The sequence below is a fragment of the Patagioenas fasciata genome, chromosome Z (assembly GCF_037038585.1).
Source record: "Patagioenas fasciata isolate bPatFas1 chromosome Z, bPatFas1.hap1, whole genome shotgun sequence".
Classification (NCBI taxonomy): Eukaryota; Metazoa; Chordata; class Aves; order Columbiformes; family Columbidae; genus Patagioenas; species Patagioenas fasciata.
In genome coordinates this window covers 46,272,896-46,344,984 of record NC_092560.1, presented here as the reverse complement: position 1 = coordinate 46,344,984, position 72,089 = coordinate 46,272,896, and the positions used below count along the sequence as shown (strand labels likewise).

The following is a 72,089-nucleotide window of genomic DNA, read 5'->3' as shown; positions in this document are numbered from 1 at the left end:
TCAAACAAGCAAAATGGTTAAAACCTGTATGGTATGGGGGGCGATGGTTAAAGTATAAGTATGGAGAAGCTTGGCAGATTGATTATATTACACTTCCACAAACACGTCAAGGTAAGCGTTATGTACTTACGATGGTGGAAGCAACCACTGGATGGTTGGAAACATATGCCGTACCTCATGCTACAGCCAGAAATACTATCTTGGGCCTTGAGAAGCAAGTCCTCTGGCGGCACGGTACGCCAGAAAGAATTGAATCAGACAATGGTACTCATTTCAAAAACAGTATTATAGACAATTGGGCCAAAGAACATGGTATTGAGTGGGTATATCATATTCCATATCATGCACCAGCCTCTGGGAAAATTGAAAGGTACGATGGTTTGTTAAAAACTACACTAAAGACACTTGGTGGTGGAACCTTTAAAAACTGGGATTCACATTTAGCAAAAGCCACTTGGTGGGTCAACACTAGGGGATCAACCAATCGAGCCGGGCCTGCCCAATCAGAAATTCTATGGACTGTAGAAGGAGATAAAGTCCCTGTAGTACACATGAAAGATATCTTAGGAAAGGCAGTCTGGGTTACTCCTGCCTCAGGCAAAGGCAAACCTATTCGTGGGATTGTTTTTGCCCAGGGACCTGGCAGCACCTGGTGGGTGATGCTTAAGGATGGAGAAGTTTGGTGTGTACCTCAAGGGGATTTGATTTTAGGTAAAAATATGCAATGCTGAACTATATGATGTGAATTGCTGCACTAACAATGTTTAATAAGTGTTTTTCAGATCAAGACAATGGTGATGAAACTAGAGCTAGCTTCTTTGAGTGGCACCCGACACCTTCTTCGAAGTTGGTGTCCTTAACCCACAAACAGTGGTCATGAGATGCACTTGTACCATTTTTCCTGCCCTGGGAGACTGTTGTGACAAAATGAACTTAATGAACTTTTCAAAGGATGGTCCACTGATTAATTACTCCTGTGTATATATGTACATATGTGTATATATATATATATATAGTGGTAGTGATTAATTAGATTGTATTGATAAGGTGTAAGTATTCAGTGAATGTCATATTATAAGGGGTGGAATGTCCTGGTTTTGTTAAAAACAAGTTTCTCTTTTAGTGAATTTGCCTGTCAGCTAACGCCTTCATATTAGCTGCATTTTCCTGGAGAACTCGACACATGTTTTGGTTAAACCTAGCAATGGAATGCAAACTTATTGATAAGCACGGATGGACATCTCGCGAGAGGGGCAACGAGAAACTGGTGATCAAGAGACTGACCAACGGTGTATAACATTCCATTCACGTGAATATTTCGTATAAAAGTGGGAGATCACGAGGATCTCGTCCCTTTTCCCTTTTCCCTTTTCCCTTTTTCCTTTTTTCCTCATGGCTGACATTAGGAGAGGACCTTGCTGGTTGTCCTTGCGAACTGAGGCCTAGTGACAGACTGAATCCATTTCCGGTTGGCTACAGAGTCTAATCCAGGACTTTGGGTGCTGGCTCTGCAGTTGCTGAGACTTACAAGATTGGTTTTGTATATTTTGTATTATTTTCTCTATTCTTATTAGCAGCATTAGTAAAACATCTTTAACTTTTCCAACTCTATTCTCTCTGTCCTTCTTTCCCTCCTGATCGCCTGTCCTGAGTGGGAAGGGGAGAGAGGGAGGGGCAAAGGGGAGAAGTGGAGGGGAGAGGAGGTTAACAATACATCTGCCAGGGTTCGATTGTCACCCCGCAATCTTAACCCTTGGCAAGTGCACACGATGTGTAGCAGGTAAAACAAACAAACAAACCAAAACAAACAAAAAAACACCCCTCAAAACAAAACAAAACCCCACAAACAAACAAATAAACAAAAACACCCCGCCCCCCTCCCCCACCCCCCAAAAAAAAAAACAAACAACAAACTGAAAACCAAACCAACCAAACATCTCCTCCCCAAACAAAAAAACCCCAAACATCTGAGAGTGGTAGCTGGCTGTGAAATACCTTTTAGAAGTTTCTCTTCTCCTTGATGGGGAGGACAGTCAGCTGATGGACTTTTCTTAGTTTATACTTCCCCTAGTGCTAAGTTTTGAAAGTGTTGAAGCATTACATCGATTTTCCAGGTGGAACAGTGACTAATTAAAAAATATTTTTGAGGGGAGAAGTGAGCCTTTTCTCTCATGTGCAAAAGATAAAGAGCATCTAAGAAAGCACAGGGAAAACTCATCAAACTTAGTTTTCTCTGATGTCTTGCCAAACCAGTACCAGTGGAGTCTGGAGCAGTAAATGGGCTGGGCAGAAAAAACAGGGACTTTCTGCTCCAGACTGGCATGGCACAAATGGAAAAATGGGGCTTCTAGGGATGAAATGAGTAAGAGAAGCAGTTTGCTAACACAGGTTTCAATCGCTAGTTCAGGAACCAGCTTTGATTTCTGCTGGACTGAACAGGTGCCAGTACAAATTTGATCTAGTTTGACTGCAAACCTTATTTTTAACTGTCATACATGTTGGAAGAGTCCCAAGAGCCATCTGGCCCTTCTCCACTTTTGGCATGTGCTAGGAGAATATGTATTTTGAGTAGCTGGGACAAATATTGGAAATATGTGCTTCTCCAATCTTGGACATGTTGTCTTCTGCTGTTCTTTTCTTAGAAGACAATTTTATCATTAAATATTATAGATATACACACTTTAGTTAGTCTCACACTTATAGTAAGGAAAAAATATTTTCTTTTTTTCCTTTTTTTTTGTAGTGATGATACATTTTAAATAAAATTACTGGGATTTCCTGCTCAATAATCAAGATTTTTCTCAAGCGTAACAATCTCAATAATTCAGAAAGAGAAAAAAAAAACTTAGAATTTTGCTAACCTTTTACTAACTCTTTTTTTCAAAAATTGATTTCTTCTATTAGAGTGAAAGCTATATAATTAGAAGAAAGCCAAGCAATTTTTATTTTGTTCAAAGATTTCTCATTTTATTGTTGTGCTGAAATTCCAAAGGATACAGCTGGAGAGAAACAATGCTGTTTAATTTTTCTGCTTACCTTGTTTCAAGATTTTATCTTCTGTCACGGTAGCTTAAAATATAGAGATAGCTTGGAATAAATAAATATATTACCGGATAGGATTTAATTTTCCATGCTTCGCTTTTCTTACTGCTTCAAAAGATAATTTATTGTGCCCTAAATGCCAAGCATTTTGTATTTCTTTGTGTTATAAGCTACTTTATATACATATTTTATCTTCACACATGGAAAAATTGTACATTTTTAATACAGGGGTGTAAATATACTGCACAAAAACCTAAGCTCAATCAAGTGGACTATTGTTTTTAATTAATCCTTTATATTTAAAATGTTTCAGTTGTAAAATAAGGAGTCATATCCCATTAGTGTAAAACACTACTAGGAACATGGAGTTGTCACCATACACAAGGTATTTTACATATAGTCTCTGAAAACTAGTTGAAACTTATTGAACTAAGGAAGTGTATCTTGGACTGGAAAATGAAATTTTGTGGGACAGACAGGTGAGGGTTATTCATTGTTCCTTTTAACAGCCAAGTACAAACCACCTGCACTACAGCTACTCTATAAGCTACAAAACCTGCATCAACAAGTCTTATCACTTAGAGAAACTAAGAAGTGCAGCATTGGTACCTCATCTCCTACCTATTTAGTACACCATGTTATTACCCCACATGCACCCTAGACACCGCTTTAAATGCTCGCTAAGGGGAGTGGATTCTCTTCATAGGTGTTTTGGGGACATCCACAATAAACCATGTACTCAAACCAATACAAGAATTTGCACCATCTTACTAACCAATAGATTTTTAATGAGAAAAGTGGAGTTTGCACATGCAGAACTTTAATCATATCACTTTTTAGAAAGTTAGGTTCTTAAGGTACTACTTTACACACTTTAAACTGCTTAGTATAAAGCTTATAAGAAGTTATACTGTCATGCACTTGGTACTGGAATGAACAGAGAAATAACTTAAATTCATAAACCAAAATGTTTTCATAATAATAACTCCTAAAACAAGTGTTTCACTGACATCTGTTGCACAGATGGTAGTATTATTGGTAGACTTGTGCTTTCCATTACTAGGAGTCCTATGTTCAACAGATTGAGTTGCAAAACAGCTTTTCATAACTTCTAAAAAGTAAGAAGGAAGGGAAATATACAGGTTGAAAGAAAACTGTGTTCATTAATGTTTGGATTTTGAGGTTTCTGTAGTTTAAACAAGATGGAAAGCTCCTGTGCTTGCTAACATGCAGCTTACAATTTTCCTTCTTCCAACATCAGTATCACTTGCCTTTCAGACAGGTTGAAAATGACCTGTCTTGCTTAAAAGAAAAGGCAAAGCTGGACTTTGTTGCTGTGAAGGAGTAACCATGTTCTGGAGAAAAGATGCCTAGACAAATAAGAAAAACTTACACTGATTTTATTCTTCACCTGACTATGAACAAGTGATTATGATATGATTATAATGCTAATTTCAAAATTGAATACTTCTATCTCTGTAGCTATGGCAATATAAGTAATTCCTTTATTGTGTGATAATGATGAGCAATGACAAAGTCATACAAACACGTAATTCGTACAAATCAAAGACAATAGCTAAATAATTTGTGCTACATAGATGTATGGAACACTAATTTAAAAACTCATAGCAACCAAAGGGAATATCGATGAGAAATAACCTAGAGCAAGAAATAATCAGCTTGATGAATTGGGCTCTATTCTTTTTTTCCCCTGCAGCAATAAAAAGAGATAGAACTTCTTGTTAAGAGAATAGTATTTTTATCCTCAGAAAAAAATGAATAACTAGAGCCTGTTCCTTGTGGAGGAATTTTTACATTAAAAACTACTTGCTCTTTTGGTGACATTTTCAACACAAAGTTTTTCAAATTTAGTGAAAGGAGGAAATAGGAAAAATACAGCACTGGATAAAAGAAAAAATGAGATATACCTTGGTATTTCCATCATTTCACTATTAGTGACAGAAAGGTTTTGATTTGGTTTGACCAGTTTTGTCAAGTGGCATGTTGACTAATTGAATGTATTGTAAGTCACTTAGAATTGTAACCTGTTTGCTTATTTTCAGCTTAGTGTGGAGACCAGTCAAATTTAGCACGCACAGTTGCTCCTCAACTGTGTTACAAATTGTACTCCAACAAGTTCGGGACTTGCCCTATTGATATTAATGACCTACCAATGGTGTGAAACAGAGAAAAAGTTCATAGTTGTGATGATTGCTGTTGATTGACTCATATAACCATGCATTGAAGAAAAACCTAGAATACAACTTGACCAGAAATAAGTATGATTCTTCTCACATTAGTGAGCTTTCTGATTTGGAATGTCTTTGAAACAGTTCCTTACAAGGATAATTTTAACACTGTTGCTTGCATGGCAAAATATTTTGTTTATTAGAGCCTACTTCTGTATAAACATAAATATGTATAGATGCATATATTTACACACATCCACATTTGTTATTCACAAACTACACATACGCAAAGCGTATGTGTATATATGCATACCTGCAAACATGATAAGAAAGATGAAATTTTATTGTACATTAATGTGTTAATCCAATTACCATGCATGTATATGAATGAAAGGTAGTCTTCTGTTAAGAGATTAACAACATTTTTTAAATAAACAGAAGGGAACACAAAAGGATACCATTTTTGTAAAATCAAGGGCTACAGTGAACTTCTAAAGTTCTGTGCAAACCTACAGTTGTGTGTATTTCTTCAGCTTTGCATGGCAATACATGACTGTGTGCATACCTATGATCAAAATGAATGGCATATTTAAGAGACCATTTGTGTATCATCTGAACTGGAGCTGGAGAAAAAACACTTTACAATCAATGCCAATATTTTCATTGATTTCAATGTTTCTGCTGCAGCCTCAAGGCTCTGTTTGAAGCAGGTGTGCAAGTAAGGATTTGAAGATAAGAGAATTGAAAACTGAAATCATTAAAGAGCTAATTCGTGGGAAGGTGTAGTTCTCTGTCAGTTCTTATTTTATATAATATCATTTTCCTGTTTTGTAACTGTGCTGCCTCATGTAGTTACGGTGTTTGTTCCAATTATTCTCAAATTACAATCAAATATTATTGCTGGCACTTAGCACATTGCATGATGTATTTAATTGCCATTGTGCCAAACATAAATGATGTTAAATCATATCATGGGATAAGTAATAAATATTTGTAGACTATGTATGGTTTTTAGAATTCTATTTGCGTCTGTTCCCCCCCCCCCCCCCCCCCCTTCAGATTGGAGAAGCAAGTAGTGCAGATTATAAACTAGCAGCATATAAAACCTGTTTCTTACAAATTTAAAAATTTTTACTTACAGAAGTAACAATTGTGTAAAATTAATCTTGTTTTTCTTATAGTCAAATAGTTCAAAATTATCAGACAAGAATTCATTACTCTTACAACTCTCAGTTCCAAATATCTGATTTTCATGAGATTTTTGCAGTATATATAGCCATGACGTAGAATCATAGAATATTTGAGGTAGGAAGGGACCTTCAAAGGTCATCCAGTCCGACCCTCTGGCAATGAACATCTTCAGCTAGATCAGGTTGCTCACAGCCCCATCCAGCCTGGCCTTGAATCTTCCAAGGATGGGGTGTCCACCAACTCCCTGGGCAACATGGTCCAGTAGTTTACCACCCTCAATGTAAAAAAATTATTCCTCATGTCTAGCCTGAATCTCCCCTCTTTAGGTCTGAAACCTTTGCCCCTTGTCCTGTTGTAACATGCTCTTCTAAAATATCTGTCCCCATCCTTTTAAAGTCTCCCTGGAGTCTTCTCTTCTCCGATCTGAACAACCCCAACTATCTCAGCTTTTCCTCATAGGAAGAGCATTTCATCCCCATGATCATCTTGGTGGCACTGCTCTGAACCCTTTTCAACAGGCCCATGTCTTCTCTGTACAGAGCTGGATGCAGTACTCCAGGTGGGATCTCACCAGAACAGAATAGAGGGGTAGAATCACCTCCCTCAACCTGCTGTCCATGCTTCTTTTGATGCAGCCCAAGATACTACTGGTCCTCTGGGCTACAAGGGCACATTGTCAGCTCCTGTTCAATCTTTTGTCCATCAGTACCCCCTAGGTCCTTCTCCACAGGACTGCAATCAATCCCTTCATCCCTTAGTCTGTATTGCTACTGGAAATTGCCCTGACCCAGAACTTGGTTTTGTTGAACCTCATAAGGTTCACATGGGGCCACTTCTTCAGTTTGTTCAGGTCTGTTTGGATGGCATCCTATCCTTCAGGTGTGTCAACTGTACCACTCAGCTTGGTGTCATCTGCAAATTTCCTGAGGGTGCACTTGATCCCACTGTCTATGTCATTCATTACTGGTCCAAATAGATATAGGCATTCCACTTTAGAAAGAATTGGGGAGAATTTTGGAAAAGAATCTATAATTTCAGTCTTGATTAGTTTTCATTGCAGTTCTGTTCTAAGTACAATACATTCACAAAAGTCTTCTGCTGAAAAAAGATGTAAGTAGCTTTCTAAAATAATTATTTTTATATAGTTATTTACTTATGAAACTCTATTAGTCTGAAAAATAAGCCAAACTGTCCTCTTTTTTCCCCCAGTTAACATAATCTCTAGGTATGCAGGCAGAGTTAGATGTTGTGATTCTACGGAAGTCAACATTTCGTGGATTTATATCAATTGAGGATTACTGACATTGTTTTAGCTGCCAGTAACAAACACTTCCCTAATTTAACTCTGGTTTAACATGCATCTTTATCCTCTTTTGGTTTTGTTTGCATTTCTTCTTTCTCTTACCTTTTTATCCAGAATATTTTTGTTATGCTATCTTTTCAGTTTATTTCAAATAGTCAGAAAACTAGACTATAGTGTATTTTTCTCTTTAAAATTATGTTGTATTATCCAGCTTCCTGGTAATAAACCCTGTATTCTGTAAGTGGATTTCAACTGAATGCAAATCTCCAGCTGTGTTTATTTGTTGGTAGTAGCTGGTTATGTTGTCAGTTTGCCAGCTAGCATAGTGTCTGCTTGCTTTACATATAAAGTATTGTTTGTAAAGTGTGCATATGTATTTGCTATGGTTTTTCACAGTTAGTTGGGTTTTTGCTACAATTTTAACAAAATACAATCTTTCCACACACATACATACTCCACAAAACACATCCAAGCAAACCAAGATATGAAAAGATTCATAAAGAATGGAAGACTTTTCATATTTTGTAACAACATAAATCAGAAGAGTAAAGTAAAAGTGAAAATGAATGTTATAACCATGACTTACTATCAGATTAGACACTTCATCAGGAATAAAAAAGGGTTCAGTTCTCTTCCCAGACTTATTTTGTTTATTTATTACATAGCTAATACTGTAGTCTTCTAGGCACAGTTCAGTTTCAGTGCCTACAGTAAAAACCTTGTGAAGACTCTTTACTAGTTTGACTTCCTGATCTTTTTGTGCTATTTTTGTAATATTTTGCTTTCCAGTCCTCTATGTCACTCCTCTGTCATTTTTACATTCACAGGTAGTGTCAGTCCGAACTAGCCGCAACCACTCTCAACAGTAGCTTGCAAAGTGATTTCTCAGATTCAGTGATAAGGACAACATCAGCAGTATACCTGACATTACAGCATTTGCTTCCTCTAATTTGTATTCCTCTATTGTAACCATCAAGATAAATGTGCTTTACCATTTTGGTATAAATCCTGAACAGATACAGTGGCATAATGCAGCCATGCTCAACTCCTTCCTAGATATTAAACCTCTCTGCTGTTCCTTTTGTTGTGGTAACTGCTGTTTCCTACTCACACTGAGGCTGTAGCAGTGAATGACTGCATTTTAAAAATGTTAGTTGACTACACATTTGTCCAGAAATTGAGTGGCAAAGTATGAAGGATACTTCATATAATATGTTGTTTCTTTGTTGCGTCCACTTCCCTCTTCTTATTACAAATTAAATCTAGCATCTGACTTTTATTATTTTTATGAGAATTTATCAGTTTTAAATATTTAATGGAATTAAGCAATTAAGCATGTAGATTACAGTTTTACCTGTTATTTATCACCACCTCTTTTTATTTACCAAGTTTGCTGAAGATTTCAGTGACACAATGTATTTTTGCTGTCAGAAATGTATTTTTGGAGGTAAAACACTAATAGGGAAAAGGCAAAGTCTATGTTATGTGAACTTATGGTTACAACAGCTGAGACAGACTTTGTGTGTACTGACCACATGATAAAGGAGAGAGATTACTTCCCAGCTGCTAACTCACCACCAGTACACCTCAGGCTTCAGAAACGAGGTACCTTAGCGAGGCATAAGAGAAGACATCAGTATAACCATTTTCAGTATCCTCACTACAGATTTTTCTTTCTTTAAATCCACTGTTAACAAGCTAACATCAGAAAATATGTTTGTTAGAATTAATATATTTCGGTGTAGTTGGTCCAGTCAGGCCACCTTAGAGGAAAGTGGTGAAATATGGAAATCCATGACCAGAAGCTTCTGTTGTGACTGAGTTTTGGTCCCAATCTCTCTTTCCATACACAACCAACATTTTTTTCTTTTAAAGTTCATTCAGAATACCTCTAGAAGATACATCCCAATCTCATTTTAGTAATCTTAAGTTAAATTTTATATATATGAAATATCATATATTTGGGAAACTTTTTTGAGTATGTAATGAACTTCATTAGCGACATATTGCACTTGATTTTGAAACTTCTCTAGACAAAATTTCTCTAGCTTTTTTTCCAGCAATGTAATCATCTTATTTTGTGCTAACACCAGGAAGGTCTTGAAAACCATTCAATTATTAAATGTCTTTTTTCCACACCCCCCCTTGCGTAGGTACTTTTAAGGTGAATGTTGATAAGATTTCTCTTTAATAATTCACATGGATCAAAGTTTTTAATACATTTTTTTTTTTTTTTTGGATTTTCCCTAAGACATGGATTTGTTCTGTGGTCTTCTTTTCATTATACTTTCTGAGATTACTATAAATCTGAGGATAGAACTCTGGATGGGACAAAATTTATTATTGGGAGCCTCACCATATCAATATTAATATCAATATTAAGAGCCAAGAGCACTTCTCTGTTATTCAAAATAATTGTTTTTATATAACCAGATATGTTGCTCTTTTTTTTTCTCTTTTGCCAGACAATCATAGAAAGCATTATACAACATTCGTTTGTGCTTCAATAACTCTAGTTCAGACAAACTACACTGTTGCACAATCTGCATTCATACTTCACAATCCCACAAATTTAAGTTGCAAAAATTCTCTGTTTTTAACTGATTTATACAACTTTTCAATAGATGTAGACCAAAACTTCATCTCTGGTAAGTGCTGCTAGAAAATGTTGAGCTCACTAACACCTAATCATTGACAGACTTCTAAATACAGTGGGTTGGCCTGAATTAATTTTGTATGTTCTCTACTACTTTCTTATAATACAAGTTTTTAAGAATCATACTTCCATGACAAGTAACATGAAGAAGTGTGGATATACTATAATAATAAAAGAGCTTACCTTTGCATAATTTATAACCCAATCAACAGAAAGACAAACCACCTGCTTGAGAAGACCTTTTTATTTTTTTTTTTCCCCAGAAACTATGGTTTTTGTAATTATCATTATCATACTTCTTTTTTTTTTTTTTTTTTTTTTTTTTAACTGATAAAGTCACTCTTGTTTATTTTGTTTAGAGTTCCCTAAGTGGAAAGCTTTTAAATATTGAAAAAAATAGAAATATCATATTTTTTAATATGTTATTGAAATCAATTTTTTTTGAAAAAACAAATATCTAGAAATTGAGTATGACTGGTAATTCTTATAGTCTGTCTGCCTGACTTGCTCTCTATGTGTATATCATCAATCTAGCTTGTGCTTCACCAGAAAGAACTGTCACCAGGATTTCTTCGCCTTTGTACTCCACCCCTACATCATGAAAATCTGATATATTTGCATAGTTGAGGAATTTTGTCATTTTGATGAGATATTTTATTCAAATGATCAGGACTAGTACTAGCAAGAAAGTTTTCTATTTTGCAGTTTGTTTTTCACTCTCTCCTTCAGGTGGCAAATCTGCTAAAAAATGCTTCAGCAAACATGTCTCTTAGAATTAGTGGTATCTCCTATTGAATGACTACACAGAGATGTTTTTCTGCTAGAGGAGGCATTTTCTTTCTCCGGAATACTTTATCTAAGCCACAGAAATCTCTTTTCAATCGTGCAGGCATGTTTTCAAATATATATTAAAAAAACTACTACATTGTCTGGAAGTGCCTCAAATGTCTGTAGCAGCAGTAAGAAGTGCAGTTTTAGCACAAATCTTTGGGATATGTTAAGCATTAGAATTTAGTTGTGACTTTATTTATACTAAAACAAATAATGTCAATTTATACCTAACTGACCCATTATTTCTGAAGGTTATCCTGCAGTTTCTGGAGATGATGTTTACTTGATTATCACTAGGGCTTTTTTATAATTTTTTTCTGCATTTGTTCCAAACAATATTATGGTATCTATGAGTACCTATTGTGAAGAAACCAACTGTTGACATAAGGAACTGTTGATTTTCCAAGAGAAAAAACATTAACTCAGGGATCTAGCCACCATAATGGAGATTTTTCATTAGATTTAAAAAAAAAAAAAAAAATAAGAGAGAAATCTGATCTTTTTACATCAGATACATCCTAAGAAAAATATTTTTTATAGCTGTGGGTTAACAGATTAGGAGGGGTAATGTTATTACTTACTGCTATAAATGTGTGTTAGTAAAGCTAAGGGTGAACTGAAAATAGAAGGAAAACCTCAGTGCCTGGTAGAGAGACATGGAAAAAACTGACACAATCCAATTTTCTATTTTAGTATGCTAGAAGATTAATTAGAGAATTTAGGAATTTATGTTTGACAAGTATGAAGTACAGAAGATAACTTACAACTGATTCCATCCAACTTACATTATTGGCAATTTAAAAAAATATACATGTATTTGTATAACAATAGTTTTATTTTTTATAACATCCAGTTTTATACACTACCTAGACTGAAATTTTGTGAGTGGTTGAGTCTATATTTACTATTACTTTTGTATATTTTTATCTCATGCATATAACCTCAAGTGTGTATGTTCACACGTACATATGCATGTCATTATATTGAAAAAAGTTGGTATTTTTCTCTCTGTGTTCTTCTCGTGCTTGCTTAGTCTAATAAAAGAGGTCACATGTAGATATCTGGCAATCGGTAGTCAACTTTGAAAAATAAGCTTCAAGGATTGTCTACAGATGACAGCAGTGATGGGACTGATATAGCAGATTTGTTTTGTTGTGTTTTCTGGTTTTGTTTGTTTATTTCTTTTCATAGCAGTGTGCTACTTCCTTCTGAAATCCACAATATTTAAGCTGAAAATGCAAGTTTGTGATCCAAATACCATAGACCCTAGGAAAAATAAGTACATAGAGCAGGGCATTGATTGACCTTTCTAGTTAGTATCTTTCTTTACTCATACGTTCTGTGAAAAAAACAGCCATAACTGTCATCAATACAAGTTCAGATCTTCGTGAAACTCCCAGTCTCTATAGCAAGATCAGAACAATGGGAAGATCAAGGGCCATCTCTAAGTTGCTGTTAGACCACTGCATGGGGACTGCATTTCATGATGCACTGTGGGACTTCTGGAGACTACAACTCCACTGTCCGTGAAACACATGTTTCGAGTTTTATGCAATGTTCTTGTCAAACTAAATAAGCAAAATATGGAATTCAAATCAAATCTATTAATAGCAAGTAGTGTATTACTAGCTTGACTGAAATGTATGAATCAGTTCTTAAAAGCTTTGTCACCTAATGGTTTCAAAAGGAAATATTCAGTTAGCTTTGTGGTCTCAAAGTAATAGAATAGTAATAATCTCTAAACAAACTGCTGCACAGAAATTGCAGTTGGATGGTTAATACAAGATTATAAAATCATTCCCAGTCTGTAGTTAATGTTGAGACTACATCTGCAATGCTAATGAAGGTTGTCTTTCTAAGTGATTGGTGTGGAGGGTAGACAACATTGTTTCCCTCTGCATAATTTTGCAGGAAACATTCCAGCATGATTCATGCCAGTGACTTCAAGATAATAAACCTGATAATTGTGACCAGAAGCCAGCTTGATTCACACAGCTGCCTAAATATGAACTAATTAACAAACAATGCAAATCCTGAGACTTACATGGCTTCGAACTATCTGTTCCCTTGAGTGATAATAAGCTGTGTATTGACTGCACACTCTGGGACAGACATCCAAGAATATTGGAAGTCTGGAAGCACAGCATTTCTCCTTTCAATGACAGGGGAATTTTTATCCTGGATCAGATTAGCTGCCTGTCATGGTCAGTAATCTCTGTAACAAACTATGTAATCCTGGAAGAGGTAAGTATCCACTCTGTAAGAAAAAGTCATTAGTAAGTGATTGTAAAAGTATCAACACCATAGGAAAATATTTCCGCTTGCTAGAGAACACCTTATGCCTGGATATTGTATGTTCATATTTCTTAACGATTTGTCTCCCAATTCCAGTTTATTTTCAATTTTTGGTGTTGTAATTCAGGATATCGATGCCCTAGATCTGGATCTAGGATAACGACAGTCATAATTCCATAGTTTCACCAGTGCTCACAACTCACTTCACAAATAAGTAGATGTTTTACAACAGAACAAATTAATATATTTTTTAAAGTTTTAAACTGGAAAATGTCAGTGAATTCTGTAGGTATTTGTTGTGATGGATTGTTTTAAATGATGTAAATTAATCTAGATTTAACCAAAAGTAAAGTGTTATTCCAATTAAAAAAAAAAAGAAGTTGGATAGAAATCAGTTTACATTAGGATAGGCAAAATAATTTTTTACACGAAACACTTTTTTTTTTTTCTTTTTTCCCCTCCAAATTCTCAATCAAAGTATTAGGAAAACAACTTGAAAACCACTTATGACTGATGTCAAATTATATGACTTTTGAAAGTTATTTTGAAATGCGTGTGAATATGGAAGTTCAAATCACACAATTACCTCTCTTTTTACATATTATACAGAGAGATTTATTAAGCATTTGGCCATCTATGTGCTATCTACTTATATTATATTATATTATATTATATTACATTATATTATATTATATTATATTATATTATATTATATTATATTATATTATATTATATTATATTATATTATATTATATTATATTATACCCATAGAACTTGGCCGAAACTTTCAATTTTCTGTAGCGGTCTTAAATCAGATCCTACCTCTTTAGAATAAAATCTGCAAATTGAAAAAAAAAAAAGAAAAAAAAGGTACATAGTATAATTTTATGAATTTTATGAACTTTACAAATCTTTAACTTTAAACAGACAACAACACCAACAAAGTGAATAAAAAAGCCCCAATCTAATTTATTCAACAAAGAATCAGCTATTTACGGTTGGACCAAAAAAAGTTTTCCAAAATCTGTTAAGACTGTAAAAATGAAGCTTGAAGTCCTGTGAAATACTACATATTTCATATCACACCTGTAACTGCTACTTTCTATTACAGACTTTGCTATCAGATTAGTCCTTTTTTGAGTTCCTAATGCCACGAGAAAGGTACTAATGTGGTAAAAGTCATGACTCTCTATTATGTTGGTGAATTTTTATTGTATTAATGAAAACAGAATTCCAATCGCCATAACAACTAGCCGCAATCACAAAAATCACTATAAAAGTCTAATGGGGACTCTATATGGATAGTCAGTTCAGCATGACTCCACTCTCTGTATCTCTACCTACTTTTAAAAAAATTGTTGTTGGTGTGCTTGTTTGTTTGTTTGCGTTCCCAAAGCACTTATTCCTCTCTTGTGTTGCAGAAGTCAGTGCCCTCTGCAATAATATCTGTAAATGATTTTTTTTTAGTCAATAAACTGTATGTCTTAAGGGAGTGTTAATCAAGGGCTAGTATGTTAATAAAGAAATCACTGCTAGTTTAAAAAACTCTAACAAAATAAAAATTAAGTTAATGAACCAGCTGTAAAATATTATCCGCTGCTCTGTTTCAGCTCTTGCATGGATGGAAAGCTCTTGTTTGTGGCAAGCACAACTGCCTGACATCGGGTTTTATTTAGGTGGTAATCACCATACCGGTTATTTATGTGAGAAATAAGGAAAAATTCACTCTGTAACAAAGTGTAACAAATACTGATGGAAATACATACGGCACAAAACATCATATGTTCTTTGTAGCATAAATAATCAATATTCATCTGTTGCTGATATGTAACATTGCCAGTCATATAGACATCACATAATCCAAAAAATGCAACTTGCCAATATATGAAAGTTTTGCTCAGGACTCTTAATGTTCTAGCATGTCACCACAGTGCATAGTAAAAGCTCTGAATTGCCCACTTATTCTTGTCTTATGTATACTGAACTTCATTTTGAAATGGAAAATAATTTGTGAGGTGGATATGTTCAGTGATGGTTGTTCTATCACACAGCATTCCATTTTTCTATTTTTATTAGAAAATTTTGTTTTCCTTTACTTAGATTAAGTTAATACCGACTGAGTACATGTGTGTACAAAGATCTTTCTATGTGCAAATATATGGTAACAGATACTGTACTAACATACATTCCTCCAGACTTTGTCTTCTCGGTGTTTTTCCTGTTTTGGTTGAGAATCTATTTCCATCAGCCACCAGCTGGAACCCTTCTGTTGTTCAGAAAGTTCCAAATTCCTGCTTATACTCACTCAAAACAGCTTGCAAGTGCAGAGAAAGGACACTTTGTGGGTTGTCAGAAATTAGTTTCCAGTTAGAATAATAAGAACGTTGCAAAATTTGAGAATAAGGATTAAAGTTGTTCATCATACATTCTGATATGACAGCATTGTTCTAAAAAGTCTAAGGTTTTCTATGTTGAAAAATACATATGCTCCAGATCATTGGACAGAACTCATGAATTGGATTTTATGAATGGAAAGGAAAAACCTACCATAGTAATAAGCTCAGGTATTTTAATAAACTCATTTCTATGCTTTTGTTGGTCAGCTTCAATATTGCTTGCTGGAATGCTTTGCTCTGTTGCAAGAGTCAGTAAGAGTCAAATTTTTGGAAGTCTTTTGATTGCCATTTCCTCACTCTTTCTCACACTGAAGTTTTTCACCAAGTGATCTTACTACTCTGTCTCTCTCATGCATTTTCACACATAAATATTCCTCACCCTTCTTGTCACCAGGACTCCATCAAATTCTTGCTCTCTATGCCCTTTCTTGAGCTTTCTGTCCTTTAAACTTTTTGTCAGGCTCTTGCAAGTCCTGCTAGCCTGACAGTGTTTTATAGATTACTTTGCATTCTCCAGCAATACTGTTACGCCTTATTTCTTTAACTTGTTGCACGCTGGGTGTTGGGTTTCCAAGAGAAGGAGCTGTGACTAGTTTATTTTCAATATGTTCTTTTACACCTATACACAACATGGTTCCATGAGAAGTTGCAAATTAATTGCTGTAATGCATGTATGTTAAATTCCACATTCTAGTATTTCAGTGTCTTCAGATGATATGAATAGATCTCATTTCATACACAACAGACATTATTTGTCACATTTACTATAACAAAATGCAAGTATGCCAGTACTATTGTCTGATGTCATTAATATTTATCCTGAATGTGAAATTGTTGATCTCCACAAAAATAACGAGGTAGCAAGTTTTTTGTCTATACCAAGAAGAGTGTATTCCTTCTATCATCATTATTTGTATTTGTGGCAGGATGCAAACCCCCCTCTCTCCCCTCCATTCTTCAGTATGGAAGGAGGAAGCACATCTCCCTCTCTCTCTGCTGTTTGAGGCTAACAGCTTCTTTTGTTTGGCCCCAGAGCACCCTGGCCAGGGCCATTAGGAGAAGGGAGTGCCGAGGCACCAGTGAGCCACTGGGCGCCTGGTGTGGGGGATGTTTGGAGGCTTCAGGGGCACCCCACAGCCAGTGTGGGGGTGCACAGAGGCTTCTAGAATGCCTACAGTCAGGTCCGATCGGCCAGCATAAAAACGGGATTCTCGTCGAGACACCGCCCATTGTGGTGGGTCTCTCGGAGCACGAGCAAGATGCTGCCACCGAGAGCCCCTCTCCCCGGCATGGAGACTCCACCTGCCTTGCTGCCACGGGTGTGAGTAAAACTTCTCGCAGGATTGCGAGTGTATTTATCCTTTCTGTGCATGTATGCACATGTAACTTTCTGTGCTTAATACAAGCACGAGTAACTTTCTGTGCACATTTGCATGCATACTTTCTGTGCTTAATACAAACACGTGTACTTTCCGTGCACATTTGCACGTGTAGTTTAAATTATTTCCTCGCACATTGCTAGTGTATTTTCCTCCCATGCTTCTGTTAGCAATCAGGACACATAACCACGGGCGTAGTTATATGCAGTGCTTTATTTCAGCGCTGGGAAACCAGAGGTTCGCACCCAAAGCTGGCTTCAACAACTGATTCGAACTCCATTACATTTATACAATTTGGTCACATACATATTCATTAGGTTTACAACGTATGTGTTACATATTCATTAGATTACACAACTATTTTACAGTATCAGTTACGATATCTTTGGAACTACTCTAAGCATGTGCAGTGCCCTCTGGTGGTCATTCAGGTGGTCTTCAGGATGAAGTAAGTAGCCTTCTTCACTCGTGTCCTTTTCACCTTTTGTCACAGCACATGCGCACTATCCATATGCTCATTTTAGAATACTATTAGACTCTTGGATGCACATCCTACACTTTCCAGATAAGATAAAGACTAGCTTTCAGCTCTCTATTCTCAAACTAAGATAAGAACCTGAATACAACCTGCGAAGCTTCAAGAGGTGTTAAGAATCTTGGACACAGTTTACAAAACCAAATACAGCTTACAAAAAAACAGTTCAACTGTAACACTTCTACATAAGCACGTGTAGCATTCCGTGCACATTTGTACGTGTAAGTAAATTAACCCTCGCAGGATTGCGAGTGTATTATAAATTTACCCTCGCAGAATCGTGAGTGTGCACTTTCCGTACTCACTACGAGAACGTGTATCTCTTTAAAAATAATCCCGCATCGTGTTCAGGCAAGTGTGTACTCCTTCGGGACTCAGAGACGGCTCTGGCATTGTTTGGTGAAGCCATGTGCATGCACTCTGTGGACCGCCTGTTGTATTAGTTATTGCCCCTTAATAATTTTCCTCAACTGATATCTGAACCTGTATTTAAGTCACTTTCAGAGTGCTAAAACCCTGTTTCTCACTGGTTTAATAAAAGTTGTTTTGGACCCTGTTGTCCCTTAAACTAACCTCGGGGTGCCTCCGTGACAGTATTTGTACTTATATATTTATATTATTTATAAATTATTTATGTCTTTCTCAGAAGTCTCATTCAGAAGTAATGCCATGCAAAATAATAGTTCTGTTATCAGAAACGTTCAATGATGCAGAGTAGAAACAGAAGATACACTCAAGATACATTTACAACCATCACTTCTTAAACCTTCAGCTTATGAATAAATATTTTGAAAACTACTGTTAAACCAATGTAAGATTTTCTTTCCACATTTTATTTTAGCAATGTTCAGAGAGTAAAAAATGTTTGCAAAAATGAATAAGGAAATTTTAATTAACATATAGTGATGTAATGGCTGACAGCCATAGTTCTACAGAATAGAAAACAAAAGATTATGTGTTGAAAAGCAAGCAAGCATAAGCCATGGTCACTTTAGTAAATGACAACAGTATTGTTATTTTTCAGAAAGAAACATGAGCTTTAATGGGTCAGAAAACTTCATAATCTCTGAGCCTAGAAACTTGAAGGTGGGTATTACTTAAATCTGTAGGGTTTTTTTGCTCATAGCAAAATGTTGCTTTATTATTTTAATGCCAGACTCTACTGCAAAGGAAACAAGTGCAAGGGTAATATGAGATGTAGGAGCAAATTAACGCACTCCTTAATGTGAAAAAGCTGTAGTGAATTTTCTTGGTATACCTCAGTAATGATGGTGCCGTGAATTTTTAGGCAGGTCCATGATATAATCCCTATAAAGAAACTATTCAAGATAAGGACACTCATACAACAATTTGCTTCTTGAACTGCAAAATTGTGTTTCTACTTCCAACAGAAAGGAAAATGCAGGAGAAAGATATTTTATCAAACAGAAGGTAGTAAACAAATAACATAGTTCTATTCTGAATTTGTGAGATCAGTTGCTCAACAACAAAGTATAATTTGATCAGTTTGTGAGTTCTTTTTTAATGCCTACAAGTACTATATATTATTATTTACAGTTTTTGTAAAAAAAAAGTAATAAATCCCGCCATAAGTTCATAGTGAATATAGAATTCTGAAAGAAAAGAGAGCATGGCAATAGATACACCAACCTGGAGAAAAATGTATAGCTGTCTCATAGGAATAGATCCAGGTATAGACAGAACAGAATTTTTTTTTTTTTGTTTGTTTGTTTTTATCAGGTGAAGCACTTTTCCAACATGACATTTTCAGGGACAAATAAAGTCATTAGTCCTTTCTCAATGTCAAAATCTGGTATTCATAGCATATAAATGTACTGATAATGCCAGAGAGTTCCTGCGTCATTTGTTTGATTTTACAGTGGCTCCTTTGAACTGAGTCATGTCTCAAGTCTTTGTGACTTTGTCTACAAATCTGAATATTTCCTTTTGCCCAGGTTTGAGAGTAGGGTACACCATGTATGTATGAGAACTACTGTTTCAAAAATTATAACGTACATATACTTTCTGGATCAAGTAGCTTGTCACTAGTTGCCAAACAAACAAATAAACAAACAAAAAAACCCCTACACCCAGATACTGATTTGTATTGATAAAATATATCATAACCATTCAGGAAAAGGTAAAATAATGCATTTATGGTCAGTGGCTTGAAAAAATGACCTCCTGGTTTAGTGTTACAGGATACTCCCTCCACCACATATATGTGCTTTTTTATGGGAGGTGGATTTCTAAACAATTTACCCTGACAGATATTTAGCAAATACCAAACTTTGCAAAAAATCTGTATCTTTCTAGACACTAAAGGGGCAAACAACATTCTCTTTCAAGGTCCAGTTCTGTAGGCAAAAAAAAAAAAAGAAAAAAGGCAAAAAAAAAAAAACAACAATGTTTGAAAGAAAAATCCAGGTAAAAAATAGAATTATAAGGGCATTTTTTATCTTTAATATAGCTTTCGTGGTCTACTGTAGTTTTAGATGTGTAAAATAAGTTTGTAATTTATGCAATAACCCCTGGCGTATATTTCTTTCACCTTAAAACATTCAACTTTATTATATAAATCAATACTTTGGGATACAAATGCAAAGATGTTTACAAGAAATGTGGTACTTGAAAGCCACTGACAAGTCTACAGCCTGTGTTGACTGTGTACAAGCTAGGATTATGAAGTTCCTACAAATCATGCTTATATACTGTGCAAGTAAAACTGTCACGTGTACTGTTATGATTGAAAGGCATGAAGAACACCATAAATTGTTCTAACAATTGAGGGATCTTTATCCACCTTCTGTTGCCTTCATAAACCTGAAATAGAAACAGTGACTAAGAGTAGTAGGCACCATTACTTTAAAATAATAATTTATGCTGTAATTCATTGTTACCAGTAAGATACAATTTGCCATTTAATTTAGGAAGAGTGTTAGATATCATTGTATTACTCAGCTTTCAACCCTCTGTCCTTCAAGTTATTTTGAACATCAGGAGTTTAGACCTATACTGTATACAACCATTTAAATAAAGGCAGATGTCTTTCTTTCCTAGTGAGCCGGACTGTTTCTGCATTTGCTTCTGTCATTTTCTCCACTAATTTTGTACCACCAGGTCTTCTGATGAAAAAAAAAAAAGAAAAAAAGCACGACATTAATGGATTTAGCATCTTTTCAAATGGTCTTAAACTTCATACATGATAACTAATCTGACAGGCATTATGATGTTTCTGGGTAAGTGGATAATTTTAAAAAGTCGTGGATAATTTCCAATCTCATTTTGAGAATCTAATTGTAGACCAAAAAATATATATATATATATCTAGTCAGCTTTCAGAGAAGGGCAGGGAGGGAGCAGTGAAAAGATGCCCAGCAGACCCTTGTTACAGCACTAACTGTAGTTTCTCAGACAACCTGACACAGACTACCTGATACAACATTCAGTAACCTGAAGATGATACGAAGTTGTAACTAATACCAGTGTTTGTAATCTTTCATTATCATGGCTGTACATGAGGTTCAGGCATGTCTAAATAGAATCTTGTATTTTCTGGCCACATTCCCATTGTCTTCAGGTAAATCTGTTGATTTGGTTACACAGATTAGCTAGTGCACAGAAGTAATTTTCTTTGACTTGTGTCTGTCAGGGTACAATCTTCCCTTATGTAATTAACAACATCTTAAAACAATATGTTGTTTATGTCAGTTAGCATGGCATAAAGTAGCAGTGGCTGTTTCTGTGTTTCAAACTACCATCTGACCTTCTTTAAAATAATATGATACATTAGGTTTTTATTACAGAAGCTATAAGACTCTATAATAATTAACACTAGTGAATAACTTTAATTAATAATTTGTTATGGCAGGGTTAGTTTTTTGCATTAATAGGAAACTCATTTTAGGAAAAAAATCATAGGAGATGGAAAATACAAGGATTTGTGACTAAGGTAAGATGCAACTTGTTTGAGAATTTCATCCACAAACAACACCATATACTAAATGATCCCTGACAAGTGCCACAGCTCTCTTCCTAAGCCAACACTGTCAGGTTCTAATTAATATAACTTGATTTTGCTAAAAGGTGAATCGTTTTATGAGAAAAAAGAATATATATGTATATATTTCCAAACTCTAATACTATGTGTCCTTCTTATGGCAGCTAAACACAGAATGGTTACTTCCAGGAGTATACTACTCATATTGAAGAGTACTTATCAAAATGGTAAATTCACAATTCAAAAGGGAGAAAATTATCGTTCTCAGAACTGAATTAAACAGGAAAAGCACATCAGTGTAGTAGGCAGAGAATGTCTGAACATATACAGGAAGCTAAGCTGCACATTGAGTCAGAAAGTGACATTTTTGTGGGCCGTATTCATGGCACAAGTGTGTGTCCTTTTCATAAAACAGTAATAATGTAAAGCTAATTTGACACTTAGAGGCAAAGTTTATTACAAAGTTAGTATTAAATTATTATTGTTATTTTATTAATAAAAATTATCCTGCTTGTGGGAACTGTTTTTTTTCAAGAGAGATGAAGATGAGCTTTTAGTTTGTGATCTTGATTTTCCTAAAGAAATTAAAGAATTCAACCATGCTGTTATGCTTGAATAACTTTTTCAGGATGGATACCAGAAAAAGAGGATTTTATTCAGGATGGATGCCCAGCAACTACTGTCTTCAAACAGCAAAGAGAAAGTAGAAGATAGTTTATTTAGATCGCATTATATTTAAGCAATCTGATTTCATGACACTAATGTATGACCTATCCAAGTTTCAGTAGTCTTCACCCAGCATGCTCTCAGTGATAAATAGTTCAGCCAGGAAGTCAAGTTTAATTGGATTTTTATTTTCATTTATGCAAAACCAATTTAATCACCTTGCTGTCAAATCAATAACTGTTAATTGTTGATGTCATTTTCATTGAAAAACTCTCAAACTAAAATTCTGTGTTTAACAGACATGTTAAGTAAACACTGTTAACTACTTCACAAGTCCATTATTTTAATATATTGCTCTTTCTGCCTTACCAGACTGAATGAAGTGAGCTGAGAATTTTTTCATATATTAACTGTAAACTACACTTAGCTTTTTATTGTCACAGAACTGTTTTCCACTTCACATGCATTTGGAAGATTGAAATGTAAATTAATGTAAGCTACCTCTGTCTTGTTATAGATGTCTGAGCAAATGACAATTTACATGATTGAAAGAAATGAAAGTATTCTCTGGAGATACCAAGAGCTATCACTTTTCCCACCATAATAATGGAATTTCAGAAGTAGAAAAAGACAGAGAAAAGCATCCTTTCATCTTCTTTGTGGGCTGCGCAATTGCACTTCTGTTTATGAAATTTTATCAGAAATTAGTATTCCTCTGATTTGTTTCCCTCTTGAGTGGGGAAACTAACCAATAAGCTGCACTTCTTTAAAGTCATAATAACAATGTCAAAAAGTTAGTTAAAAAGAAGATGACATTGTTGCTCTATATAATATTTAATGGGTTAAAATAATTTTGCATCTGTTCTTCCTCCATTTCAGTCTAGGCGGGGTGCCCCTGAAGTCAGTATAAGACTGTATCAGTGTGAGCCTTGCTTTTGGAAAGGAGTGGAGATTTACTCTGCAGTAAATACAACAGTGAACTTAAGTAAGGTGTCTTGTCAAATGGAAGTCTTTAAGGCTATCACAAAGAATGGAGAATATATTTTGCAAACAATAAAGAAATACACCCACATAATAAAATAAATAGAAAGATCTTATGCTATTCATAGCTACCAGTTATTAACATTGTGCTCCTATCTCTGCTGACACTGTTTCTTCATGCCATGTATTCCCTACTGCTGTTTTCAAATACAAAACGATAAGTGAAATTTTTTCCAGGGATACAGCTACAATGATGATACTGCACAACCTCAGTCTATTTCTTACTTGTAAACTAGCTGGTTTTTCTAATAATGCAAACATTCAGACAACTGGCAACAATTCCTGTAAACTTCCTTTTAGAGTAAAGCAAAATATCTAGGATCTGCAACGCTGTGTGTCACACCTTATATTAGTTAGGTTCTGAGACCTCAGGATGTAATCCCAAACCCTGGGAGAGGCACAGAGGAAATTCAGAAAACTTGGACTAGGAAGCTTTGAGTAACACCAAGAACAAATAATTCACTGAATGGAGACTTAGCAGAAACTAGCTTGTTAGCTTCTGATGAGCTAGCTAGCTACAGTAAACCAAAGAGGAAATGCTGAGGGTGTAAGAGTGCCTTAAATAATTTTCTAATGAAGGCTAGAACCCATCTGTAAAATGCCACCACGTTTTCTTTCACAAATGGATAGGAAATTACATCTTCTAAAAGAAAGCAGATGGCATGGAGACACTTTAAGGCAAGTGTTTAAACTTTGTGTTTGTTGCCTAATTATATTCAGCACCTGACATTCTTACTGTGTCCTGTTTGGCTGAAGGAGCTAGGAGCTGTTTATTCTACTTGGAGTGAATAAAAAATTGACAAATATTGTATTTCCAATGAAATCTAAAAGTGAAATTTCACTTAGTGATAATATTCATAAATTAATTTCTTCTACGAAGAAGCTTAGTCAGTTTTAAGTATATTAAAGAGGAGTAAGTACCTGAATGCAGAATAGGTTACAGTACCTTCAGAGCTGAATGTTGACTAGATTGTATAGCAAACACACCTTGGAAACATACTAAACCAAATTGATTTAGGAGTAAACTATTCAGATCATTAATAACCTGATGAATATATAATTTTTTGAAATAAATTTCATCACATACTGAAATTTGATCATGATTTTCCAGTTTTCATCACAGTCTTATGACTTTTCCAATACATTGAGGGATATTTCCTGAATCCCCATGAAACTTCATCTTTCAATATGTCTACAGAGGAATTTGAAAATCTGATTTGTCTGCATGCTCTGTGCCAGAAGAAAAATAGAAACAACCCACTACTTACTTTTTTTTTTCAGCAGATATCTTACTTATAAATATTTTGTGACTGCCTGAATCATGTCAAAGGTACTTTGAAAAGTTACGTATTGCATCACTGCATAACAGAAGATGTGACTATCCTGCGAATTACATTTTGTCTCAGATAAGAATCACATTTTAAAATACCATTAGCTCCCAGAAGAGACTTCTTGTCTTAGAGAAGTGTTGCTAATATCCCTTGCACTGAAGAAGTAACAGTAAAACACAGTATTGAATCTTGTGCTCATACACCTTCACATTTAGATGTAATTTACAGGTTCACACCAAGAACCTAACTGAATTGATTTTACGCTTTAATACTTGGTCCCATCTTCAAAATCAACATGTTCCTTTTCTTCCTTTGCACCCTGTCTTGAGCTATGTTTCTTGACAAAGAAAGAACTGCTATGACATGTACCATGTATTTTTAACTGACATTGTAAAATCTACCTCCCTAGATCAGCTCATTTTTATTTAAGTTACGCTTTAGGACTAAACACAAAGTTTGTGGGGTTTTTTTATAAATAGAGCAGTAGGATGTTTAAGATGTGGAAAAATTCATGTCTATATTTTAAAAAGAATACAATAATAAGAGTTTTATTAAGGGAAGTTCCAACACTTATTTTGTCTTACGCAGCATTAGCTGTGAGAAGTGACCAAATAGTTTCTAAAAACTCACATAATTTTCAGAAAAAGCTCTTGCATGTGTAATTATTAGAGTTTATGAAAACTATGATATGCTCTTTAAAATGCAAAAAAAATTAAACCAAATATGTAGAAATATTTAACAAAACATGACTTAAGTTTTTGGATGTGTAGAAAGCTATATTTATCATAAAATAAGCTCAGAGTATCCTCCTTTGACTTCGTATCATGACAATGTTTGGCAAATCCTTGAAGGTTACGGTACAAATTTTATAATTTTATGAACTCTTTATGGAAAAATTAATTTGGGTTTTAAAAAAGTGTTTTTACCCTTCCCTCTCTCCCTTCTTTTTTTCTTTATTTTCTCCAGTTTAGCATTTAATATTGTACTTGAGATCATGCCATGCACTGTATTTACCCTCTAAAATCTGCCCAAATTCACTTTACAGTGGGAAAATCCACAAACAGTCAAAACTATCTCTACTAAGAATTATATTTAGATCCTAGAACAGTTGAAGATAGAAGTCTTAATAACTGTCTTTGTTCAGCTTCTATTGGTCTTTCTTTGAAATAAGTTGCGATTTTGCCTCGATACCCATTTAAAATTACCTTGTCTAGCCAGATTCATATTGACAGCATTCAGAACAAAACAATGTTTATCGTTTTAGAGACATTTGAGGATCCTTTCTGACCATGGTGAAATATGTACACAAGACCTATCTTTACATAAGTATTATAGACACTGGGATTTGTGTTAAAAATTAATAGCTGATAAATACTAACAGCAAGTAAAGATCACTTACATTGCTTAATATCTTCATATCAGGTTGCTGGAAAGGATAGTATTTGGCAGAGAAGTATGGAAAACACAGGCATCATGCCCATACTCCACATTTATCTTCCCATTAGCAAAACATGTAGCTGTGTTTTTTTTTTTGAAATGAGGGAACTAGAGAAGAAGTATGAGTAAGATGTCTTTTGCTTTTGATGTGAGGAACAACACATGAGGCCAAGCCTGTACCAGATTTTATGTTATCACTACATAGAAATAAAAAGATGTTTGACTTACGTGATGCTTCCTTCACACACCTTTACTTGAACACTTTTGTAAAAATAAAGATAATACAAGAGGTGGGGGGAAGGGGGAAAGGAAAGAACATCTACTGCCTTGTTGGCATTAGATTGTTGTTAGTAGACTGGAAAAGCAGTTTGAGAACACAACCTAAAGTTCAAGGGTCCTTTCAAAGTAAGTAAGACTATCACATATTGGCATCATACAGAACCCAGTCCCAGACCTGCACCTTTCTGGGGCAAGTCACTAACAAACAGTGTAAAAAGATGTTCTTCACTCGGAAGAGCTTGAAATCTTTTAGTGGTCTGCTGTTAAGGTTTGACATTGAGACAGTAGGAGACACCCTAAATACCTCCTATGCCATTATCTAACCATTTATGCTTCTCAGTATTCTAACTGAATTAGGTTCTTCTTTGTGGTACATAGTAAATGTAGTTTATTAGCTTTATTACATTACCATTCCTTCATTATTATTACTGAGATTTCAGTGTTTTGAAAACTTTTATTCTCTTTGATTTTCACTAAGTCCTCTTCAAAACAGGTTCTGTACAATTCTTTCAGCAAAGTCTTGTGAACAATGTATCCAGTATTGCAAACCTTCCTGAAGAAATGATGCTGGTTATTACGGCAACTTTACAGAAACCTTAGGATCATGCCCATGTAACAAAACAGATGTCATATTTCCAATAGTGTTTTCTTGCTTATCCTTAAAATGGGAGAAAAGTTTGCTCAGAATCAAAATCATACATGAGTAACATGATTTCTTCCCTTGGTTCTTCTTCATTTGGTCTAAAATAACGTTTTCCTGTTTTCCTTCAATAATAATTGTCTATTAATGTATCAAGAAATTCATCATTGCTTTATAATAAAATATTTGGGTTTTTAAAAATATTTTAACCATTTGTCCACAAAACTCAGCTTTCTTAAAAGGTGTTTTTTACAAAAAAGGATGCATTAAATATTCTGTGCATACAATCATAGAATCATTTTGGTTGAAAAAGACCTTTGAGACCACTGAATCCAACCATTAACCTAGGGTGGCAGTTGCACACCTCCTTCTGCCCCCCCTCCCCGCCTTTCCTTCGATGTGGGTATGTTGCTTTATCCATGCAAGCCACGGAACCTGACACACCAATATGATGTTCACAGAGTTCCCTTTATTGTTGGACTGGTCTAGCTTTATAGCAAAGCTGCCCTGTCCACGTGCCTTACAACAATGTGATTGGTTGTAACTCGTGTTATACAATAACACGATAGGCTGCATGTGCTGTCCACGCGCTCTGCACGCATGTGTCCGGCGATTGCTCACTCATTATTACCTTCTAATGGTGCTCCTTTAGTCTCTTTTGTCTCTGGCTTCACCTCTCAGCCAGGCTGGTGACAACCCCATCCCCCTGGGGCGGGGAGGGCTCTGCCACTACATGGGTACATCCCCCTCTTCCCCAACACATGCCCCCTCTCCTGCAATGGGGCAGTTAATAGCTCCTTTTGTTTAACCTTCTGTTGGTTAGCTAGGAGAGGGGAAGAGGCGCCAAAAGGTTGGGAAGTTTCTGGGCACCCACAGCCAGAACGGGGAGGTTGCTGAGAAGTTTTGGGGTGCCCATAGCCAGAGTGGGGGTGCAGAGAGAGCTGAGAAGCTTCTGGAATGCCCACAACCAGATCTGACAAGACTATAAAAATGGGGTTCCCACCGAGGCTTCCCTTTGTGTGTGTCCTGTTGGAACAGTGGGCCAAAATGCAGCCAAGAGTGACCCTTCCCTTATACTGGCACGACATCTAAGGTAACCTTCCGAAACTGGGATTCCCTCATCACCACATATGGCTGAGTAGTAACTTAATAATTCCTCGCTGGACTAGCTAGTGTATTTTCCTTAATAATTCCTTGTTTTAATAAAAGTGAGTGTTTCTCTCACTAGACAAGTGAGTGTATTTTCCTGGAGTCAGAGACGGCTCTGGCATTGTTTGTGGTGAGCCACGTGTATGCACACTGTGGATCTCCATTATTCTTGTCTGCTGTATCTCAATGATTTCATCAACTGATATCTAAACCTGTATTTTATGATACCAGAGTGCTAAATGATTGTATAAACCCCGTTTCTAATTGGTTGTTTTCCTGGACTTTCCCGGACAGAATAAAAGTTTGTTTTGGACTTGGTTGTCCACCTAAAGCTAATTTTGGGGTCCCTCCATGACACCTAGCGTTATCATGTGTAATTGGACTGCCTTTGTGACTGACTTGCTAGCTACCTATTGATGTCTTCATGTAGTTTCACACTGAAACTCATACAGCTATGGGAAACAAGTGTTGTACCACACAACTTTGGACTTGATGCAGAGTTAGCTGTATGCTTTTTAACTTCTAATAATCAAGTAATAATACCAATGCAATACTTTTGCAACACATGGTATTTTTTTGCAGAAACTTATTGCTAAGTAATTAATCTGTGTTTTACAAGATACACTATGTAATTCCTAAGAGGATAACACAGGGACAATTTTATAAATTATTTTCGTCCACTTTGACCTCTTGTGTATATTTTGTTTGCTTCAGGATTTCTCATTTTAATGTTCAGTGTCATGAGAGAGATGTTAATAATGTTAGCAGACCTCAACTACTAATTTCTTCAGTGTTTAACAGCTGTTGCAGAATTAGCAGTACATGGTATTTGTCTACTGAAGAAAAATATCCCTTTGGTCTTCCCTTCTGCAGACAAGCATCATTACCCAGATAAGTGAATAAAGTATTTGTCTAATCTGAGAGTGCTGTAATCACATGCAGTGCAACATATCACCTAGGACATGAACACAGGGTAAAAGTTGTAGATGGGGATGGGCAAGGCATCTGGAACTTTTTTATAACTTCGTTAGAAAAATCCCAAGAAGAAGACAATCTCTCTCTTCTTCCCAACCCTTAAGACTTTCCTCTGGAGTTACTACTTCATGTGGAAACTGCCCCTTGGGAAGTTTCCTTTGCAGTCACATTAAAAACAAACAAAATATCTTGTCACTCTCAATTCTAGGTTATCTACCAATTTATCTAGTGTCATTATTTCTTACAGAGGACTATGTCACTGCGAGATACTCTGTATCAGCGGAAATGCAAAAGAGGACCTTGCCGCTATGTTTGCCAGCAAAATATCAAGTCATTAGCCAAGATGAGGCATTTGGCTATGCACAAGAAACAACCCCACAATTTCTTCCTACCTTCTCCTACTCTGAATTGTCCTACTGCTGCTGTGAGACGGACTCATTTGAGCAGGCAGTACAATTGGTGCAGGATGTTTTTTTCCTACCTGCACAAGCTCTCTGGTATATCAGGCTTACTAATGCATATGTGATGGTGTCTACATGACAGAAGATCCAGTCTTACAGAGCATGTGATTGAGCTTGCTCCTTGGTCCTTCCCTCATTCATGAACTGTATATAAACCAGCAATTGCTATGTGAGGTGTTTCAAAGAAAAACATATACTTTCTAGGAAACACTACACAACTCCTGGTAGTATTTCATACATCTGTGATACATATATAGCTACATGAGATAAAAACTCCGGTGTATGAAAATTATATCAAAGCCATGGAAAGAGACTTAATCTTCTTTTTTTTTTTTTCTTTTTTTTTTCCTTCTTTTTTTTTTTTTTTTTTTCTTTTGTTTGGGCTGACTTAATAAGCTGAAAGAAATATTTTGCTTTCTATTTTCCAGAGTTGTAAGGTTCTTCTGCATATATTTTGTTGAAATCCTACCAGAAAACAAGACCTAGAGAAAACTTCTATTCAGTTTTACAGGTTCACTATTTTCTCAGGGCTTAGACAACCATCAATGTATGTCAAAGTTCACACGGCCTAAAGCAAAAGACTGGGTTACTATTTTTGCATTAATGGTTCCTTAAGGCTATGTTCAGAAAGTTGGACCTACTGCCTGGCTCCCATGAATAAAATGATGTTTTAGACACACGGAGACATCTTATGCCAAGAGCACATCTGACAGCAGGTAGCACCAGGGCAGGCAGCAGGTGCAGATAGTTTGCAGTACCAGGTAAGGCGGTTATGCTGCATAACAAGGTTAATAACCCACACTCCACAGACTGAGGTCCGGCCTTCACATTTTGACTAGCTGAACTACACTGGCAGACAGCAATTAAATAAATTAAATTCTTTTATTTGTAGCTCTATCCTATATGTAGCAGAAGAAGGATTACCATAAAATTAATATTCTATTTAACAAAATAAATCTGGTAATTTTAATGAACTTTCTGCAAAGACAAGCTAAGATCTAACTCCTGTTTGTTTCTTATACTGATTAAAAAAAAATAAACACTTCTGGTCTTGTGAAAACAAACCTGATTAAAACAAATGCAGTAAGCTAACTTGGAGTCATGAAGTACAAATTGTATAGAGCACACAATGGATGTTAAGTCAAAATGGAACAGTTTTTCTATAGAAAACTGAATTTATCTTTTTGCTTGCCTGTTACTTTTACTGACTTTTATGTATTAAACACATATGTGAAATGGAAATCCAAGAAGTGGGAATTCACTGAACAAGCACAAAAAATCTCTGCTTAATTAAAGTAAGCAGAGTAGGAAAGCTTGTTTCACAACAAAAAATATTTTAATTGGTTTATTCTCATTGCAGGTATTTGTTCCTGTTCAAGTGTTATCAACACTATTCCACTTTGTATAGAAGTAGACAAAACATTAAGTTTTACTTAAACAATCTGAGTATGACAAGTTTTTAGGAAAACAATGTGTTTGTTTGTTTGTTTATTTATTGCCTTTTTTTTTTTTCCCCAGTGTTTTGTCCATTCTGTGACATTCTTGGGAATTTATGGGAAATTCTTTTTCTTCTTTATACTTGTACATTCCTCATGAAGATGCAGGTTCATTATTTGTGAAAGAAAGTTAAAGATGAATCAAATGGGCTTCTGATTATAAATTTCAAATATGCTAAAGAACATACTGAATATCTTTTGGTTTTGAAGGTTAATAGAACTAGATGCGTGCAATTGGAATAGCTTCACAACACCTGTGAATTTTACATTTTACAATGATATATACTTCTGAAATATTATATTTTTATTAGATGAACTACAGTGTATCTGCACTGACATATACACATATGTGTGTGTACCAGTATTGTTTAGATAAATTAAAAATACCACTTTTGTCATTTTATAACCTACAATAAAAGAAAAAAAAACCAGACAGACATGATGCACCATAAAGTGTCTTACTCAAGCTTGGAATATAGACCCATGCATTGAAAAACAAAATTGTAGCTATATCAATATTAGCTATCTGATAGTGACTTTGGTCACAATCAGGCAGTGTTGGAATAAGTACTTTTACATCTTGATTCAGTCTTACAATGGAGCTTAACATAAGAAAATAGCATTACTGTTTATATACCCACCTGGATATGGAATAAAGGAACCATACTGATTTTGTCAGTTTTGCCAGCAGTATTTGATTCTGGTGACTATACAGTTTTGTTGATCTTTCTGTAGTGCCGTACAGGGAAAGAGCAAATTATCTTCTTCCTTTCTGAAATGGTTAAGATGACCAATTATTTTCCCAGAGCTCTTCTGTGCAACAATTTGCAGAGTACATAATTTCAGTTTGTCACCTATTCTATTCATGGCTCCCAGAATATATGGATATCTAAAAAAATATATAAAAATATCATGCTCTCTTTTGTCTTTAACCAGGTTTTGGCAAAATTCAGTGGAAGCACAATCACAGAATCATAGAATATTTGAGGTTGGAGGGGACCTTCAAAGGTCATCCAGTCCGACCCTCTGGCAATGAACATCTTCAGCTAGATCAGGTTGCTCACAGCCCCATCCAGCCTGGCCTTGAATCTTCCAAGGATGGGGTGTCCACCAACTCCCTGGGTAACATGGTCCAGTAGTTTGCCACCCTCAATGTAAAAAAATTATTCCTCATGTCTAGCCCGAATCTCCCCTCTTTAGGTCTGAAACCTTTGCCCCTTGTGCTGTTGTAACATGCTCTTCTAAAATATCTGTCCCCATCCTTTTAAAGTGTCCCTGGAGTCTTCTCTGATCTGAACAACCCCAACTATCTCAGTTTTTCCTCATAGAAGGAGTGTTCCAGTCCCATGATCATCTTGGTGGCACTCCTCTGGACCCTTTCCAACAGGTTCATGTCTTCTCTGTACAGAGCTGGATGCAGTACTCCAGGTGGGATCTCACCAGAACAGAACAGAACAGAGGGGCAGAACCACCTCCCTCAACCTGCTGTCCATGCTTCTTTTGATGCAGCCCAAGATACTACTGGCCTTCTGGGCTACAAGGGCACATTGCCAGCTCCTGTCCAGTACCTCCTAGGTCCTTCTCCGCAGGTCTGCAATCAATCCCTTCATCCCTTAGTCTGTATTGCTACTGGGAGTTGCCCCAACCCAGGTGCAGGACCTTGTACTTGGCCTTGTTGAACCCCATGAGGCTTGCATGGGCCACTTCTTCAGCTTGTCCAGGTCCCTCTGGATGGCATCCCATCCCTCAGGTGTGTCAACTGTACCACTCAGCTTGGTGTCATCTGTGAATTTGCTGAGGGTGCACTCGATCCCACTGTCTATGTCATTGATGAAGATATGAAACAGTACTTGTCCCAGTACAGAACCCTGAAGGAAATCACTTGTCACCAATATCCATCCAGACACTGTGCCATTGAACAATACTGTCTGGGTGCAGCCATCCAGCCAATTCCTCATTCACCAAACAGTCTACCCGTCAAATCCATACCTCCCCAATTTAGAGAGAGGGATGTTCTGAGGGAACATGTAAAAGGCTTTACAGAAGTCCAGACCAATGACACCCATAGCCATTCCTTTGTCCATTGATGTAGTTACTCCATTGTAGAATGCCACTCAGTTGGCGAGGCAGACCTGCTCTTGGTGAAGCCACGCTGGCTGTCGCGAATCACCTCCCTGTCTTCCATGTGCCTTAGCATAGCTTCTAGGAGGATCTGTTCCATGATCTTCGCAGGCACAGATGTGAAGCTGACAGGTGGTAGTTTCTGGAGTCCTCCTTTCTACCCTTTCTAAAAATGGGTGCATTATTTCCCTTTTTCCAGTCACTCAGGACTTCACCTGTCTGCCATGACTTCTCAAATATTAAGGAAAGTAGTTTGACAACTACATCAGCCAGTTCCCTCAGGACTCTGGGACGCATCTCATCAGGTCCCATAGATTTATGTATGTTCAGGTTCCTCAACGGGTCATGAACCTGCTCTTTGCTTACAGTGGGAGGGACTTTGCTCCCTCAGTCCCCATCTTGCAGTTCATCCCTTTGAGAGGTGTGGGAAGAGAACTTGCCCATGAAGACTGAGGCAAAGTTGCTGAGTACCTCAGCTTTCTCCTTGTCTGTTGTTACCAGTTTATTAGTCTTGCTCATCAGGGGGAGACGATTTCTTTTACCTACTTTTTCTGGTTGACATACCTGTAGAAGCCTTCGTATTATTCTTTGCATCCCTTGCCATGTTCAGCTCCAGCTGTGCTTTGGCCTTCCTGACCCATCTCTGCACAACCAGGCAGTACACCTATACTCTTCTCAGGGTACCTGTCCCTGCCTGTACATTTCCTTCTTATTCTTTATTTTGACTAGCAGGTTTGAATGCAGCCATGCTAGCCTCTTGCCCTCACTAGCACCAGAGCCCTCTGTCCGTGGTGTCTTCTGCCATGGCTCATCACAGGCAAGCCTGATATCATCCACTTCTCCCATCATGACTAACTTAAAGCTCTGTCAATTAGTCCTTCTAGCTCATGTGCAAAGATTCTCTTCCCCCTCTGAGAAAGTTTAATCCCTTCTGACACCAGCAAACTCAGTGCCATGTAGGCCATCCCGTTATCAAAAACCTCAAAATTGTGGTGGTGACACCAGCCCTGGAGCCAAGTATTAATAGACTGTGTCTGTTTCTTCTAATGTCACTGCCCACGCCTGGAAGGAGAGGAGAAAATAACCTGTACACCCAATTCTCTCACCAACTGTCCCAAAGCCCTGAAATCTCTTTTAATCACCCTTGTACTACAGATCTCAACTTCATTATTGCCCATATTTAAGACCAGTAATGGGTAGAGGTCCAAGGGCTCCATCAGGTTAGGAAGATTCCTAGTCATGTCCTCAATCTGGGCCCCAGGAAGACAGCAGAATTCCCTAAGAGGAGGGTCTGTCCAGCATATTGTATCCTCTGTACCCCTCAGAAGGGAGTCACCTACAACTATAACCCTTCTTTTCTTTCTCATGGATGTGCTCATAATACAGGGCATAGGCCTTTCTGATCCTTTCAACACTTGTAGTGTAGATGGACTTTCGTGTTCCTCATCCATTGTCTGCCCTTCCACATCCAGAGCTTCATACCTGTTTTACAGAAGCACCTCAGAGTGGACGTGGGCAAGGGGAGGATTCACCTTATACCCGTAGTGTGAACTTGCCTCTATTTACTCCTTTCCCTTGATCTACTGTTTTCAGTCTGATGGGGGAAACGATACAAGACTCTCTTGATCTCGTGTTTTTACTGGTGGCCTTTCCTGTTTCGGGGATGCTAGAGCTGGATCCCACCCATCTATCTTCTTCTCTGACTCCCTGATGCCGCTTAACATTTCTACCTGCTCTCTTAGTTCTACCACTAGGCTGAGCAAATCATGCACCTGGTCACACCTCCTGCAATGCTTTGCTGCCATTCCAGACCAGTGAAGGGTTCTGAGACTCCCTGCAGCCTGAGGTCTGGATGGCTGTGTGTTTCCACAACATCTCTGTCTGGGTTGCTACATCCTTCCTAATGAGTACAGAGGACATACCTTTGCATCGGGTAGATACCATAGTAAGGCTCCTCCTGCGAGGGTGGTAACCACTAATTGAGCTGATGTCTTGAGATGGCAGAGTTTCTTCACCCTTGTTGCATAACCTGCCTGTGCAAACTGCTGTGCAAACTGCCCCAGCCATGTTTGCTTGCCCTGTTCCCTGCATTCCTGGTCACCTGTGTTCCCTAGAACCGCATTTAAATCTCCTGTGTAAGACATCTAGTCCTGCAATGTGACCATAATTCTTAGTACTAAACTATATTTAAGCTGAAAACAGAGCCACTAACATTAATGGCACCACTCATCTATATCCACTACATATACTTTCACTTTCAGAATGCCAGTTACAGGACTGTTCTCAGTATATTACACAGCCCAGTATAATGTTTTTCAGTTAGCTATTCCCTAACTTTGAGGTTTTATAGGCAGGAAACAAAAAAATACAGTTTCACCTAAGCAGTAACTGAGTATTTAATTATGCTTCCTTTGCTGATGATCACATCTGCAGTTCCAGTGTAGTGAAATGACTGAAAAAGAAAAGCTTCATTTTGGCTCTGTGTGTAGAAATCCCAAGGAAGAAAAGCAAGCTATTCTAGCAATACACTGGGTTGACATGGAGGGAGAGCCTCAAAAGTTCTTTTCTTCAAGGTAATAGATAAGGATTGATATAGATTGAGATATTAAAATGAAAGTAATGACAGGTAAGACCTCATTCTTTGTATGGCATATACTACTCATATTTACTTTTTACATTTATTTAAAATTCTTTAAAATAGAAATGAGGATTCAGTCATGGGAAATTGAAGACATGTCTTCAGCTTCCTTTCTAAAAAAAAAAAAAAAAAAAAGAGAGAGAGAGAAACTAGAGGGAGCTGTTAAAATGACAAAAAGGACAATTGTTCCAAGTCAATGTTAATGACTTTGATGACTCTTGGTAAAATGGTCTCCATATTTTGCTTGCTCCAGCAACACTGTTTTGACTTATGGATATTCATCAGCTACAAAAATGTATAGTTGGCATCTCCTGATACACGGAGTAGATACCAGTTCAAAACGTTTAAGAGCATTCCTGACACAACGTAAAAAACAGAAGCACAATATGTTGAGCCCTGCTGGAAAGTGAAGGTTGATTAGATATGTACATTTTTTTGGTTTGTGTGTTTGTTGTTTTATTTTATTTTATTTTTTTTTTTTTATTTATTTATACTTTAACCTACCTGATGTACAGAACATTTGGAAAGAGCAGCAAGTTGATGAAGAACAGAAAAGTCCTCACTGTACTGTTCAGGAAAAGAAGTTCAAACACTTCATCAGAATTTTCCATTCAAGAAAGATGTCAGAAATGCCTTAGAGGCTAATGAGACAGTGGGGGTTTTTTTATTTGTTTGGTTGGTTGGTTTGGTTTACTTTCATTCTTACCCTCCCCTCAATGAAAAAATAAAAGCAATTATAAAATACATTTTAAATACAGCACTTTCCATGAAATTTATCTTCAGGTCCAGAGAGCAGTCTAGAATTTTCTTCCAGAAATTCTTCATTTTAAAATACCACGTGCCTCTCCCAAAAATGTGGGGTTGAGATTAATTTCACATTGGAAAAAGATGATATAAAACAAAGTGGGAACATATTATATAAAGTATTTAGCAGAAAAAGGAGCAGGAGGGCAGGCATTAAAGTATAAAGTCATAAAACTACTTTTAGATATTTTTTAATTTCTCAAATTCTTGAAACAAATACAATCTGTTGTTCTGCAGAAAGACATATCTCTTTTTAGTCAATTAGATGGAAAACATTTCCTTGAAACTACCAGTAAAATTCTCAGTAATGACAATTATTTTTGTGCCTGACTTTCTGTTTAGGGAATAAGTTTTTATAGAAAAAAAAGTCATACTAAGTGATCATGAAAAATGAAGGACTAGCGTAGCTTCTAATAGGACATTTTATGTAACCAGTCCCTATAAAACTTTGTTGCATTCAAGAATGTCAATATAATTGATTTTGATTTTAAAAAATATATATGTATTTCTAGATCTATTGTAAACAAAAGTTTCAAGCACCATATGCTTTGGGATAGATAATAATCATTACTATTTTTCTGTATTATTTTCCTGTAGATCTATGAAGAATTTGGTATGTTGTTTGCTTGTTTGGTTGGTTGGTTGGTTTGTTTTGTTTGTTTTTTCCCTTGGGGAGCTAAAGCAATAAAGATTTGCAAATAATTTAGACAAAATAAAAAGTAAAATATTTCAAACACTGAGATACGTAATTTGAATACTTTTTAAAAAAAGTTTCCATTTTGAAAATTTTGAGATGTTTCCTTTTGAAATTTTAAACCACAGCTTTTAGCCTTACACCTCTTCATTATGTTTCATTACATATAAACCAACATAAGTTAAAGGAAATAGTGCTGAAACTTGGAATGCCATATGGATTAAAGGAAACATATTAAGATGATTGGAAACAATATACATTTCTCTTTAATTTAAACCCAGACACTGAAAAGATTCTGTTTTCAATAATTCTGTCTCAATTTCTACCCTGCTCCTTATATTTGAACAAGAAAGTCCTGTCTACTTTGGAGTCCTAACCATGGATAAACTTGTAATGTGTTGCAGTGCAGAAATAAACAATAAAAGCAATCATACAGACCATGCAAAAGGTAAAAATAAAGGGATCAGTCAGAGTAAAGAACTGAATGAATTTTTAGAGATCTGTTTGGTTAGAATATGAATAATATATAAGTTGAAATTCATAAAGACCAGTCCAAAATAAGTGATAAGAACTTTGTATAGTAATATCCTAAGCAGATTCAGCAACATCAACAATAGAAGGTGTAAAACTGTGACCTGTTATGTCTCTGGGTAATCTGTTACTAACCAAAATTTCCGTTATTATCAAACTGAAAATAAAAAAAAAAGTGGAATCATTTTGCATAGTAGGAAGAGAAATACCAGCACAATGCAGAGTGAGTTGCAGCTGGAGCCCTCATAGATAGCATTTTGAGCAGGTGACAACACAGTGCTGGTTGGAGGAGTCCATGAAGTCCCTGAAGAACACACATGCATACTGTGGAGAGACCAAAGCTGGCTAGAAATGGCCAGTGCAATGGACAAGAAATGCTATCAGCAAAAGGAGAAAAATAACTGTCAAAAACCGAAGTGCTGAGAATGGAGCACAGGGAGAAAACTTTGGATTTGTCCAGCAAGTTATTAGTTGCACAGCAATGAAAATGAACTCGCAGAAAGACTGTCTGGGAAAGAAGCATACAGCAAACACTGAACATAAATAGCAAGACAGAAAAAAGTAAAGGAGTAATTTGTCCTTTACCTTTCTGAAAGTGTGAGAACAGTATTTCCTTCATGTGATTTTCACAAAACCAGTAAAGTAAAAAAATCCACCAACCAAATAAACAAAAAAAACCAAACCAAAACAAAATAAAACAAAACAAAACAATCAAAACAATAAGAAAAATATAAAAATAAAATAAAGGAAATATCCCCAGCAACGAAGTTCCAGCTTGGGGTTTCTTTGAGTCTAATTTGGAAAAATATTTAGTCACCACATGAAAGAATCCTCTAATTCTCTGGTGCTGCACATTGGCAGTACAGTATCCAGCCGAGTCTCAGTGACTCCTTGCCACAGTGATTCGGATTGTTTAATTCAGGTGCACTGACAAGTATGCACAGATGGAATGTTTGAGATTTTGTTTTGTTGTTGTCTGAGTGCAGGAGATGTTTGATGTTTGGGATAGTGTTTTTTTTTTTCAGTTTGGTTTTGAACTGAAATTTTCCATACGGAAAATACGGACGGAGGAATCTGATTTCTCCATAGATTTATTGAAAGCCTTTATATTTAAAGAAGTCCCATACAGACATTCTGTCAGGTTATTAAATTGAAGTTTAACAAGTTTCGCTGCTGATGGATGTAGGTGGACAGGTTGGGCCTGGGTATATTTTTTATTGCTATTCACTATATATTCAGATTACTCGGGATTCAATTTTTTTTTTTTTTAAACAAGCAAACAAACAAAAAAACCCCAAAAAAACAAACAAAAAAACCCAAACAAAACATATATGCCTATCCCTCATCATTGTGGAATTAAATATTGTAAAATGAAATGAATGTTAACTGAATGCAAACTCAGGGAGAAATTTGCAGACAGATTAATTCACAGACATGTGAACTGTATCACACTTCTTTGGAGTATCAGTTGTGAAGCTGGATGATGATTTTTTTGAACATGCAGTTCCACTTTCTGGAGACACGAAAGGGATAAAAATACAGAGGAAAGAACAGAAGAATACACAGAAAAAACAACAGAAGCCAAAAACAAACAAAAAAAAAAAAGGAGAAAGAAACAGAAACCAAATTGTACCTGAGCCTAAGGAAGAGACATTCCCACGCTGCATGTAATCACAATGGATTACTGCAGTTAAGAGAACATTAGGGTTATTTATTATGTAAAGCATTAATTTTCTTTCTAACATAGGCTGCTACCATCTGGTGAGGCCAGTGTGAACTCTGCTGAGGAGAAAGCTATGTAATCCTGAATATATGTACAAGCCAATACTCTGTTACTCAACCCTTTCCACAAAAGGTGTTTGATGTCACGGTGGCATAACTAAGTCAAAAAAAGAGTTAGGAAAGTCCAGAAAGCATCTTCAGCTCCCCTGATTTAATTGCATTTATTCTGATCTATTTAGGACCCACCATAGCAGTATGGCAAGAGCCCCAGGCCTTTGCTGAAGTTTCTCTTCTGCTACATCCTTTGGAAGCTACCCTTTTAGAGAAGCCAGTGGAACTGAGCTGCTTCCCACTGTGGATTTGAATTTCTTTCAGCACATCAGAGGTAAAGGGTCATTCTCCATCACTCTAGTCTAGTCACCGTGTCCTGGGTTGCATCAAGCACAGTATTGCCAGCCATTCGAACGAGGTGATTGCCCTGCTCTGCACTCATGTGGCCTCACCTGGAGTACTGTGTGCAGTGCTGGGTACCACAGTATAGAAAAGATATTAAGTTACTAGAGAGTATCCAGAAGAGGGCTATGAAATTGCTGAAAGGTTTGGAGGGGAAGACGTATGAGGAGTGGCTAAAGTCACTTGATTTGTTCACCCTGGAGAAGAGGAGACTGACAGGAGACCTCATTGTGGTCTACAGTTTCCTCATAAGGGGAGGAGGAAGGGTAAGTGCCAAACTCTTCTCTTTAGTGACCAATGACAGAACCTGTAGGGAATGGTAGGAATATGTGCTGAGGAGGTTTAGGTTGAATGTTAGGAAAAGGTTTTTCCCCTGCAGGGTGGTGGAGCACCGGAACAGGTTCGCCTGGGAGGCAGGAATAGTCCCAAGTCTGTCATTATTCAAGAAGAGACTGGACAACACTGTCAAACACAAGGTGTTAACTGTGGCATTGTTATACACAGGGACAGGAGTTGCACTCAATGATCCTTGTGGGTCCCTTCCAACTCTGGACATGCTAGGATTCTAAAAGAGTCTAGCAGAGGACTGCAAAGATGATAGGGGTCTGGTGCATCTTTCTTCTGAGGAAAGACTGTGAGAGTTCGGTCTGTTTAGCCTGGAGAAGGCTGAGAGGGGATCTTATCAATACTCATATCTCACGAGTGGGTTTCAAGAGGATGGGACAGAAGTGTTTTTAGTGGTGCCCAATGATACCTTGAGTGGCAATGGGCACAGATGAAAATACAGGAGGTTCCATCTGAATATGCAGAGAAACGTCTTCACAGTGAGGGTGACAGAGCACTGAAACAGGCTACCCAGAAATGCGGAGTCTCCTTCTTCGGAAACATTCAAAACCCACCTGGATGCATTCTTGTGTGATTTGCTCTAGGTGAACCCTGTTTAGCAGGTGGGTTGGATTAGATGATCTCCAGAGATCACTTCCAACTCCAGCCATTCTGTGATTCTGTGAAAATGGTAAGAGCAGCCTCGTAGAAAGGGAGTTGATCTTGCTGGTTCACAACAGGTGCAAAATGAGTCACTGATGTTCCATGGCAACCAAGAGGGCAAACTGCATCCAGGTGTGCACCAAATATGGCATAAACAAATGGCTAAAAGAGGTGATTATTCTGCTGTATTTAACATTAGTACAGCCTCACCTTGAGTATTGTGTGCACTTTTTCTCATTTCACTAATTAGCGATAGGACAAGGGGTAATGGCTTTAAAGTGAAAGAGGATAGATTTAGATTAGATACATGGAAGAAATATTTTACCATTACGGTGTTGAGTCACTGTAACAGGCTGCCAGAGAAGTTGTGGGTACCCCATAGCTGTTCAAGTGTTCAAGGCCAAGATGGATGCGGCTTGGAGCAAACTGGTCTAGTGGAAAGTGCCTCTGCACTTGGCAGGAGTGTTTAGATCTAGATGATCTTTAAGTTCCCTTCCAACCCAGACCATTCTACGATCTGTTAACAATACAAAGTACATGTATGCTTGCATTCGCTGACTATTGTAAAAATAGTAATTGAAACAATAAAACATGCCAGAATACAAGAAAGTATCTAGCAAAATAACATACATCAGTTTCCATCTCCTGTTATTGGTAAAATTCATACACTAAAACAAAGTTTTCTGAAATATATTTGCCTCCTAACAATAGGAGTGTTATTTTAATGAAGCACTTGGAAAAAAAAAAAAAAAAAACACGAAGCACAATTATTTCAGTAATTTACATTTCTCAAAGAAACTCAAGTACATTTTCTTGCCTAATTGCTTACACAAACCAAACAAGAGAAAGAGATCACTGATATAGGAGATTGTCCTTTAAAACAACATTGCAGATCACAAGATAGTTAGGATGAACTGCAATCAGGTTAAAATTGTTAACATTCTTCAAACAATTTACTCCCTTTCTCTGAGACAATCACACTGAAGGAGAGATGAATTTCTGAGAACCTTGGAATAGTGTTTATTGAAAGAACCACAAAATGCTTATTTCTGATAATTAACTTGATTTACTTAGAAAATAAAGGTCTGTTAAACTGCTGTATGACCACTGTGAAGATGAAGTCTTCATGGTACCTCTTTAATGTGGCTTAGGTTAAGATAAATTTCCACCTTTCAAGAACTAACTTAAGAGTACAGAATTTACAAATGTAAATAGATAATCAAACATATGAAGAAGGAATGCATATTTTGAGGTATATAAGGTTTACTTACATATTCTTTGGCTTAGAAGCAGTCTGAATGACTCCATCAGCAGCTCCAACAAGCTATAACTAAATGCTTTGTTGTAACTGGCTTTAGTAATAATGAATACCAGAGAAATTGCCTCAGATAAGAAAGTACAGTGTGAAAGGTGCAAAAACTCTCTAGAGCTTACAGAAGGCTCTACTTTTTGGGTCTTGTGCAAGGCACCCATATGTGTTGGTACAATACTTAACACAGTCAAACAGTAGTCCTTGACAGCACTCAAAATAGAAAGATGTATCAAGTAATAATAGCAGTAGCTAGTTCCACTGTTTTTAATTATACTGATCTAACTATTCTTATCCAAGGTACATTAAATTCACAGTATCACAGTATGTTTGGGATTGGAAGGGACCTCGAAAGATCATCTAGTCCAATTCCCCTGCTGGAGCGGGAACGCCTAGGTGAGGTTACACAGGAACATGTCCAGGTGGGTTTTGAATGCCTCCAGAGTAGGAGACTCCACAACCCCCCTGGGCAGCCTGTTCCAGTGCTCTGTCACCCTCACTGAGAAGAAGTTTCTTCTCAAATTTAAGTGGAACCTCTTGTGTTCCAGCTTGATCTCATTATCCCTTGTCCTATCATTGTTTGCCACCGAGAAGAGCCTGGCTCCATCCTTGTGGCACTCACCCTTTATATATTTATAAACATTATTAAGGTCACCCCTCAGTCTCCTCTTCTCCAAACTAAAGAGACTCAACTCCCTCAGCCTTTCTTCATAAGGGAGATGCTCCACTCCCTTCATCATCTTTGTTGCCCTACGCTGGACCCTCTCCAGCAGTTCCTTGTCCTTCTTGAACTGGGGGGCCCAGAACAGGACACAATATTCTAGATGGCGTCTCACCAGGGTGGAGTAGAGGGGAAGGAGAACCTCTCTCAATCTACTAACCACCCCCCTTGTAATACACCCCGAGATGCCATTGGCCTTCCTGGCCACAAGGGCACAGTGCTGGCTCATGGTCATCCTGCTGTCCACCAGGACCCTCAGGTCCCTTTCCCCTACACTGCTCTCTAATATGTAATTTCCCAACCTATACTGGAACCTGGGGTTGTTCCTGCCCAGATTCAGGACTCTATACTTTCCCTTGTTAAATTCCATCAGGTTGTTCCCCACCCAACTCTCCAGCCTGTTCAGGTCCTGCTGGATGGCAGCACAGCCTTCTGGCGTGTCAGCCACTCCTCCCAGCTTAGTGTCATCAGCAAACCTGCTGATAGTACACTCAATTCCCCGCGTCTAAATCGTTAATGAATATATTGAATAATATTGGTCCCAGTACTGACCCCTGAGGCACTCCACTAGATACTGGCCTCCAACTAGACTCTGCACCATTGACTACCACTCTCTGGCTTCTCTCCTTAAGCCACTTTGCAACCCACCTCACTACTCTATTGTCCAGACCACACCTCCTCAGCTTAGCTGTGAGGATGCTGTGAGAGACTGTGTCAAAGGCTTTACTGAAGTCAAGGTAAACCACATCGACCACTCTACCATCATCCATCCACCTTGTTACATTCTCATAAAAGGCTATGAGGTTGGTCAAGCATGACTTACCCTTGGTAAAGCCATGCTGACTGCCCCTAATGACCCTCTTCTCCTTGACATGCCTTGAGATGGCACCAAGGATAAGCTGTTCCATTATCCTCCCAGGGACAGAGGTGAGGCTGACTGGTCTATAATTACCCGGGTCTTCCTTCTTGCCCTTTTTGAAGACTGGAGTGACATTTGCTTTCCTCCATTCCTCGGTTACCTCTCCCATTTCCCAAGACTTGGCAAAGATGATGGAGAGTGGTCCAGCAATTACTTCAGCCAGCTCCCTCAGCACCCGTGGATGCACCCCATCTGGACCCATGGATTTATGGATGTCCAGACTATTTAATTGCTCCCTAACCCAGTCCTCGTTGACTAAAGCAAACTCGTCCATTGGCCTGGCTTCATCCGGGGTCTCAGGGGTACAGGGCTCCCCAGGACAGCCTCCAACAGAGTAGAGAGAGACAAAAAAGGCATTCAGTAACTCTGCATTCTCTGTATCTTCTGCCACCAGGGCACCCACCCCATTCATCAGTGGGCCTACATTGCCTCTGGTATTGGTTTTATCTGCTATGTATTTGAAAAAGTTCTTTTTGCTGTTCTTGACCCCTCTCGCCAGCTGTAATTCTAAGGAGGCCTTGGCTATCCTAGCTGCCTTCCTACATCCTCTAACAGCAGCCTTATATTCCTCCCAAGTGGCCAGCCCCTGCTTCCATGACCTGTAAACTCTCCTCTTCTGCTTGAGCATACCCAACAGATCCCTATTCAACCACACAGGCCTCCTGGTTCCCCTCCTCGACTTCCTTCGTGTGGGGATGCTCTGAGCCTGAGCGTGGAAGAAGCAATCTCTGAATGCAGTCCAGCTCTCTTGGGCCCCTTTTCCTTCAAGCAGTCTTGCCCATGTGTAGTGGTAGTAAATTCGACGAATCCAGACGTCGGCATAAGCTCTTTGATCGAACGGGCGGGCCGGGCGAGAGTAAGGAGTCTAATTCAATGTGAATTTACCATCCGTACTCTTTAATGAACTCTTAAACAACACTGAATATCAATGTCCCCGAGACCACGTTTTTCCAAGCCTTATATACTCTATACCAAAAGGCCATGCGGCAAGTGCAGGCTACAATTGGTTACACTTACAGTCACTCATCCCCCCCCACTATGGTGATTGGCTGCAGGGCACTGTTCACAGACTGTTCATGCGCAGCGGCAACGCCCCTCCTGCAGCCTGGGTCGAGGGCAGAGCAGCTTCTGTTTACTTTCCTTTTGTCTCTGGTGTCTCAGGGAAATCCTTCCGTGTAACACAGCCGCATCAAGCCCTGGCTTGTTCACAGCACACAGCCAGAGACTCTCCACAATTCCTCCTTTTTTTTTTTTTTTTTTTTGGACAAGCCAGGATTGATTAGCTGTGTGTTCTAATCCTTTTTTGATATGTGATAAAAAAACAACTTATACATAACATATAAATAACAACAACAATCAACGTAAACAGTGCACTTTGCAATAAACCTGAGGTATTCCATTGCCGTTTAAATATCGCAATGGATTGATTAAACAAATTCCAAGAACTTTGGTTTAAAGATACTCAACTTATAACAAACGATGTGCTGGGTGTTGATAAACTTACTCAAGAGGTAGTGGTGTTTAAAGATCTACTTATATAACTATAGTACGCATACATGTCACAGCTAAATCAATACAAAGGTTACACCTCACTCTGTGACCTCCGAAGGTTCTGCTGCAGGGAGTTGACTTGGTTGAGTTTGTTTCAACTCCGGCTTTACTGCTCGGCTTGGAACCCACAATGGACCTTGATCTGTGGAGAGACACATATACCCTCTACCATTAAAAATAACAGGTACTGGTCCCTTCCACAATCCAGTGGTGGGATCACGATACCTCACCATGAATTCCAGTAAAGTGTTTTTCCTTCCTAGTCTGATCTGATAATGATGAATGATCACAGGAGGCTCCTCATGATCTCCAGTTAGACATAAATAATTCAAGGTAAACAACACCTTTGCTAAACGCAAATCGAATTGTCTTTGGAGACCTCTGGCATTCTGATGAAAGCTCTCATGACTTTGTCTCGCTTGTTGGAATTTATCTGTTGGAGGCATGTGCTGTACTGAACTTACTAAACTATCTGCAATTTGATTTCCTTCACCTAGACCAAGATTCCATTGATGACTGCGGATGTGAATCACACAACAGGGTTCTTTTCTTTGATTTAAAATAGCTCTCAATTGTACAAACAATTTTCCTAATCAAGGATTATTCGATTGTCTTAACAGGGCATTTTCCATTCTGGGTATTACACCTGCTACATACAAAGAATCTGTGACAACATTTAAAGCAGATTTCAGCCAATTATTTAAGGCCCATATTACTGCCGTGAGCTCTAAAGTCTGCAATGAATCCTCTTTTGAACCTTCAATTAAATGCTGTTTCCATTGACTATTCTCTTGCCAGACACATGCTGCCTGGTGTCTTCGTTTTCCTGCATCTGTATATACTGTAAGGCCTTCAACAGGTTTTGCTTTTACTTTGCTTCTCTCTAACCACTGATTTGTTCTAAGGAATTGCCATAGTTTACCTTTTGGTTGTCGTGAATGTACCTTGCCTATAAATCCTAATAATGCATTCTGTATAGGCATCGAATGTCTCAGCCACCATTCTAAATCGGCTCCATTTATCGGAATACTGATATCATCTGGTTCCTGACCGCTAATTTCTAATATTCGAGATCTTCCTTTTCGAATCAATTCTCCAATTGCTTCTGGTCTCGTTTGAATACTGAATTTTGGTTGGACACTGAGAAAAATCCATTCTAATAATCGTAAATCATTTTCTGGTTTTGATCTGACAGTGGCACAAAAGGAAGAATCTGTAGCAACATCTATGGGGAATTCCCCGTTTTTGTTTTGCCACTGGCAGATGATTGCACACGGATGTTCTAGATTGCTAATAAGGAGGGAAATTGGTTGATCACAAAGTCTTCGGCTAGACCAATTTGTCTGTACTTTTTGTGTAATATCAGAAAGACATTTTGAGATGCACGGACTCTAAGCTTATTTTCTTAGCTGGATCACCTCCTTTTAGAAGTGAAGTAAGAGGTGCTATATCATTGTTAGTAATGCCTACGCAATTTCTAATCCATTGTATGTCCCCTAACAATTTTTGGACATCATTCAATGTCTGTAAATCGGTATGTAATTCAATTTTTTGTGGACGAATCTGTGCATCACAAATGGACCAACCAAGGTATTTCCAAGGTGCAGACTTTTGAACTTTCTCTGGAGCTATAACCAACCCCTTTTCTTTGAGTTTGATTGTAATTTGGACTATGGAACTTTCTGTGAACTCAGCTTGTTGACAGAACAGAATATCATCCATATAATGATAAATAATTGTTTGTTTCCATGATGCACAAATAGGTTGAAGTGCCCATGCAACATACATTTGGCACAGTGTAGGAGAATTTTTCATACCTTGCGGTAGCACTACCCACTCATACCTTTTAGCTGGTTCCGCTTTGTTTACTGAAGGCAGTGTAAATGCAAAACGCTGTGTATCTTGCTCATGTAAAGGAATGGTAAAGAAACAATCCTTTAAATCTATAATTAGAATATGCCAATTTTCTGGTAACATTACAGGTGATGGTAATCCAGGCTGTAAAGCACCCATGGCTTGCATTTGATCATTTACCTTTCGCAAGTCATGTAATAATCGCCACTTTCCACTCTTTTTTGGTATTACAAAAATTGGGGTATTCCATGGACTAGTAGAAGGCTTGATATGGCCTGCAATTAATTGCTCTTCTACTAATTCACGTGCCTTTTGCAGTCGCTCTTCTGTTAATGGCCACTGGTCAACCCAAACTGGGCTATCTGTTAACCAGGTCAATGGAGGGTTGGGCAACTGCTTTCCAGTGACCACTAAGGAAAAGGTGAAGTAGTTAACACGGCACCAAGTTGCCCCAAGACATCACGGCCAATAAGCGCCTCAAGGCTGCTTGGCAATTCCATTACATACACCCTAAGGGTAACACATTGACCTTCAGGGAAGCTAATGGAAATGGGATCAACACTTATATTTGGAGTAGTTTGACCTCCTACTCCAGCTACAGTGGAAGAGATTGATTTTTGAAGTTTCCAATTTCGTGGCCATTTGAATTGACTAATGATGGAGACATCAGCTCCAGTATCAAGCATTGCATTTACATCTACAACAACAGTAGAATCAGATTGAAATAGTTGCACACGTAACATGGGACACTGAGTCATTGATGAGGTGAAGCAAACTGCAGGACCTGTCGATCCAAATCCTTTATCATGCCTTTGTGTTGAGGATGCTGGAGGAACTCCTGGAAGCATTGGTAGGCAGTTTTCCAGTGCTACTACCTGAGCTATTCTACTCCCAGAAGGAATAAAAATTGGCGGATGCAGAGTGTAGGCCAGAATTTGAACAGTTCCTGTGAAATCTGCATCAATTATACCTGGTATTACTATAAGACCTTTGATACTAGCAGAAGAACGGCCAATCAATAGGCCTCCAATGAGACTATCTTGTCAAAATAAAGGTCCTTTAGCATGCGTTGGTATTCTATGAATTGCAGTATTGGTCAATGTTATATCTACTGCTGTCTCCACATCAACTCCGAGGCTTCCTGCGGTGCTTGGCTTGTTGAGGTGAAAGAAGCCTGGTTCACAGTTGGTCGCTGATTGGGATACAGGTTCGGAGATGTTCTTTGTGTCCTCGCGCGCACTCCGTTCGCGCTCACTTGACCGTTTCCCGATCTCCGGCAAATTTTTGTAGCATGAGTGTTAGACTGGCATCTGTCACACCAAACTGCTGCAGTACAGTTCGTTCAGACGTGTTCTTTACTTCCACAGCGATGACAGGAATTGTATGATGATTTACAGAATTTATTTGTTGATCGCTGAACTGCTGCTACAACTGGTTGCATTGTAGATGAGACTTGCTGGCTAACTTGTCGGAGAGATCTCTGCATGACCCCTTCGAAAGCGGCAGCCATCACCTCTGCACTTCGGTGTTCTTCTGATCTGGCTACTCGTGTCAGCATTTGTTCTACTGATGATCCTGGTGGCAGAGTTGCTAATATTTGTTTAGTCTTTGAATTTGCATTATCAAAAGCTAACAGCCGAAACATTTGATTTTTCATTTCTTCTTCCCCTCTGATAGTTTTGTCCCACATAGTGTCCCCCACTGATCTCCATTCCATTGGGGAAAACAAAAGTGGAACTTCTCCAAAGTGTCCCCACTTCTGAGCTAAAAAAATCAATGTGATTAGCTTTTCCTGTGACGATTCAATACCTCTCTTAGAGAGAATAGTCGTCAGCAGTGCCGCGGCTGTTTCAATATCCATTATCTTATCAGCGCGGTCTTAACGTAGGATGCGAGTGGCCAGCTCGACAGGTGCCCGTCTTTTGATATCGGACTAAGCACACTATCCCACACCCCGGCTTGGCTCCGTTTTTTATGAACGCTGCTTACCGCAGTAATTTCGATCCGGAGCGTTATGCTTTGCTAACGATCCATCCTTCTGCTACCATATGTAGATCCGGAGCGTTATGCTTTGCTAACGAACCATCCTCTGCTACCATATGTAGATCCGGAGCGTTATGCTTTGCTAACGAACCATCCTCTGCTACCATTTGTAGTGGTAGTAAATTCGACAAATCCAGACGCCGGCATAAGCTCTTTGATCGAACGGGCGGGCCGGGCGAGAGTAAGGAGTCTAATTCAATGTGAATTTACCATCCGTACTCTTTAATGAACTCTTAAACAACACTGAATATCAATGTCCCCGAGACCACGTTTTTCCAAGCCTTATATACTCTATACCAAAAGGCCATGCGGCAAGTGCAGGCTACAATTGGTTACACTTACAGTCACTCATCCCCCCCCACTATGGTGATTAGCTGCAGGGCACTGTTCACAGACTGTTCATGCGCAGCGGCAACGCCCCTCCTGCAGCCTGGGTCGAGGGCAGAGCAGCTTCTGTTTACTTTCCTTTTGTCTCTGGTGTCTCAGGGAAATCCTTCCGTGTAACACAGCCGCATCAAGCCCTGGCTTGTTCACAGCACACAGCCAGAGACTCTCCACACCCATGGGCTTTCCCCTCGCAATTTCTTGAAAAGGCCAAAGTTAGCCCTGCTAGAGTCCAGGGTTGCAATTCTACTTGCTATTCTGTTCCTGCCACACGAGATGCTGAACTCCACCATTTCGTGGTCACTGCAACCCAGGCAGCCCTCAACCTTTACTGCTTCGACCAGACCCTCTTTGTTAGTGAGGATGAGATCCAGCAGTGCACCTCTCCTAGTCGGCTCCTCCACCATCTGCATGAGGAAGTTATCATCAATGCACTGGAGGAACCTCCTAGACTGTGGCTGGCTGGCTGAATGGTCCTTCCAGCAAACATCAGGGAAGTTAAAATCACCCACAACAACCAGGGCCTGTGATTGTGAGGCCACTCTCAGCTACCCATAGAAGGCCTCATCAACTTCCTCAGCATGATGTGATGGCCTGTAATAGACACCTACAACAGTATCACCCCTGCCAGCCTGCCCCTTAATTCTGACCCATACACTCTCAACTTGTTCCTAATCTGCTCCTGGGCAGAATTTAGTACATTGTAGTTGCTCTCTCACAGAGAGAGCAACTCCACCACCATGCCTGGCTGGCCTGTCTTTCCTGAAAAGGGCGTAGCCATCCATGACCACATTCCAGTCATGTGAACTGTCCCACCATGCTTCTGTAATTGCCACCAGAAATTCATGTTACTGGTTTCATAGACCAGAAAAAATCCACATTATCATTCTTTCTAGATTTGAATCTGAATTAAAGCTCCTCTGCAACAAGTACTTCAAAAGCTCTTAAATTGTTCTCGTTTCATTTAAAAGAAATAATTGGTATCATTTAATTTATGCACTTTACAATAACTTCTCTATTTGTACAAATCATGCAACCCTGCCACCACTACTTCCAGTATATTGGGTGAGTGTTTTTATCAGTACAGAAGATCCCTAGGGAATTTTCATTGCAAGAAAAATTCTTAGAAAACTGAAGAATTCACCTATTATTTTTCACAATATTTTCTCTGACAAGTGTGGTCTCTGAGGTAATATACAAAATGAATTCTGAAGACAGGTACCTGTGTATCTCCATGCAAATCTCAAACTCATTTAGTATGAAGAAAAAAATTCTTCAGCTGTTTTTAGCAGATTGTAATTTCTTTCCTATGGAATGCATGTATGTATTATATATTTTAGATCACATTATATTACAAATCCATCTCTTGTGAATAATTGCCCATCCATTCCACTTTCATTGAAAGCATCGTCTTGTTAAGATAACTGCATGATTACATGAATTTGAAAGATAATAAAGCAGAAGCAAACATGCAGTCAGTCACAGGTGCTTTGTGTGTATGTAGCCAATCAGAGATGTAATTAGAAACACAGATAATGAGGGTCATGGTTTAATCCAAGCTAGCAATACAGCCATGACGGCTGCTCACTGACCCCCTCCCTCATTCCCCACAAGAAGAGAGAGAATCAAAAGGGAAGGGAGAAAGTTGGATTGAGACAAACACAGTTTAATAAAATAGCAGAATACTAATACACTACTAGTAAATATATAGATAATAGAAATAAAAGATACTCAAGGCAATTCCCCACAAGGTCTGTCCACAACTGAGCAGCCAGTCACAGCAAGCCACACCCAGTCCCAAAGCTGATCCCAGAGGGAGAAAATAGAGGAAAAAAAGGCAGAAAAGCCCAGAGAACTCTGCGAAATGACAAAAGGTTGGAGTAAGTGTCCCAGCTGAAACTCTTCCAGCTGTGCCCCAGAGAGAGAGAGGGGAAGAGAAGAAGAACCACCCAGAAGGTCCCAACTCTTCTTAAATAATTACCATGATGCTAATAGGATGGAATATTCTCTTTGATCAGTCTGGATGTCAGCCAAGCTCTGCCCCATCCATGCTGCCCTTCCTTGATGTCTCACATGTGTGGGCAGAGCACTCAGAGTGTCCTCAGTTCTCAGACCAGAGCAATTAAAAACATTAGTTCTGTGTTCTCTCTTGTTCTCAAACTAAGTCCAAATAATGAGTGTGTTCGTTATGGAATAGAAAGGTTTCTAACTGCATGAAGAAAACTAATCCATATTCAGTCAAACCAGCACAATGTGGAAGACTTTTTATAAGGTAAAATTACAGTATGTACTTTGTTTATTTTCTTTTTCTTTTTTCTTCTTTTCTTTTTCTTTTGGTAACAGAAAATTATTGACACTGAATTAATTAGTCAGAAAGTAGTTAAGCAAATACAGTATTGACTAATTTATACATTATCTGTTTGATTAAAAACAAAAGACACACACACAAAAAAAATCATTCTATTTATCAATACTCTGCCTTGAGAAATTAACCCAAGAAGGTAAAGAAACTGAGGAAAAAAGACTGGAAATATGGGAATGCTGTGGTAGTACATATTACTTCTGCTTTTACTGAACTCTAACTTGTGTCCCAGTACTGAAAGGATTTTATGTACATCAGACGTTGGCTCCTATTTACTTTCGATTAAAATGTACAGTGTCTGGCTCTGTTGATGTTAAGAAATGTTTTAATCACTCAAAAGCACGACGAATTTATAGAAAATTACAACTCCTTCCAGGTTTTTTCTATACTTCACTGCAGCTCATACAGTCAATTCAACTCTTTGCTCTTCCTTTCCTTCATTCTTCCTTCATAAAAACTCCTGCTTTCAAAATACTTTGAGCTATTGCATGGTAATGGGGAAAAAGGGAGGGGGAGGATAAATTAAGTGCATAAACCAGTAGTGGGCACAGATCTAAATCTGGGTAATTCTCGATTCATAGCTCTTACTTAGCCTAGTCAGAGGTCACCTGAGCAATTTTCTTAGGGATCTCTGGAGCAACGATTTCAAGAAAGAAACAAGAGTAGCTTTACAGGTCATCTAACAGAAGGAATTCTGTGGGTAAATCACACAGAGAGAAACAAATAAATATTTTTGGTGCAAGCTGGGGTTAGAGGCTGGTGTAAATAGAAGAGCAGGGCTGACAAGAATGATATTCTAAGAGTCACAAGAGCATAATAACAGTGTGAAAAAGCCTGAAGTACAAGAGCGTGAAGTTTGAATTTGCTGAGCTTGAAAAGATGGTGGAGGAAACCAAAGAAATCATCCAGTCCAGTCAGTGGAAAAGGCAAGGTACATGATCTTGATGACTATTTATTCAATAGGTGTGTTGTTAAAAAAGAAATGTTCTGATGTGGTTTATAGTGGGCTGGTTGGTGAACTTAAACAGATTTTTCTCAGTGTAACTTCTTAAAGAAAATGCAAGAACTTTTGAGTTTATAATTTCAGAAAGAACATAAATTCCAATATCATACATGAAATGTCACATACAAAATGGGGATATGCCTTACAATTTATGTATTTGGTGTCATATGACTCACACAGTTATTTCAGAACATGTTCCTTTATTACAAATCATCACTCTCCACTCTAAAAGGCTCAATTCTAAATCATCTCAATACCACCAGGACAATTTAAAATACAGACTAAGCATAGTTTAAATGCTTGTGCAATTTAATTTTACATATTTAAGAGATTATGGAGATGTTAATTTATATTTAGTGGTTTTTGTTTTTTTTTTTTGTGTGTGTGTGTGTGTGTGTGTGTGTGTTCTGCAACTTTATTTTTTTCTTCCTGTCCTATGTCAAGGAGTTACATTCACTGAAGTCAATGGACCTGATCCTAAGCTAATGGTGTAAGTATCATTTAACCATTGGGATCTGGTTAGAGTCAAATGGGAGCATAATGCAAATTCCTGATAGAAGAATGTGGGCTTTAATTATCTCAAGAAAGTTAAGTTTTACTTCATGTAACCTCCCTCAGCCCACTCCCTGTTTGTTTTTTTTTTTTTTCAGTGCACTTAGAAGTATTACGTCATGTTCTTTTAATTCAGGAGCAGTTCTTCTAATTCAGGAGTAAAGTAAAGTAAAGTAAAGTTCAGATTGTTCCATGATGAGGAGACAATGAACTCTTGGAGACCGATGTAGCTCTTGACTTAAGGCAGGAGTGCTAAGAGAAACAGTAAGCTTGATTTAGAGAAAAAGACTGGATCAGCAGAAGTTGGAGGGAGGTCCTTGTAGTTACTCACCAGCTTGTCATGTCTAGCCAGAGATTTTTCACAAGAGAGACACCATTTGTGGCCATTTTTTCATGTCCAGACATCCTCCCAGTACAGCCTTCTCTGCTCTCAGGGATAAGCAGGAAGGAAGCATGCCAGGAAAATAGCTTCTTGGTTCTGGGAAGAGATTTGGCTTTGCACCAGTAACTAACAGAAGTTAATACCTGACTCATGTAAAAGATGAGATAACTAAAAGACACATGACTGGGGCAAGCCTCTAATTTGCACTCCCATTAAAGTCAGGGGAGAAGATGACTACTGATCCATAGGAGCATCTAGGATTTCTCTCCTTTTCTCTGGAGGAGAAGAGCCCTGGATCAGGGCCTACTCTAATTTTTCTTTCACATTCTTCCTGCACTGCTAAGAGCTTGCTGAAGGCACACTGTTACCAGCTGATAAGGACATTTCAGCTTGGGATGGCTGCTGACAGGATGTGTAAATATTATCCTGTATAGGAGCTTCCATCAAAGTATTAGTGAGTGTGTGTTTTTCACTGTTTTTTCCTCATACAGTTTAAGAGAAGTCTCATACTCTAGGATTTCCAGCATTCAGAGGGACTCGTTTACATCTAACACTAATAAGGGACACTGGTGGTGATGTTAGTTGGACAATGGCTGGGTTTTGCAGTAAGTATGGTCTCAAACTGCTGAGAGGCCCACTGTATAAATTCATGTGTCTGTCAGCCATCTACAAATGGGCTCAAGAAGACCTCAGGGTAAAAATGGTGTCATTAGTCCACTTGGAATGAGTCTTTAAATACAAGCAACACATATGAGAAAGAAGAGGTTATTTTGCTTTTCATGTATTTGGTATGGGCTCAGGGCTGAAATGCTTGCAGTGCACAAAGTGATTGAAAAAATATTTGTCTTTAAGGGAAGATAACTACAGTCTGTAATGCAGCATTATGAAACACTAATGAAACACATTTTAGCTTTAACAATAGGAATAATCTATTCAGGTTATAACACCAGTTTTTGCAAAGCAGCTGACTTGCTTGCCTTCCGTTCCTCTGCTGTAACCCCCGCTTACCCTTATATGTACCATAAGTGTATAGTAATTTACTTGTTTGCCTGTCATTTTAAGATCATTAAAACTACCATAAAAATGAGTTGACAATAGTGGTCACACTGGCTACCCAGTGAAAAATTAAAAGAAAAATAAATAATTAACTGAAGTAGAGGAACAAGTATTTTAAACAAAAACAAGCAAGCAGACTAAAGAATGTACGTATAATTTAAAAATTATACTGCTAGGCTTGGAAAAAAAAAAGTATGAATTATATGCATATTTACATGTTGTTTGAATGTGTTTTATTGGAATGTTTTGAGTCAGGTTACACAAAGTTACATGAAACAAATCAGTTATGGAAAAAATTAGTCCAACAAAAACACTCTGGCCAGCAAATGTTGCTATAGGTTTTTTATGGGTTCCAGGTAGGGAAGGAATGTTTGTTCAATTGAATCTCCTGGGGAAACACAAGGGAAAGGATTTTTCAAAAAGAAAGCTCATTAAATGAAGATATAAGAAACAACAGGAAGGCTTACAAGTCCTGGAGGAAAAATGATCAAACGTAGACAATGAGTCACCTATGGACATAAAAAACAGAGGAGTTAATCCAAGACAAATGCATCAGAGAGAGATTTCAGATTGGTTTTAACTCTGGTGGAGACAGAAAGACTTAAGGTGACCTAGAGAATATCCAAATTACTCTAGTTCTCATGATGATTTGAAAGAACAAGTTTCAAGGCCTTTCACTAACTCAGATACTTGAATATTTTCCCACTCTGACAGCAAATAGATTTACTATCTGACTATCTCAGAACCACACTAACTTCTGTGTTTGCAGTGTCTGTCAACAAAGTTTTCATCAAAACCAGAATATCCATTAATGGAAAAGTCATCTGGCTGTTGTTTACTCTTCTTACTTCTGTGATACTAAAGATAATTTTCTGAATAATCATACATATATTTCTGCACTGTTGATGCTAAAGCTTTGAAAAGCATTAGACTCTTCTCCTTGTCCTGTAGGCTTTTTAAATGGAAAAAAAAAAGGGCTCTGATGTTCATTTATTTGAAGGAAACAAGAAAATAAAAAATGTTTATAAATTCACATTAATGTACACTAATACGGAAATGGCAGTCTCACAATAAGGGACAACCTTATTTACAGGGTCCTGAATCCAAGATCTAAATCCAGGGGACAGATCGTGATAAAAAGCAAGCAGTTAATAAAGAGCTTTCAGTCTCACTTCTGCTGAGATGGCAAATGCTGATAAGGCCTGCATAATGTATGTCAAATATCATTGCCCACAGAGCTCACTTTAAATTATTATAAAGGATTAGATAATTAGTTAAATAAGTTTTCCATTTATTCTCTATTTTTCTGTTTGTTTGTGTTTTCTTTAATTTTTTCTAAAGTATATTTTTCAGAGATGGCAAGAAATGAAGTATTTTTTTTTCCCCCCTCTTTTCAGGGGCCATCTCACTGCTGAGAAAAATATAAATACACTAACTTCAGAATAATTATTTTCAGTTTTTTCAAAGTAACTCAACAAATCGCTGAGATGCACCAAAAACTGCAACACCTGCAGCTGGCATTGTTCAGCAGAGAGGACCAATTCTACTTCATGACAACACCTGATTGCATGTTGCACAACCAGTGCTTCAACACTTGAACAAATTGGGCTATGAAGTTTTGCCTCATCCACCACATCCACCTGACCTCTTGCCAACCAACCACTGCCAACCACTTCTTCAAGCATCTCAACAGCTTTTTGCAGGGAAAAACCTTCCACAGGCAGCAGGATGCAGAAAATGCTTCCCCAGAGTTTATCAAATCGTGAAGCATGGATTTTTATGCTACAGGAAGAAACAAACTAATTTATCATTGGCAAAACTGTGTTTATTGTAATGGTTCCTATTTTGATTAATAAAGATGTGTTTGAGACTAGTTATAATGTTTTAAAATTCACAGTAAAACAAAAAAAAACCAAAACACAAATGCAATTACTTTTGCAGCAACCTATATATCTTCGAAACCCTACTCTAAATGTAGGTCCTGTGCTGTCAAAAATTAGAGATCTTTTAGTTTTTTAAGCAGATGAACTGCACTTTCAATGCTAATGAATGAAAAAAGACATAATTTCCTCATCTATATATCAATTTAAAGTAGATTCTGTATAGGACAAAATGTATGTAAGAAATGAATGAAACTCGGTCAGACTTTCATGACCTGCTCCCTAATAGTTTTTAAAACATCAGAGTTTAGAAAATTTCTTTCAGCTTTAAAATTTATTGTCATTATTTTCTTCCAATAAGAGTAGAAATGCAGGAAGGAAAAATATAGATACAATTTTAAGGAATTATTCTGATTTTGTAGAATGTCATAATAGTGTTTACTGGCATATTTTTCAAAAATATTAATTAATGTTTTTCCAATTCTAAAATGTTATACCTATTGCTATATATATTATCTTCTTTATGATAGTAGAGACAGCTATGCAATTTAAAAATAAAACTCAAGAAATCAGTTTTTAGGCAACACAAAACATAAGCAGACAAAATGTAGATTAAGAACAGTATTTATTTGATAAGAAAAGGAATTTAAATATTGTTACAAGAACTTGTTAATTTCTACTGAGCAAGTATGTTATGTATTGTGTCTCTTATTGAAAGAAAGTCTAAATAAACCTTACCCTGAGATGACAATCTCAATCCTACAAATGCATAGTTTTCAATTTTATTATTTATGTTCTCCTCTCTAATGGATTAAAAAAAATAAGCACTGGAAAAACTGATAACAGCTGCATGCAAAGTGAATAAATGGGCTATCTAAACCTCTGCAGAAAGTAGAATGTTTTATACCTAATCATTATACAAGTTTGAGTGACAAAGTAGTGGTCACGATGTGATAAGTTTCTGGTTTTGCACATTATCCTCTATCTAAGAACTGGCCTCTGTGTAGAGTCGAGTTCCTCCCCTTCTGACTATTCTGACTCTTTTAAACTGATGTAACATTTGTGCAAAAAAAGATGTGCATCTCGTTGCTGTGCAAATCTTTGATTAAGGTACTCGTGGTTGGTGTCTGATAAAGACTGCATGATGTATTATCCTGGTTTATAAAAAGGACCAAAGAAAATTCACCCATCAGGGGTACCAAGCCTTAAAAGAATCATACAGACAGCTTGCTACTATGGCAATACGATGAAGTTCCCAATCTCAGGAAAAAAGAATTAAGAAAAAGATTGCAGTCTCAGCAGAGAAATAGACATCAGTTTAACAGGCCTGTGTGTCACCAGTTACTTCAAATTGCTTCCTAATAAATACTGTGTCCTATAGAATTCATAAATTTGTTTCGATAGATTACCTACAATTTCAGACCTTTGGTGTTTGTTGTTGTAGTTTTGGTTTTGTTTTGTTGGGATTTTTTTGCTATTCATCAACCACCTTTCAATTTACATGTGTCAAGGATCTGAGAAATTAATTCAAAGTGCAGATTAATGTAAGTTTTGTTATTATATTTAAAATCACTATGTTAGATTAAATAGAGAAAACTTTTCATTAAAAACTGTATAGCTAGTCCAAGTCTGAATGGAATATCACATCACATCTAAACAACAAAATGGATTAAAAGCAGCATCGATATCTAGAATTTTTGTACTGTATGTGAATTCAAATTAAATGAGGAAGTTTCAAGCAAAATTTAGAGGAGAAAGGAAAATACACACAAGGAAAGTTGGATAGCTTTAATATTGTTTCATATATTAATGCTATTACTCCTGCTTGTCTTAGATATTCTTAGCTATTCTTCCTTCATTTATTCTGCCTTACGTCTTTCTTACTGATTTTGTTAATGTTATCATCTTCAAAGAACCTTTGTGAGGCTAAGTTAGTGTTTGCATACAATTTCTGCTCTTGCTTCTTTGTTTGTGGAAAACAAAAATCAGAAATTGGTGTAAATTCTCTCATTTAGGCAATGTGGTCAGCTTTTGTTATTCTCAGAAATGCTGCATACTTTAGCATCAGAAAGCTCTGTCCAACTCAGGCCGAAAGACTACATTGTTTTGGACATCCTTCTGTAACACAGGATTTGCACTACATTCTACATCTGTTGCATTTCAACACTGATGTATTTCAAAGAGTTTCTGAAAAGATGTGACACTGTTATATTTACATTTTTGAAGGATGTGGAAAACTCATCTGAATTTTTGCAAGTTAATTGTGCTTCTATTAGAAGTCATAACACTTCTATGTAAGAATAAAAATATTAGCTTTCATTCTCTATTTGATTTTGTTTTGGCAGCATACACTATACCTTGTTAAACTTGATAAGCACTACTTTACATTTTCTGTTTGTTCTGATTTACAGGCGGCTTTATTCCAGTGGTTGGTAACAGTGAACTTTACAGTAGAATGTATTGTTAAGAAAATAATACAAGGTCTCAGGCCTCTTTAATAAGCACTGTCTATGGGTAATAATCATACAAACACACACACAGTATGTTTGGGATTGGAAGGGACCTCAAAAGATCATCTAGTCCAATCCCCCTGCTGGAGCAGGAACGCCTAGGTGAGGTCGCACAGGAATGTGTCCAGGCGGGCTTTGAATGTCTCCAGGGAAGTAGACTCCACAACCTCCCTGGGTAGCCTGTTCCCGTGCTCTGTTACCCTCACTGAGAAGAAGTTCTTTCTCAAATTTAAGTGGAACCTCTTGTGTTCCAGCTTGATCCCATTGCCCCTTGTCCTATCATTGTTTGCCACTGAGAAGAGCCTGACTCCATCCTCATGGCACTCACCCTTTATATATTTACAAACATTATTAAGGTCACCCCTCAGTCTCCTCTTCTCCAAACTAAAGAGCCCCAGCTCCCTCAGCCTTTCTTCATAAGGGAGATGCTCCACTCCCTTCATCATCTTTGTTGCCCTACGCTGGACCCTCTCCAGCAGTTCCCTGTCCTTCTTGAACTGAGGGGCCCAGAACTGGACACAATATTCCAGATGGGGTCTCACCAGGGTGGAGTAGAGGGGAAGGAGGACCTCTCTCGATCTACTGACCATCCGCCTTGTAATACACCCAAGGATGCCATTAGCCTTCCTGGCCACAAGGGCACCGTGCTGTCTCATGGTCATCCTGTTGTCCACCAGGACCCCCAGGTCCCTTTCCCCTACACTGCTCTCTAATAGGTCATTCCCCAACCTATGCTGGAACCTGGGCTGTTCCTGCCCAGATGCAGGACTCTACACTTTCCCTTGTTAAATTCCATCAGGTTATCCCCCGCTCAACTCTCCAGCCTGTCCAGGTCCCACTGGATGGCAGCACAGCCTTCTGGCGTGTCAGCCACTCCTCCCAGCTTAGTGTCATCAGCAAACTTGCTGATAGTACACTCAATTCCCTCGTCTAAATCGTTAATGAATATATTGAATAATATTGGCCCCAGTACTGACCCCTGAGGCACTCCACTAGATACTGGCCTCCAACTGGACTCCGCACCATTGACCACCACTCTCTGGCTTCTCTCTTTAAGCCAGTTTGCAACCCACCTCACTACTCTATTGTCGAGACCACACCTCCTCAATTTAGCTGTGAGGATGCTGTGAGGGACTGTGTCAAAGGCTTTGCTGAAGTCAAGGTAGACCACATCCACCGCTCTGCCATCATCCATCCACCTTGTTACATTCTCATAAAAGGCTATGAGGTTGGTCAAGCACGACTTCCCCTTGGTGAAGCCATGCTGACTGCCCCTAATGACCCTCTTATCCCTGATATGCCTTGAGATGACACCAAGGATAAGCTGTTCCATTACTTTCCCAGGGACAGAGGTGAGGCTGACCGGTCTATAATCACCCGGGTCCTCCTTCTTGCCCTTTTTGAAGACTGGAGTGACATTTGCTTTCCTCCAATCCTCGGGCACCTCTCCCGTTTCCCAAGACTTGGTAAAAATGATGGAGAGCAGTCCAGCAATGACTTCAGCCAGCTCCCTCAGCACCCGCGGATGCATCCCATCTGGACCCATGGATTTATGGATGGGAAGGCCAGCCAACAAAGTGTCCCTGTACCTCATATATTAAACATTCTGTTACTTGGAAAATGTTATAATGAAAACTATAAACCCATTGAAGAAAATGCCTTATATCCTTCTATAAACATGAGAAATTATTTGCCTAAAGGGAAATATAGGTAATATTCAAGTTGATTACATGATAAATCAAATGTCCCTTAATATTTTGTATAAGAAATTTTGCAAGTACTTATTTGTCCACAGTAAGATATGATGGAGCGAATGTGAGCTTGGATCTACCTCATTTAACATTAGACATGTAATTCAGGTGTATAAATTAGCTGTGTAATTACCATAGTTCCTTTCTAATATTACTTGAAAGGACTAGACTTCGCCACAATGCAAGAAGAATTTCAGGTAGCCTGTTTCCTCCAAGGGAAAATGGAGTGACAATCTCCTTGATGCAAATATTTCAGTTGTGTGCCTAAACATAGATGGGAGGAAATCTGGATATTCAGCTGTGGAAAAATTTGTAGAAACTTCCCCAAATCCATTATTTTATTTTCATGTGTCAACAGATTGTCAGCTTCGATAACTAGAGGTGAAATTATTCATTTCAAAAATAAAAACACAGAAGTCTACTTAGGTCATGAGAGTTTAGGTCCATGAGAAACGTTATATTGACCACGTGTCACTGAATGGTGAAACAGAAGCTTTCACCTCTAGAGAGAATGAAAAATTGATGCTAGGGAATGTCCAAATTATAAAACAAATGAAGGTACAGAAGTTGTTTCTAAAATGGAAAGAACACTAATCGAAAGCAAACTAGTAATGAAAAAAATACAATAAATATTGCATATGTATCATGTTTACTTTAAAAACATCATATTTGGTTACATATACCAGGTCTTTTTTAGGAATATTTCAGCCCTGAGTAAGAAAAGTGTCTTTTTCTTATCTTGAAAGAAGACGTTGTTTTACTGCTTTAATCATCTCTGAAATTACAAGAATTTAAATTACAGGAAATGAAACTTTGAGGGCTGACAGTAGATCAAATCAGCAAATAGCCTGAGATCTGAAAAATGTTGCTCTCTCATGTATGCAGTTCACCTGTTTTGATAACCTTATGTAAGAAGCAGTAGTAAAGCAATTTTGATTTGCAGAAAAGGAATTGATGCTATCTTTCCCATATGTCTTTTCAGTCTAAATTGTCATTTTATCTTTCTCACCTGTCTTTGTAAATGAGCAACAGGTTGCAGTGAATTATAGAAAATGATTAATGCATTGAAAGCATATACATGTGATCTAAGAGGTCTCTTTTTTTTTTTTTTTTTGTATATGATAGTTTTTTTATAAGAAAACCTTTCAGCGTCAAAATAGTTACCATAGGACCCCAGAAATCTAGTCATATCAGAAATACATTGTAAGACAGTCAACTGGAATATTTGAGCAAAATAATCACACTATAGCAAGGGAAAGAGGTTTCTGAGAGGAATTAAGGTTTCTGAGAAGAGTGCAGGCAAACAGATGTGTGTACAGAGCTCTAATGGAGCAGAACATAGCTGCTTCTGGATACAGCAGTGCTCTGTCAATCTAGCACATATGCAAGGAGTTAGTGTGCAAGGATTCACAACCTTGTAGTGCAGGACCAATAAAAGTACATATTAGTGTGCTCAGCAAATATCTTCTCATGTGTGTCTATTTACATATCCTCATTTCCACGTGCTTCATGGTGCTACCACTTACGTGGACCTAAATGGAGAAATCTATATTGCATCCCCACTACCAAAAGATAGCCTCAATATTACAGAAATTTTCAGGGCAGATTTTGAGCTATGTGTATATACAGATACAAGCGTATATACACATACAATATTAATATAGTTATATTAATCATTCACACTCTGTTGCCAAAGTAGTTTTCTTCTATTGTTCTTGCCTGAAGGAGATGGAAGCTGCTCAAGAAACAATGCTTCATGCTTAAAAAACTGTGTTTTCTTCAGTTTAAGCAGGAAATAGCGGGCTCCTAGTACTTATGTGTCTTGCCTCATACAGCTAAAAAACCCCAGAGTTTATGCTTTTGTTAGATGATGCTAAACACATTCTGTGAGGATATATTAGAGTTCAAAAATACCTGAGACAAAGCATGGGAAGTTCACTGCATGTTAAATCCTTGTCTTATTTGATATGGGAAATAAGAAGTTCCAGAAAAACAATCCTCACCCACAACTGAGAACAGTTGTAGAGGAAGAGTTATCTGGTAGCTCAGGGATTAATGACAAGCATGCAGGTTGTGAACATGTTGAACAGAGTCACATGGTCTCCTGGGAGATAAATTAAGAAATCCCAGGTGGATACATGTTAAGTAAAAACAACATTTTTTTTGGTCTTAAAAATGTTTTAGTTATCTAGATTACTACAGTGCCTAATTGTGGTGGGAGACAAGCAAGTGCTTTTGAGGGACACTTGAGGAGTGAATGTGGTAAGCACATTTTTTGTTTGAACCAGTGTGGGGTGTTAAGTTTTGCTGGCTACCAAGTACTCATGAAACTACATTCTCCTCCTTCTCAGCAAGACAGGTGAAAAAAAAACTGTGGGTCAAGATAAAGGCAGGGAGATCCCTCACCAACTACTGTCATGGGCAGAACAGACTCAGCTTGGTGAAGACTGCTTTAATTTATCACCAATTAGTAACAGAGTAGGACAGTGAGAAATAAAAACAAAAATAAAGCCACCTTCCCACTATCCCTTCTTTGTTCTCATGCTCAACTTCACTCCTGACTCTTCTACCTCCTTCCGTATGAGTGGTGCAGGGGGATGGGGAGTGAGGATTGTGGTCAGCCCATCTCTGCCATCCTCTCTTCCTCACAGTCTTCCCCTGCCCCAGTGTGGGGTCCCTCCCAGAGGATATAGTCCTTCACAAACTGTTGTAGCATGGATCTTTTTCAAGGGCTGCAGTTCTTCAAGAGCTGCTCTAGTGTGGGTCTTTTGCATGGTGAGCAGTCTCTCAGCACCAGACTACTCTTGCATGGATCCCCTGAGGGCCATAGTTTCTTTCAAAAATCCTACTCCTCTATGGGCTCCCTTCTGTGGTTCACAGCTCCTGCCATGATCCTGCTCTGCCACTGGATCCTCACAGGATGCAGCTTCCTTTAAGGCATACCCACCTGTTCTGGCATGTGGTCTTCTGTGAGCTGCAGTGTAGATTTCTGCTCCAACATGGGGTCTTCGATGAGCTCCAGGGTAACAACCTGCTTCACCATAAAAGCTCTGCCCTCGAATACCTCTTCCCTCTCTCTGATCTTGATGTCTGCAGGGCTGTTTCTCACTCCTCTCTAACATCTGTTGTGCAGCACTTTTCACCTTTTCTTAAGTATGTTATCACAGAAGCACCACTAGCATCACTAATGTGCTCCGCTTTGGGCTGTTTTGGGACCATTTGGAGATGACTGGAAACTGGTTTTATCCAGCATTGGGGCAGCTCCTGATATCTTCTCACAGAAGTCACTCCTTGAAGTCTCCTTTGCTATCAAAACCCTGCCACAACAATAACAGAGCCAGGAAGCACTATTTTCATACAAAACAAACCCATTTTAATCATAAGTTCAATATCTTTTTTTGTTTGGTTGTTTTTTTTTGCTTTGTTTTGTTTTCAGTTACAGAGTAGGATTCTAGGCACTGTACTTATGCAGGATATGCTCAATTGAGCTATGTAGGATTTTTGCCATTGAATCCAATGAGTGCAAATCTGATATCTATTTTGAGCATACAGATTTTTTAAAAATAAATTTCTGCAAAAGATTATGTGCATATTTTTGAAACTGCAGTTTTAAGTTAATCAGGTTCTCTTCACTGTAGCTGCTTTACAATTAGTATTAGGAATACTCAGGATGATCGCATAATGCACATTGATTTCTTAGTGGTACAATTAGTAATATTTTATATGGCAAATATAAAATGAGTTGTACTATTTTAACATTTCTTAACTCCCATCCATCACCTACATAAACTCAAATATTTTTAATTGGAAACAACACAAAGGTTACTTTCTTTTTTTTTTTTTCAGTATTATATTGGTTTAAAATTTTCTATTGTGTTTAAAATGTGTAATTATAAAAAGAAGAAATAGAATGTTACATTGGAGGATTATTGGCTTGAAAATTTAATTATTTGGAATTATAATATTTCTTCAAAGGCCCTTAAATGAATCTGCCTGATCTTTCTTGCCAAGCTGTTGAAGATGGAAATCATTGGATTACATATTCAAGTGATTATGAAAATGATCAAAACTCAGGTCTATTCCCTAAAAGAAAACACTAAGTTAAATTCCTGTTGGCTGACATCCCATCTTGATCTTAGGGGAAGGCCCTGAAACCAGAAGCAGTTTTAAAGAACAGGAATAATGTAACAAGCATCAGTCCACAGTCTTCTATTTTGAGAAACATCAAATTTTATTGTATTCATTGTTGTTTCTATTAAAATTGATCTATAATGCAAAAAAAAAAAAAAACAAAACACTAAAACAGAATTTTGGTTTTTTAAAAAACAAAAACAAAACCCAAAACCAACAAACAAATGAAACAACAGCTACTGAGTCTTTTTATTAGAGTCAGTTTTACATAATATGGAAGAAGATTAGAAAAAGTACATCTTTTAGAAATAATAAAGTAGAAAATGTGAACAAGGAAATAAATACAGAATAAAACAAGGGCTCGTTTGCCACAATACTGTATTTACATTTCATAGATCATGACAATGAAAAGAAACAGAGACACTACTGACTTTATTTAGGTTTATCATGTGTCTAGTACTGAGAATGAGCTTATTGTGTACTTTACTGAATTGTATTTTTGTTATAAGCTATACCTTACGGCAAAAATATTGTTTGCCACTATTGTTTTAACGTACTGATTAAAGTGGTATGAAAAGATGATACAGATACTTTTAGTGTTTACCCTTCTATTTCTCTTTCGTCTTTCAAAATCATTTACCCATCATACTACCGAAGAGAAGTTACATGCATGAGAGCTGAGAAGTATTTTGGTTTAACTGCAGATAGTATAAGCTCTAAATTCTGAAATATCTGGTTTAAAGTAGCTGGTTTACATGCTGGCTTAGAAGATGTAAGATAAAACATAGGAGGAAGTGCAAAAAAGCAGCTCAGGGTGTGACTGTTACTTCACCAGACTAAAACCTGCTGTCTCAAGGTCATCAGTCTGGATTTGTCTCAATCCTTTCTTGAAAGCCTAGTCTGTAAATCTGCACCATCAAATGACATTCGTCTGCTGCATATCCCCTAGCTTTGTGGTCTGTGCTCCTACAGAAGTGCCAAAATTTATGCCTTACTTCTGAAATGTCACAAACACCTCACTGTCAGTGTTTCTGAACTACCCAATATCCTTACTCAGGTCAACATTTGAATGATGGAACAACTGAGTCTTTTACATAAACATTGCTTAGAAGGGCTAGTTGCACTGTCAGTGTAGATTAATTAGAGACTCTGACAGTGGAAAAGTGAACACCTACAGATGTCATCTACCTTGACTTTTGTAAGGCTCTTGCTACAGTCCTTAACAACATTCTTACTGTTAAATTGTAGAAGTATGGCTTTGATGGACGAACTATTAAACAGATAAGGAATTAGCTGGATAGCCATGTCCACAGAGTTAGGGTCAATGCCTTAGTGCTCAGGTGGAAATAGGTAATGAATGGTGGCTCTCGAGAATCTGTACTGGGACCAATAGTATGTAATATCTTCATCAAGAATATAAACACTGGGATTGAGTGCACCCTCAGCAAGTTTACAGATGACATCAAGCTTGGTGATGCAGTTGATTCACTAGAGCAGGGTTGTATAAACGTACATTTCTATACATTTATATACAGTCGTAAAATTACTGTTGGCCCTTTGAAGGGAACTGTGAGGCTGATGTGGCCCCTGGTGAAAGTGAGTTTGACACCCCTGCACTAGAGGGAAGGGATGTCATTCAAAGAGATCTTGGCAAGCTTGATGAGTGAGCCTGTGAATGCCTCATGAAGTTCAAGCAGACCACATGCAAAGTCCTGCACCTGGCTTGGGAGAGTCCAGATTATCAAGACAGATTGATGATTGAAAGCACCCTGTGGAGAAGGACTTGGGGATACCAGTAGCCGAAAAACTGGACATGAGTTGGCAACGTGTACTTGCTGACCAGAAAAACAATTATATCCTGGGCTGCAGAAAGGGAAACACGGCCAGTTGGTTGAGGGAGGTGATCCTCCCTCTCATCTCCACTCTAGTGAGATGAGTACTGGAGTACTGTGCCCAGCTCTGGAGTCTCCAGTACAGGAAAGACACAGACCTACTACAGCAGGTTCAGAGGAGAGTCACAAAAATGATCAGAGGTTGCACTAATGCAAATAACAGCTAAATTTGAACAAACATTGTACACTCATTTTAAAATAAAAGGCTCAAGAACAAGTTGTTTTATCCTGTGACTGCTGTGTGTGCTTGCTTAGGAAATTGTTTCTGATGTGCATGAGGTAGACTGAAGCATTTTTATAAATGTCCCACAGTGAATTCAGTTGAGGCACTCTGCACACATAGAGCCTGATTTTTATTTGTGTGTCATCCCTATTAATAATAGGATCTAATTAAGACATTAATTAAAAGACTCGAATGCTAATTTAATGGAAAAATTTCCATAGAACTCCATTGGGCTCTCCCTGTTACTTCAACATTACACAACTTTAACAAATGCCTTAATTAGATGTTGTTAGTGAAAAGAATACTGTACAATTAAAATTAGCGATTATTTAAAATAGAAAATAGTGTTCCTGAGAGCTAATGCTTCAGTTGTCATGAATTATAGATGTCTAGGACATTTGTAAGCTTTTTGTGATTGATTGTCACATAGCTTGGCTGGTAAACAGGATTCATTTCAGGGTGAAGAGAAATGCATGAATTTTTAGAAAATAAATTTATCATGTATGAGGGTGTAGTTACTTGAAGAAATCAGGTTTTATTTCTCTAAGAAAGAAAAAAAGGTTTTATGTACTAAAAAAAAATTGCTTATATCTGATGTTGCATTTAGGCAGCTTTTAAATTACTGTACAGTTCTGAGCTACCAAAATATGTTAGTGTAATAAGGCATTGTTTATGCTGATATTGAGATTAGTCATTGGTAATAGTTGAAGGTCTTTCAATATAGACAGATACATGTTGGTAGCAGTGGAACAGGGAAAACTTTTATTTTTCTATTTTGATTTGAATTTTCTTTATTCAGTTACTGAAACAAACAATGTTGTAATTGTGTATACACCTACATGCTATGAGGGAGTAGAAATATAAGATGGCATAAGAAGAAAATAAATTTTATAAAAGAAAAATATTGCAAAAGATCTTTAGCATAGTAATAAAAATTAAGAAGATATACAGAGGAGGGGAAGGGAGAGGAGGGAAGAGGTAAAAGCAATAGGAGTAGGAGTGAAAGTAGAGACTTGCAAAAAAAAATACAAGTCTACAATTTTTTGTGTGTTTACATGGAAGACATTTAAGCAGTCAGCAGAAAGTATTTTTAATAACCTTGATACAAACTAAGGAATAAAGAAAAAGAGACCTGTAATTTTGCAGTTACTGCTTCTTATAAATTTCTGTTTGGACATACAATGTATTATTTTTATGTTACTGTTGCAGTGACATCTGGATTGACGAAACACATCACATCTCTGTATATCACAAAGCAAAGCTTTTGGAAAATGACACTAGCATATACCACATTTTTCATTCTCATGATACTGAACCTGTCACTGAAATACTCAGTGAATCCGTCATTTCACAAGAGTGTACTCACACTACTTCAACTTTTTTTTCTTCTTCCCTCTAGTTCCTTTTTTGTATATTATTGAGGTTTTCTTAGTTCTTATTTACATTTTTAGAAGCACCTCACCTACAGCAGGCTGCTTCAAGAGAGGCCTTGTTGGCAAGCTAAATAAAGTCAAGATCACAAAAGAAAGTAAGAAAAAACTTTCTAGAGAGTGTACCTGATGATACAGATATTTAAGACAAGTATATAAAAAACGATGATTGCTGGCCATGCTTCTATAAGCTTTGCTAAACAATTAAAATTTAAGGTTAAAATAGTAATTCTGTTCCTTCAAGGCATAAAGAAAAAAAACCAAAAGCTATAATATTTGTTTTATATACTACTATTCTGCAGGTTTTATGCTTAGAAAGCCATGGCAATTTCTCCACTGCCAGAGATTGTTGTTGGTCCACCATCAGTCATTGCCAGCCTCTGAAAGGTTATGTCACTGTCACAGGTCATACATTAGAGGATCACTTATGTGGATAATTACTACCTTTCTTGGAAAAAGACAAATGGTGATCTCTAAACCTGTTCAGTCTTACTCAGGCAGCAAAAAAACAGCTCTGCTTCCATTGTTGGTATGGTATATGGCCATGTTGAAGCTTCAGTGCTATTCTCATATGCTGACAATCTTGATTTCCTTTAAAAATTACTGAAATTTCTACAGAGCTTTGAAGTTTTCTTTGAAGCGTCAGTTTTTTATTTTTGTTCCTGGTTTAACTTTAGGTGATCACGACGATCTGTTCTGGCTAAAGGAAAAAGATAGTTTTAATGCCCAGTGAGAATCACTGGACATTAAAATTCCATTTTGACTTCAATAATATGCCAACTTGAGAAGTTAAGCAGCATTTCATAACCTTTTCAGGCATGCAAAGAAAAGTTTGTAAATTATTTGCAGGCAGTTTCATTCTGGTTCAATAGTTAATGCTGTTCTGGCATTCCTCCTCTCAGTGTCAAAAAGTTAAAGATATATCAGTTTCCTTATAACAATCAAAGAGAAATATGACAAGCAGTTCAAACACTTCTCCAGAAACTTAGTCACAGGAAGAAGATTGCTCTAAGGATGATGCTATTCAAATAAAATAAGTATTCAGCAATCATAGCTCCTGAGAAAAAGGGAAGAAGAAAGTCTTGGTGGTTTTAGATTTCTAACCAGTCTCTACCTTAAATGACCTCAGAACTACCACATCCAGCCAGAGGATATATATCACAAGGATTCTCCAAAGAATTAGTGTAATAAAATTCTCTCTCATAATGTACATATGAACAACAGAGAAGTTTTACAAAGGACATTGGCAGGTTTTATAAACTGGAACAGAAATAGTGCTCTGGATAACCTCTGATCCAACATGTTATCTTTATACCATTACTCTAAACTTTGCAATATATTTCTTTGCTACTGCAAAGGATCTGAACAGTATGTATGCTTTAAAGATACTGAGGTTTCAGTGGTTTTCATTTGCAACATCCTGTGATTCTTAGGTTGGGTGGTTTGTTCATTTCTTTGTTTTTCATCTCAGGTCTGTCAGGCTTTTTGGTCTTTTGTTCTTTAGCTCTAGATTCCTCGAGATTCCAGCCATAATCTTTTCCACATATTCTAGGAGTACTACATATATACTATACTATTTTAAAAGTACCAGTAATTCTGCTTTATTACTGAATGGTATATCCTTGTTCCTACTTACAGAATTTTTCTACTTTTAAACTTTAAAAATTCATTTTTTATAATTATATTTTGCCTATTACAGCAGCCTTGAGTTTAATTTGGTTTGTTATCTTTCCTTTATTCCATTTTAGCTGTTTTATTCTCAATGAGCTTTCCTCCACATCAAGGTTGGCTGACCCATAAGCATGATACATATTCTTGAAAGTGTCAAGGGCAGACAGGATGCAGGCACGCTGTTTGCAATCTCTGCTGGAGGAAGCCTGGAGTTACAGGTGGCACCACTCAGTAAGAATAAGACAAGTTTGACTAAGTAAAGACAACAACTAAGTAGTAAACAGAAATGGGAATATAACCACAGAACATGTCAGGAAACATCACAGAAGCAGAATTTGAGTAAAGGATTTCAGTTTCAAAGTAATATATAACTGGTTGTGCCTGCTCAGCATCAAGAAAGTCAGAAAGAATAAAATGGTTGTGAGTCAGGGAGAAAGAATGAACTGGTAAAGGCTAGCAGGAAAATTGTGTTGTCCCAAAATACACAGAGACGTATCAGCTTAACTATACATTTCAAGCTTTTTCAAGAGCAAGATAAGCAGAAGCAGTCAGAAGTTCCTCCAATATTTGTTTCTGTTGTCTTTCATAGATTTGTATATCCTTTAGAGCTGACTTTGATTTATTAGTGAAAGGAACATTAAGTAAACTTCCCACAGAAATATTTTGAACAAAAATTCTTCATTTGTTTATGAAGCAAACTTCTATAGCTTATGCTGAAAGTTTACCTTGAGGTTATGTACTCCCAGAATATGCAAAGTCTTCCTTGCAGTACTAGCTGGTCTTGTTAGTAACCCTGGCATTTGAATATATAAAAATATTTTGAGGATGGTCATTCATGAGCTGAAATACATTGAACCAGGACAGACAAATTAAGAACAATGATGTGGGAAAGACTTTATATGAAAATTTGAACTTTTACTGGTTTCAACATAGGTAAGGGTCAGGAAGTACTTCACATTCTTGTGCTATGTTTTTAATTAGTTGCAACAAGGTAAAATAAAAATATCACCACATTTTCTGGGAATAGGCCCTCATTGAAATATCCCTGGCCTCCTCACACTTTATACAAAGGGTGCAAGGTGATATACCTCTGCTAATGCAAGGGATCTTTATATTTCTGGAGAAGTCTATTCACCTCCCCACTCATTTCCTCCTTAAGCATAGCTTCACCACTGAAATCCTGGATATTACATGTGTCTGGGGAATGACCTCTTCCAGTCTTT

At 37.5% G+C, this 72,089-nt stretch overlaps 2 long non-coding RNA genes across 3 annotated transcripts; one reads left to right on the top strand and one right to left on the bottom strand.

Annotated features, from left to right (window-relative positions):
* Positions 1 to 17,538: 17,538 nt before the first annotated feature.
* On the bottom strand, positions 17,539 to 54,407 carry LOC139826510 (uncharacterized). The gene is made up of 3 exons (XR_011736617.1): positions 54,272 to 54,407; positions 31,934 to 32,064; positions 17,539 to 20,942 (listed from the first exon to the last, which is right to left on the bottom strand). It is a non-coding gene; the product is annotated as an uncharacterized lncRNA (long non-coding RNA).
* LOC139826509 (uncharacterized) lies at positions 52,111 to 58,137 on the top strand. Of its 2 annotated transcripts, XR_011736616.1 has the most exons (4): positions 52,111 to 52,295; positions 53,209 to 53,316; positions 53,833 to 53,878; positions 56,835 to 58,137. It is a non-coding gene; the product is annotated as an uncharacterized lncRNA (long non-coding RNA). The 2 variants fall into 2 exon arrangements; XR_011736615.1 differs by lacking the exon at positions 52,111 to 52,295 and having other exon boundaries at positions 52,981 to 53,316.
* Positions 58,138 to 72,089: the final 13,952 nt, after the last annotated feature.